General features: G+C 44.6%; 3 protein-coding genes across 3 annotated transcripts; all 3 read left to right on the top strand.

The window, feature by feature from the left end:
- Window positions 1-1,115: 1,115 nt before the first annotated feature.
- On the top strand, window positions 1,116-15,475 carry LOC146189953 (uncharacterized). Its single transcript, XM_084604675.1, has 9 exons — window positions 1,116-1,367; window positions 3,653-3,699; window positions 4,449-4,487; window positions 4,587-4,623; window positions 4,791-4,886; window positions 7,901-8,043; window positions 8,904-8,951; window positions 11,551-11,586; window positions 13,803-15,475. The coding sequence occupies exons 1-9, from the start codon at window positions 1,301-1,303 to the stop codon at window positions 13,992-13,994; spliced, it is 705 nt and encodes a 234-aa protein (XP_084460801.1). The 5' UTR covers window positions 1,116-1,300; the 3' UTR covers window positions 13,995-15,475.
- Window positions 15,476-26,513: 11,038 nt separating this feature from the next.
- On the top strand, window positions 26,514-35,258 carry LOC146189952 (uncharacterized). The gene is made up of 10 exons (XM_084604674.1): window positions 26,514-26,792; window positions 27,464-27,510; window positions 28,802-28,840; window positions 29,339-29,374; window positions 29,492-29,588; window positions 31,167-31,309; window positions 32,000-32,047; window positions 32,150-32,185; window positions 33,894-34,083; window positions 35,069-35,258. The coding sequence occupies exons 1-10, from the start codon at window positions 26,729-26,731 to the stop codon at window positions 35,077-35,079; spliced, it is 711 nt and encodes a 236-aa protein (XP_084460800.1). The 5' UTR covers window positions 26,514-26,728; the 3' UTR covers window positions 35,080-35,258.
- A 2,322-nt stretch (window positions 35,259-37,580) lies between these two features.
- Window positions 37,581-47,707, top strand: LOC146189951 (deoxyribonuclease-2-alpha-like). Its single transcript, XM_084603356.1, has 7 exons — window positions 37,581-37,795; window positions 39,516-39,717; window positions 41,157-41,229; window positions 43,000-43,164; window positions 45,083-45,280; window positions 46,329-46,573; window positions 47,254-47,707. Exons 1-7 carry the CDS (start codon window positions 37,683-37,685, stop codon window positions 47,356-47,358), a joined length of 1,101 nt encoding a protein of 366 aa, XP_084459482.1. The 5' UTR covers window positions 37,581-37,682; the 3' UTR covers window positions 47,359-47,707.
- The last annotated feature ends 9,926 nt before the right edge of the window (window positions 47,708-57,633 follow it).

Here is a 57,633-nt window from a genome sequence, read left to right as displayed (position 1 = left end):
CGTCAATATTTCCTATTAGTACAACGAAAACCAGTAAATGGTATAGTGTGTGTGTATTAGAAACTTATGAGAGCGAGTAATGCGGTACTTCAAATTTCATTTTACAAAATACTACTTTCCTTACGTGATAATCATGGACACTTTAAGGGCTTTTTTACACGCGCGAAGCGTTCGTTACTCGTGTGTACACACTATAATCATCATCACGTCACCAGCCTGACATCACCCACTACAGGTGCCATGTTAGGGAACAGCTGTCCCACAAGCTGCAATCATCCCGGGCCGGTGGTATATCTAGCTTTAGAACTGTTACATTTCATATTATAAGGTTCTAAATTATTTACTTGGAATATGCTGGATCGACTCATCCACTTTCTATTTTTATGCACATTTAACAATTAATGTTGATACAATAGATGCCATCTATTATTGCACAATGTATAATGTCTTTTGTGGTGTGAAAAGGATGTTCTCTCCTTACATACTCCCGTTTTGAACTTAACACTCGTGAGAAACATTATCCAGTACATTTCCGTCACGGTCGACGTCACCCTTGTGTAGAGCGCTCGGACAATGTTCATCCCGCAATAAAAACTGAAATTACGAATCAGCCCACGATTTGCGGACAAAGTGATCATGCTCATCTTCTTCACAGATCTGCGTGAATTTACTTCCTTACAAGAATTGCTTATAAAAAGTAGAAACGGCGATGAGGTATCGATTTTTATGCAGGAAAGTGCGCCAATCGAGCTCTCTACACAAGGGTGACATAGACTGTGCAATCATCCACTTTGAAACGGTATAGATTTTTACAAAAGGGAGGCTTCCACTGTTTTTCTCTGAGTGTCCGATATGCTAACTGAACAAAAAGAATACTTTCTTTTCTGTGTATATTCACGCCTCTTGTTGCTTCCGGACACATGACAGTGGGAATGGACAGAGCTAGAACGTGTCCTTATTGTCCTCCAAAGAGACACGAGCTACGCGTCGGATGCCTATGGTTTGCGTTACGCTCTGTCGCCAAGGACACACGTGTCAAGATTCCGGTTTTCGGCGACCGGGGTAAACACCATTGACAATGAAAGCATGACAGCTTCTCAGCAGCTCATGCCACAAACAACTCACTGGTTCGAACGAGGACCCGCTTTAAAGAGGACCCGGCGAAAGCACCTCCACATGAGGATGAGTTACGCAAGCTTTCTCTGCATATCATTCACGACAAAAAGTTCCTTAGTTAAGCCTTTATGAAAGGAAGCAAAGGTAATTCCGAAACTGCTTAACGTTTAAACAAAATGCAATAATGGTTGGGAAAACAGTCATTTGGAGCCTCACGCTGGCCCTGATCTTCACAGCGGCAAATGTTAAAGGTAAGAACTAATCTACGGAGAGTGCTCTAAGGAACTAAGTATACACCTATGCAGTAATATTATTTACACCGAGTTTGGCGTGAAGACGTCAACGAAGAGACCATGTCTCATTTTTCAAAGATAGTTGGTTCAAGTGTTTGCCACGGGCTGCTCACAAATATCGCTTTTAAGGCAACGCTGACATATTGGGTTGCTTCAGGAAAATTCTCGAAAATTTCTAAATATAGGGAGCACAGACTAAAAGGAAATTTCTTTCAGGGCAAAGCCGCAAGCACTGCCCACTAGATTTATTACAGAAATTATACTAATCATGTAGGTACTAAAATAAATATTGTTACCGGACGGCCCACAAGATTTCATACAGAAATTATACTAATCTGGTAGGTGCTTAAATACTGCTACCGTGCGGCAAGCCGATGAACACAGGGAACAGAGATGACCGTGACGATGAAATGATTTTAATGAATCGCCACGAGCCTAGCGTGGGCACTCCTGCCAGCGCGCCACTGCCCGCTTCTTCCTCGTCCGTAACCGTTATCAATAAACTATGTTTGATTATTGCAGTATTGTGTTTTGTACCACTGATAACAGAGAAAGCAATGCTATTTAGGTTTCTAGGCAAAAGGACGGTTCCTGTGCACAGCTCTGCATCCAGAAATCTAGCTCTGTTTTTCGAAAGGAATCGAAACTTGGGTCACGATGTGAATAATCGTTATGTTGTATTCTAACTCCGAAAGGGCAACGTTTGGCCTATTTACGCATTAACAACACGATTTCTTTAAACGGAATGCAGTCGTAAATATTTTTACCGAGCTTTTCACTTCTGAGAAAGCGAGCATACGCCACAGATGTGCCCATCTTGTCCTCAGTGGGCACTCGGTGGCACTGGCAATCGAACCCCGCCCTTTTCGCATGCACAGTGGACGCTCAAATGGCTAAGCCATGGCGTAGGTAACTAACTCAGCGAATGGGATAAGTAAAAAGCTCGGAGCAACTATACGTCTGCTGATGACGTGTGTTCGAATGTAACTGCTTACTTTATCATACGTGGCACGCACTTTCTTTTGCTCCGCTGATTGCAAAAATGACAAACATACAGTCTATAATAACTGTATATTCATTGTCTCTTTACTGGGTACTCGAAGGCACCTGCCTAAATAAAGCATAGAAACATCAATAAAGACATCAACTTTTCAGCAAAGTTTTTGTCAGTACAAAGCTCTTTTAACCAAAATAATTCTTATATTTTGTTCAATTCGCTAACTCATAACTATGATATTTTCAGCAGCTAGCAGTCAATACGGTTGTAGATTGTCCTTTTAAAGGCATCCCCTAGTGCTAGAAAGTTCTTGTTTGTTTGTTTTGGTTTTTTTTTAAATGTTCGAACGTGTCTGCGGTAGGAGTACATACAATGCAAAAGAAAGGAAAGGAATGATAGTCATGTTATCCTGCAAGACCTCTGAGTGAAGCACTACGTGACGGAATAAAAAGTAAAGATTAACAACTGAAGACCAAAAAATGGGTCACTAAACAAAAACAAAGCAAGTGGTGGGAAGGTGGCGGCTGCTAATGACTGTTACTTTGCACTGTATTGAACCCTACTTCGAAGTACATTAGCCTTCGGGGAATGTGAAGGGGAATTCCCTTACTTCACGGTCATCTCTATAATGATCGTGTGTCGAAGCATTACACAATAGCTATACTGGTCAGAATGACATGATGGCACTGAGCACTGCAGTGAGGACAGTGCCGGATATCACCAGAAGTGTTTACTGAACGCAGTCTGGCGGCGGCTTTCGTGACTGCCCTGTGGTGCCAGGGAAGAGCGCCACTGTCGGCCGCTGAACGAAGCTTCATGTGGCCCATGTCACTGGTCGGCATAAAACATGATTGTCTAGCCAAACAGTACCCAGACAAAATGGCTTATGTTTAGGCTCAGAGTAAGCACAATATTCGCATGCCCAAGACACAAAGCGCAGTAGCCTTAGCATTAAGTGACGCGATATTCAAATATAGCATGTAGAAAGGTGAAATAATGAAGTACAGCATGTTATCTACAAGATGCCCTAAGCTCCAGTGACAACAATTTATGCCCGCTAGGAATCACGTTGTCTTTAATCTTAAATGAAGCATGGACTGGGATAATTTAGTGGTGAATGTTGCTTTCAGCGTCATTTTAGTGAAGTCAGCATTCTAGGCTCCGTCATTCTTTTAGGCTAAATACCAGTCAACGCAAAGAAGCACTCGGCAGCTCTGACATTTTTCATGTACCCGTTTTCTTCCAGCCCAGTGCATAACAACGCAACTCCCCAATGTTCTTGGTTTAGGCACAGTGAGTATTCCACATACGGCCTTATATCTTAAGCAGGTCATTAGCGGTTATAAAAAAAATGGGTTCGGAACGTTGGAGTACATTTTCCTCGCAGCTCCTTCACTGAGGGAAACCCTCTTCTCTTACTACTAGTTGAGGTTCTCCAATTCATGTTTTGCATATGGGTGAGAGGAAAGCATGCTTATTGCGCCTGCCGAGAGGGCTTAAAATGCGGTCTGCAGCAGTACGTTCAGATAAGATAGGAAGCTGGATTCCGCGATAAACATTTACCGCCACATGAAAATATAGGTGCTGCACAGCTCAGAGCATATCTCTTATGGCCGTCATTTGAGCGAACGTTTGAGAAAAAGGGTTTGAGGAGCAAGCCATAGGCGCACGAAACGTAGAATTCGGAGACAGCAAGAATTCAATGACAAAGAGAATATAAAAAAAAAATAAAAACGAAGCATCATGTTGTAGATTGGGGTGTGCGTGAACGGGCCAAATATGGCAGAGACTATGAGTGAAGTCGTATCTGTGGGCTCCGGAGTAGTTCCTGGGATCTAGGGTACAGGAATGGTGGGGCTGGCGCAACACTTGAAAGTTGAAGGGAACATTGAGAGAACTTGGCAGCCTAGTGGGGTAAGTCGAGAGGCGTTTGATTCTATGGTTGACTGAAAATGTCCAGTGGTCACATAACGTTAATATCTCGCTCTGCTTCCTCTGACAAGAGGAACTTGCCATGAGTTTGTGTCTCTGTTTTTGAGCAGTGCCTTGGATTGACACCCGATTACTGCAGTGAAAGACCTGTAAGTTGTAAGAATTTCATTACATTGCTTCTGTTCAATGCATTCCCTCTCTAGGCTATTTCATTTTTGCATTTCTGTTAACCTTTTCTGCATTTACAGGGAAATGCCACCCAAGAATTGATTCGAATCTTCTCGGTAAGGTGCCGATTTTTTTTTTTTTGCTTCTTCACAGTGCATCATCGACGAGTTTGTTTGTTTGTTTTTTCTATTATGCTGAAGACATGAGGAAGGAAAGTGCTCAGATAAAGGATTGATGTCTACTACGTACCAAAGTCGTCCTATTTATGTTTTTTTTCTTTTGCTTTGTGTTTAGAACATTGCCAGAAGTCACGCAGCCAATTCAAGTGTTCTTTCAGCTAAGAAATCTCGTCGCTGGTGTACTTTCCAGAGTGAGCTCAGGTATGTGGAAATAAGCAAAATAAAAAATAACCACATCATGCCATAGAGGTGACACTTGTTCGGAACTATCAGGATACTGAGCTTAATTTATTGTTCAGCTAAATTTTAAAAGACATCTGATAACATCAATGTTGTCCTGCACGATGAGACCTGTATCTGATTTTCAAAATAAGGGTTTATAGTAACCAAATAGCGACCCTTCAAAATAGGAAGAATTGATACGCAGCCTTAACTGCATGGAAGGTCTTCCAGGGAATACTTTCAAACATTCCTGAAGATAGTGAGCTCAGTTTCAAGAACAAACTCTGAACCGCGGTGTACCCAGTATTTAGCAAAAATTATTTTATTACATTATATAGATAATGAATAAAACCCGCTAACTACCTCCTTTTATATTCGCAGTTGTGTTACTCTTAAATGGGGGCTCGAAGCCGTGAGCAAGATGATGCCGTGTCATTATGCGCAACGAAGAAAAACCTATTTCCCGAAGTATTTCAACACGAGAATATTCCATCTCTTCTTTTTTTTTTTTTTTTTCTGCGCGAAACCAAAACAGAACGCTAGAGACTCGCAGGAATATGGGTACAGATGAGTCGTCCTGTGATAACGTGATGCAGTGTCAACGGTGCTCAGTTCGAACATCATGCGGTATTGCGTCACCTCATGCATGTGCTTTATTTTGCCTCGTAGACTGGCGCAAGGAAACGTTAATTCATTGGCAACTGTGTGTTCGTTATTTGTTTAGAGTAGTGGAGCGAAATGAAGCGCTTGACACGTCACCGTAGAGCAGGCAGTTCGAATTTGGAATTGTATATGCATTGCACGTGTCATCAGCAGGCGTCGTGTCTATATCGAGGTTCCTGCTCATCTGTTGCGCTCAGTTTTGGTTTCGTAGGGAAAAAATGTCGGATTCTCGCTAGCTGCAGGGCTTTAGAAACTATAATTATTTCTGCATTTCAAAAACTGATGTGGCGCTGTATTGTTCATGCCTTCTAAATGCCCAGTGGGACAAGTCAACTAGGTGCGGTAACTAAGAAACTAATTAGCAGAGTTTAGGTAATCTTTTTATAATCACAAAAGCTTGGCTCCATATTGTGTTCATCGCAGTTCCTCCCAATATTTCTTACTTATTTCAAAATCACTATTTTGAAATAAGTAAGACATACCAGATATACTGACGCTTTCTTTGTTTTCGATATCCGTAAATGTCTGTATGTCAACTACGTTTTTAACGTATTGAGGACCTTCTTGGTAGGCTTTGGTTTTTTGATGACAAAACGAAGTTCCACGTAGTCTGAAAAACCAGTGGAGTGAATGGTGATTTTAATGCATTAATGAATATGCAGCACATTGCTACCTATCACGACTGCAAAAGTTCAGAAGCCTCAACCGACGTAAACGCGAGTTTGATTCATCAGTCAACAATTAGGAAATTTTGTAAGGCAGACCACTGCTTGCTGGTAAAGGAGCAAGTTATTTTTATTAGCTTCTGTCATTTCCTGTACAGAAAAATACAGTACAAAATGAGCCTTTTATCTGCAGCAGTGATTCATTATAGCATTTTACGACGAAGCAATGCCGTCTACGCACTTGTCTACCTCATAACAGCCTACAGTTATACGTAAAATTTATATATGAGCGTGAAATCAATACAATTAAGAGCAACAATGATGAAATATATATTCGCCCGACGCCAGCAAAATCTGCAAAGCGTGAGGAGGATTGCTCGGCGAAGTAGTCGTCTAACAAGGGATCTATGTGACAGCGTACATAACAGCTCTAATATATATCACACTGTCCGTACCGGAAGCTTTAGTTCCGTGTACGTGTGCAGAAATGGAGGTGTGCAGCCGGCAGAAAACGAGCTTTGCTATGCAGGGCAATCTTCTGAGCTAGCCGTAATAAAGCCGCGGATATTAGTTTATAAACAAATATCTCTGTAAGCTACACCCTATACTGGCACAAAGACGACCGTGTTGCTGGGCGGGTATGGGAAGTTGCTTTGTGCCGATAATGTTCGGGCATACAACGATAACTTGCTAAGCTTAGCAGACTAACACATCTACACTAAAACATTGGTATATGTTAGGCTTATTTGTTTGTGACGCCCACGCGCCGTAAATTCTGCCCTTTTCCCAAGTCTCTGAGCATCGAACTTTTATTGCACTTATGCGGCGCTACCTCTCACCGGTATTAGGCAGTATAAGCATGCAATCTCCTTTACCAAAGCTCACGGATAACGTCAGTGATTTGATTAATTAGGTGCCTGAAGAGATTTTTTCTGCACTATTTAACGAAAAAGTGATGGTTTTATTTATTTATTTATTTATTTATTTATTTATTTATTTATTTATTTATTTATTTATTTATTTATTTATTTATTTATTTATTTATTTATTTATTTATTTATTTATTTATTTATTTATTTATTTATTTATTTATTTATTTATTTATTTATTTATTTATAAAACACTGATAGCCTTCCAAACGACCGTAAGCCGTAGTGGTACATACAGAGCTCAATTAAGGAAATAAATGCATCGAACACGCTGCTTCCTCCTTGTTATAGACAAAACTGAGATCCGCTTCACGAAAAGAAATGATCAGCAAACAGTCTAGGCATCACACAAAGAAACATTGACACATCGTTTCGTAAAAAATGCAGCGCAGTTAGAGCATTGAAGGCAGATAGCAGTATAACATATACACTGGTACATACGTGAAGCTGCCCATTGTATTTATCCTCAGGGAGTATCCGAATTTAGTCTTGAAGTAATCTTCAACGCAAAGGATGCCTAAAAGAGTTGTGGTCTTCAGTTCTTGTCGCCTTTGCTTACTGCCAACGTGCAGTGCGTATTAGAGTGCAGTCCTGCAATTTGGGGGGAGAGTGGGCCAGCTTACCTCTACCTTAAGTTTCTTGTTCTGCTATTAGTAGCGTATCCTGGGAAGGGGTAATATAAAAGGTAGTGAATGGAATTAATTGCGGTTGCTGATCAAAGCTACAAATATTTCAGACGGAAACCCACTTTCAGTCGCCAACATGCTCTGCAACCCTCTTGGTCTGCCTCTTTTCCGGTGCGAGAACAGCATTCCCGACAATATAAAATGTGGCCCACCTATAAGCATCAGCCTTCCCACCTCCTTCGGCGTGAACAACGTAAGTCAGCCGTTTGACTTTCAAAACAACGTGCCAGAAGCGATAGCAGGTTATAACAGTCTTGGCTCTCCTGCGTGTGTGTCAAATGGAGTTCCTCGAACAAAACCGTACAGCTCCGGTCGTATATTGCAACCCATATTTGTAATAAGGGACTAATTATTCATTGACATCCACCCAAGCGCAGTCATATGGCCAAAAAAGAAAGTTATACAGCTTTCTCAGAACTTCGTAGTTAAATAAAAGCTGTATAGCTTTCCATGGTAGCCATATAGTTGCTCTAAATGAGTAGTTACTCCCTAATTACTAATCTACTCCACCTTGGGGGATTCCCCTAAATATTTGACGAGCCATCACTTTTATAACCTTCCATTGCTAGCGGCACATGGTCACGTCGGCCATGATGCGGCTGCACCATGCTGTTCAACGCCAACACTGCATTTCGGAACTGCCATCAACGGCAGTGAAACAGTAAGAAACGATTAAGTGTCTACATCTCACGAGCTTTATTAGAGTTAATATCACCTCAGGAAGTAAACTGTACCGTGGATTTGCGAATAAAAGGCGGGGCACAATCACCATGACTGAACTGAAGGCAATGCCAGAAGATTGGACGGCGCTAGGACAGCGACTAACCCGACCCTGTTTGTGATACCGTCCACCGGTGAATGAAATTTCTTTAGTTACAGGAAGCTAGTACTATGTGAAATTCACGAGGCTTTTGAAGTTGCTGTGAGAATAACTCTCTTATGGCACGTAGGAAATAAAATGCACTCTAGTAAACAATATTTAGCCGACCAAGTTAATTTAGTGCTGATGTTTCCAGTGTCATATCTAACTAACGGTTGGTTGTTTTCCTGCAGTGCACCAATGGTACACGCCTCATGTGCGCGGAAGGTGAAATGCTCTCGGTAAGTAAGAGTGTGCTCGCTAACCTGCGACAGCTGGCGAATCTACCGTTCTTGGTTTATATCAAGCGAGCGAGCTGGCATAACACAAAATTAAGTAACTTACCACTGGGCACGCCGTTTCCCCGTCGAGATGTTGTTCCGAGGCGTCGTGCTTTCAGTGTATAAAATTGAAACCATTCATCAGTTTGCAGCCCAGAATTTAGGCAGAGCCAAAGGTTGCATACTAACTAAAATGTCGTTGAGAAACAAGAAAGTTGTTCTTATTCGCTGCACAACACCTCTCCTCGGAAATCTAATATTTGGGTAGCTAATGGTTTTTGGCTAAATTTAAGGGCTTCAAGTGTGTTATCGGAAACTTTCGCTGTTTTGATTTAATTAGTTTACTTATGCAGCACCTGCATCACTAAAGGCACTACATCAGGGCGGACTTCCTTGAAAAAAACTTATAAAATACATTTCTCCATTGAAAGCTTGGTAAATCGAATTAACAGACGTAATTTGTGCGATATGAAGAAGATTACGGGAACGCAGTGTTTGGAAAACTATAATACTGCAGAACGACACCCTTAAAGTGAAGTTCCTTGAATTTCAAGGGGTGCTTCTTTCTTTTAGATACATACGATGGTAGTTTCATGTATTTCTCTAGATTATTGACAGTTCAGGATTGATTGATGTTATAAAAGGATTGGAAGTGCAGGTTTCTTCTGTGAGTTTTTAGTTTCAACCACTGCAAAGTATGTTTACCCTCAGTCCAGCTGAGTCTTCTGCCATAGTGTCTAAGGACGAAACTCGCCGCCCCGTTCATTATTTTTCAGATTTGTTAATTAACTCTAAGGTGCAAATGTGTAACATTCGCTTGCGCACTCGGGGATTAACCGCACGTGCCCGAAATGCAATTGTTTCTTAAGCCGCTGAGTATGCCTCCATATCTCGAAACCTGCGCCGCTTCATTTGTTAGGTAATTTAGGCGGCTAGTTCATCGCAATATCGAGGCGAAACACCTCCCGAAAGTTTGTATTTCTTCAAAATAATTAAATTATCCTCACCGATTCGTGATCTGTTCTTGGTAGGAGCGTTTCCATTTAAAAGAGACATTCATACGTTTGCTCACATTCAAGAGGCATTTTCCAGTGTACAGAGCATGCTGCCACCATGTCCATATTATTCTCTAAAGCTTCGTAGTCACTAGGATAGTTAATAACTTCGTATTTTGCACAGTCCTTGGCAAACATTATAAATAAAAACATTATCATGTTACCTGCAATGTAATTGCTAAAGTGTAAGACTAAGCGTAGCTGGTAAGAGAAACTGGGTGCCCCGAGTAGTGAGTGGCCAATCGTCCGAAGAGAGCCATTAGTAGTCCAAGACAACTATACGGCAATGATAAACTTTTGAAAACTGACAAGGCAGCGTGGAAAATTGTTTTCAGTGCCACAGTTGCCCATTCATCCAGCGGCCTTTTTAAAGAAAATACTCAGTTTGTACATGAGAGGACATGGTGACCAAATGTTAATTCAGCTTTAAAATACGCTCTCAGATGTAAGATATCAGCAAGTGTTTTTGCTCAATTCCAAACCAATTTCGAATCAGACATTGTGTTTTGTAATTTCTAACAAGCCTCAGGAGACCTTTGAATCAGAAATCGAAGGCCACAGATATAGGTTGTTTCCTTTCATTTTCGTTATAGGTAGGTAGAATATGACCAACAAGATTCTGGTTCAAACAAGAGCAATTTAACATTTCTTCCAGTTGACCCAAACCATTAGATACTTTTGCATCCCACTTGTAAGAATACTCCCACTGTCCCTTTACCATCTCTTCACGCATTAACTCTAATTTCTTCTTGCTACAGAGTGGTCAGTGGTTTTAGGCTTTTTTGTTAGTGATAAAGCATTTTATACCTCATCCATGGCTTCAATTCATCTCCCAGTAAAGCCTTATTCTTTTTAAACACTGTTTGCAACTCACTAATATGTTCCTGAGATTTGTTTATTGCGATGGCATTGCTCCTTTAGCCATCAATGGTTTCTAACGCCTTCAGACGAGGAGTCTGAGGTTTGAGGCACTATTTTAGATTGCGATGATATGATGATATATTGAAATCAATGGGCATAATTCTTCCCAAATGGCAACCGACGTCGTATGTTGGCATTGGAGGGTTTTTTGCACAGCTGATACGTATGCGCGTAGGCGTATATTACGGCATGACGCATTGCTGCCACGCATGCGTAGTGTCCCTTCTAGCCCAGCCAATGTCAAATCGCATGTGACGCAAGGCTTCCGGTAATCCAGCATATGTCTCCTCTAAAACGTCTCCCCTGAACTAAAACTGTTTTCACGCCATCGCGTTTTCTCACAATAAAACGATCAAGCGAACGTAGTGCACTCATTTTGCTTGGAAAGAATGAAAATAGAACATGGCGCACAGAGCAGAGCTGATAAAGCGCAGTGCGTTAGCATTCATCTGTAATTAGTAAAAATCAACGAATTCATTGCAGTTATATATAGCTCATTGTTATTGCTTACAGTGTGCACTGTGATGTATTTCCTTCTAACAAGACCAATTATAAAGCTTGATTACTTTTTTTTTGTATTCCAGAGTGAGACTATGTCCGAACTCATACAATTCCTGGTGGTGAGTACCTTGGGATCATTGATGAATCTTATGTTCATAACCCCTCTCATTTTCTTCACCAATATCTCTTTAAAAACACAGTAGGTGTTTAGTTTGCTTTCTTTTACTGCAAGCATATTACGAATTTCACTATTTATGCCACCGGTTAATTCATATAGTTAACCTACTTATAACGAAAGTGACGGTCACGTGGATTGCGTTTGATGTATGCGAAGTTCATAGTCAGAGGAGTTTTGCTGTTATAGCCAACAAATCGAACTAGAGACAGAAATGGAGTTTGTTTAAAAACACCGACGCCTACATATGCTTCTGCTAAGCCGACTGTACCAATTTCTTTTTAAAGCAGTCCTGCCAGATCATGCATACAGGGCCGGCAACGGCCGAGGAAATTTAGACACCCGCAAATATCATTATCGATTGAGGCATTAATGGCGACTGCTAGTAAGGCAGCATTCTCTTCTTCAGTCATTAGGCACGCTTTCAGGAGGCAGCGACGAAACTACCTATGTGTGTTTAGGGCCGAAATCGCCGCAGAAAACTGGCGGAAGTGAATGTGGATGCGCGCCGTGAAAGCCGTTTCTTTGTCTCCTGGCGAGCACTGCACACTCTGCTAGAAGGAGCTTGCTTTCTTCTGCATTTTTGACACCACTGGCAGTTCTTTTTATTCACATTGGCGCAATGTAAACCCTGGAATCATGGCGTTTAACGTTATACGGCTAGCTCTGCTGGAGGTGCGAGGTTCTGTTAGCCTGATTACTCGATAAGCAAGAAGACGTTGCTCTGTGCCGAGATTATGCGAGCGAAGTCTCTTTAACTCTGATACCAGAGGAAATAATTTTGTTTTTGTTGTCTTTAGCATTTTAAAAAGCGGCCAATCTCGCAATGGGGTGTATGTGTGAACTTTAACGTATTTGCGCTTTAACTACGGTCATAGATTAATGTATCTTCATTTAGCAACTAGTGGCGCATTTTTACGTGTGACCCTTCGCATGCGTAAACCCTCTTCTCTTTGAGCTCCCAAGCTCTCTCTAACTGCTTTTGAGGAATGTGAGCCTCACATATCGGGCTGCTGGTTCTTCGTAGCTGGACAGTCATCTCATCTTTAGCTTTAGCTGTATTGAGGCAGCGCACTTATCTTCACTTCTTGTTTGACAAAACAGAGCTCAAGCCTATTAATTGAGGTTCAAAGATGAATGATGTCTGACATAAATTATAACAGGCAGTCAGGACAAGTAGCGCGAGAGGATGATAGGATAGCTTCATTTCTAAGATAGCTGGAAGCAAATACTTCTTGTTTGTGCTGCAAGTGGTGAGAATCTCACTGGATGCTATATTATGGCAAAGCTTTCGTCTTCCGGACAAGAATAAGAAAGAATAGTTCGGCGATGTTGAGTGTCAAGTCAGCCTTATGCTAGTCTTCATGTCGCCACTCAAGTCGGATCAAGTTAGCAGTGAATAGCAGGAACTAGAAGAAATCCACGCTTAAAAATATGTTGATGCATCACTGAAACAATGTACCACTAATGCAATGGACCTTTAGGCATTCCCTGCAAGGAATGCTCATTAGATACCCGTTAGAGATAAGTACAAAGCGAAACGAGCTTTTGCAACAGTCTTCATGCCTGAGATTAAGCTATTTGGCAGTCTTTATGTTATTGAAGGTACGAAACATATGATAAAACACGAGGCAGGTAGAATGCGTCAAGACGCCTGACATGATTAACGCGGAGGCAGTGTGGTCTCTAGATTGGTCTAACAAAGCAGAGGATCTCACCACGAGACCATGTTTCGGTCGGTTCTCTTTGTAGTGTACATTTGCATAATCTTCCTAAACGGTTTGAGTCAACCGCATGTCATACGTCAACAAGAAAGCTTTTATCAGCAAGAGGTTTACGCACTAGGCATGTCACTGCGTACTGGTTCCCGCCTATGTGTAGTGTTTTTCTTCTTATTATGTTCATAAACCGACTCTCCTATACTAAACAAAGCTGTATGACTGCTTACGCATTAAGTCTACAGGTTTTAATGACGACTTCTACGCTCCCTATGAGCGCCAGATTATTTGCGAGTTTTCTTTCTTTTCTCATTCTATGCTGTTTACTTTTTTCCACTTTCCTTCCTTCTCTTTCTCCTGTTTCTTCTTTCTTTCCACGTCTCTGTTCGAGTTTTTAGGCCTGATCGGAGCAGCTTGTCAAATATGCGTGCTTATTTCGCAGTGCCTGCTGAGCCGGCCCGCTGTCAACGGCGAGACGCTGGCCCGGCGTCTGGCCTGCGCCCTGGCCCAGTTGGTGCAGCTCTCCGCGCAACAGTTCGCCGCCGCATTCCCGCTGCCTCTTCTGTCTGCAGGTGTCCAGATGTCTGCGGCCAGGCTGAGCACTGCGCTAGCCATGAGGGCGCAGTGTTTCTGAAGACTACGATCGCCACAAATGGAAGGAAAAGACACGCAGACACACATATAACCAACCGCACTACAGACTGTCTTGCAGTGGAAAGGCATACGAGAAACCTAAAAGACTAATGGGACTGATCTATTCTCCAGAAGACTTGACTTTTGTATGCGCTTAACCCTACTACCTATGATTGGGAGGAGATGACGCGAAAATTTTTATATCGGCCCATAGCGTTGCAGTCATTTTCTCATCATTCGGTCTCTTCGTGACCCCTAGGGCAAATGCAGAGGTGAAGGCAATTTGTTGCAATACATTACCGTCCTTATCAAAAGAAACTAGGTAGCGCGGTTTGCTTCTTAGCCCCATAGCGAGCATTTATGTCCCCTTTCAATTTTTTATTTCTTATTTAGTAAGAGAATCGTTAGCCGCTCTCTGCTATGGCATTTTTGCTTTGCCTTTTGGATAACATAAAGTCCCTTTCTTACGACAAAAGAGTAAGTACTGCTGCTCGGTAATTCCGGCACACACTGCGCACGTGGTTTATAGGCTTCTTGATAAGAGAACGGAAACACTCAACAGAGGGCCTGACAAAGCCATGCTTATATTGAGCGCCTGTGCTTAGCGCTTCGTTCCGGGTGTTTCAGTTTTCGTGGTATGATTACACGTCTTTTTGTTCTTAATCAAACACATGAGTTAGTTTGCTGTTCCTGTACCAACAGTCCAGTCTGGGTCTCCTTCGCGACCTCTCAAGAAGGCCGTCCTGAATGGTGATTTTCTGGAGCACACCGCATCCTCTTCCAGGAGTGACGTTTGGCATGAAATCATGAGCATACTATATAGAAGTGTTATCAACCTCGGCGTGTATCCCTGAACAGCTTTGTCATCCGATTGTTCTCCCGTGAGCAGCTCAGTAAAGGACGGAGTGCTGAACGAGCATTACGGCCCGTCGATGATACTGTCGAGGTATACGTCTGTAATGTTGTAAACTGCGAAAGACCTCACTATTCGCTGCTTATCAGAGTTGCAGGTTTGCATTTATAATGTTACGAAAAGAGAAAAATGGTAAATTTGAAACGTTTAATAAATTTGAAAAATACGAAGCTGTGCGCATTACCCTAAATTGTTATGACTGTAAACAAATTATTATTATTATTATTACAGTATAACGTGGCCTAGCGTCTCTTCAAAACGAGAGTACAATGAAGAAAAGAGTGCTGATATTGTCTCACTTATGTGAAAAAGCTCGAACCTATTTTGTTCCGCTTAATGTAAGAAGCATATGAGACACTCAGTGGTGTTCTGTATGGGCATCTTTCCTGAGCTTACATTGCACTCAGGATATCACAATTGATTTCGCTGTGCTGTTCACTGTCCTGTTCACTGTTGCGCGACAGTGCCGCTGTTCCCAGTGTCCTTTGATGCCGTTACCGGTGCGTGTCTATGGCACTGTATTTGACGTCACTTCTTTGTATCTGAAGAGAATAAAACACGACTATTTTTACGTCCTTGGTCAGCTTACTCTTCAACACGATATTGCACTCCATAAGACACATTACTTAAAACATTATTCTGTCAAATCTGAAGGTCTTTATCTAAGTTTTATTCTGTTGTTCACCCATACATTGAAGCTATCAACATCGTTCAAACTTATATCGACTACAGCCGTAGGTATAATCACGTATATCATTTGCTGCGATATTTTTTTCTTGCAGCACGGAGCTAGTGAGGCTACAATGCCACTTTAAAAATCATTCAGTGACATTTCTGTATTCAGAAACGAGCGACAAGCTTAAACATTCGTGTTAGCAGCCCCGTAGTACCGAGCTTCTCGACCGGAAATACAGAGGCCTAGCCAACAAGAGATGCGTGAAATAATCAAAGTCGTAAGTGAAGAAAAGCATTATATGTGATTAACGGGAAATTTCTAATCATAACGTCCTGTAACGCATAAATGTTCACTGGCTGAACAAATTAAAAGGGCTGAAACAATTTGCTTGATTTCTGAGAGAATATCAACAGCTTCCTGAAAACAAAACCCCCCAAAAATCTAGGTCAGCTATCAAATGGTGAGTAGCTGCTTTTTCATGCTTTTAAAAAAGCACATTCTATCCCCAGAACATTCTGGAGGCAGAACATCTGAGAAAATAAGAATAATAACAAAACTGGAAGACAGCATGAATTTATTTCAGGTCAACTTACACATCTCGCCGCACCCGATAAAAGCTAATAATCTGAGCCACTTTCCAACTTTCAAGTGACTAGGGCATGTCGCCTCTATAATCACCAACGATTATTGCACATTTTTGGAGAAATCTCATGAAAAGGTTTCAAAATTATTTCAGTATATCTCCAGCATCTACAAGCCGTTCAATTTTTTTTTCATCTATTCATGCTCTGCGAGATGGCAATGTTGAGCCAGAGGGGAGAATTGAGCTCATTAAGCTTGAAGCGGGCATCACAATATTGCCGACGTTTGAGGACGCAGGTGTAACGTAATTTTGCACGTAGTATTACAGGACCAGACAATTCCTACAGTTTTAGCTGCGGAACTAAGTAATAAGAATCATTTTTTGTAAATCAGCTATGGTCTCACATATTCTCTCAGCTGAAGGTGAAAAATCTGCTTTGATTTCAAGTATGACAGAAGACTACTACACAGCAACCAGGGGAATCATCTCAGCACAAGACATCAGGCTGGAGAAAATAACCTTCATTTTTTTTTAAATGAAGGTTATTTTCTGCAATTCAAAATAATGCATCTTCTTTAAACAGCTAATGCATGCTTCTTTTAACACGCTGCAGGTTGCATGCCTTTCAAGTACGCAAATACGATTGAGATGTTTGTAACTGCGCTATACAAACTAAATATATATCGCGTTATATTAAATAAACATCAATAAAATACACTAAAGCATCTGCTTGCAATTGCTGAGTAACTACAGAAGGCCCTCAATATTAAACATGAATGCTAGAAATTTATTGATGACTATTGAGCGAGTGTGAGAATATATCAATTTGTCGATTTAAAGAATAACAAAAGAAATTCCCTTGCTCAGAACAGATTAGAAAAATCGAAGACTTGCGAATGAATTTATTGCGTCTATTTGTATTTTGCCTTGTGCAAAGGCAATTTTTGCGGAGGCTTCTAGCGAGTTAGTGCGAAGAGCTTGTGCTTAGCTTCGACACGACAAGCGGCTTGTTTTTCTCGTGCTTCTGATGGAGTGCTTCCATGTTATATGACTCAGCTGATCGCCACGTAGTGAATTTCCCTTTTAACACCGGGATGTATTGACTCATCAAGATAACTCTCAGAAATCCAGGAGCGTTGTAGAAGCCGCTGAGTGACCGTAGAAGCCGCTGAATGATCCATTTGAGAATTTGAATTTCAGCGTGCAAGCTATGCGGGCAAATGACATCGAGAAAGTAGGGCACAGCTCACAACAGTATAAGTGTGCATTGTAATCGAAAGAACGTGATTGCTCATTGCTATGTATCCTTCTAACAGCCGGCATAAGCTACAAAAGAAAATTATGCAGCTTTCTCAGGGACTTCCTTCTTGAAGAACACTCCGTCCTGATCCAGTATTGGGACCCGGTATCAACCCTTGCACGGAACAGCCGCTCTACTATTGCCTAAATGCACACTGCATCGACACCAACACAACATGCTTATACTGCTGCATAGTCGCATAGGTAGCATGCTTGGCAACTATGAAGTTCCGCTGAGCTTCTAGGAAAATTAGATGAGAATCATCCAGAACAGGTTGATGAAGGTAATGGCCGCTTTTAATATTCCGAGGTAAGAACAACAGACAAAGCTGAAATTACCACCTACACTTCCGCGCTGAAAACATAACGATTAGTATTTTGCTGTGTGTCCCATGTGCTCGCTAACCATACAGAGGACAAAGCCTCTGGATCAAAGGTAATAATAGAAAGGAAAAAAAAATGGGAGTTAGAATTTGGTGGTTCTTCAGCAACGCTGGTGAACGTCAGAAATGGGTCCTATATGACGTCACTGCCCACCTTCGTTCAATACCAGATGCATGACGCATTCACTACGAGCACGCCTGTTCGCGAGGTTGACCTGCCGTAGCGTGGGCCCTAGACGTCTTAAACCATACGCCGAAGTAGTGAAGGCGTGAGTTGAGTGTGTCGCAAGAAAAAATGTCTCGGCATGTTGTAGAGGTCATGCCCTGGTTCTCAGACGTGTTCAGTTCCTTGATGCTACGCCTTGGGTCTCTAGTTCGGAGTGAGAGCGTCTTGGAGACCTGGGCCCGCTTGCACAAAACAATCTTAAGACTGTCTTAGCTAAGTCCAGACTTAACTGGAGTCTAAAGAATAGGCCACTAGCATGGCCGTTTAAGACTGGAGTCAAGACTGGGCTTCAGTCCTGACTGGGCTTCAGTCGCTTGTATGATTACGACTCTAGTGCTGTCTTGGTTAAGACACAAGGACGTCAGGTGTCTAAGTAGAGAAATTAGGGAAATACAGGGATGCGCTGGCACTGTCCCTGCTGTAAGATGTACACATTCCGTCAATTTTGCGTTGTGTAAAATCCGTGCCATTGCGTTTTGCGGCTTAAGATTGTGTTACGAGGAAAAATGCCCCAAGTGGTTGCTGAGGCCGTTCTGGGAAGCCACTCTGGTGAACATGAACCCGAAGTGTTCGACGTTCGGAACACGAGCCGTCTTAAATAAGCTTGGTCTTTCTAAAGACACCATTTAAGTCTGGACTTAGCTCGGACTTTATCGTGCAAGCCGGCCCTGGTATTCTCTGAGACAACGGGCTTTCTTTAAGGCGTCGAGCGCGTTCGGACGGTGCAGTAGACAGGAGCGGACTATCGCCAAGGTTAAAGAAAATCGCCCACATCGTCGTTCAGATCAAAAACTATGCAAATCAATAAAATGAACACTGTTTCTCTGTGACATTGGATGACCTTCAGAAATTCATAAAAATTCTCTCTTTTACTGCTTATCGCAGTCTTCCGAGCCAAGAGATGTATGTATCGGTGCGTTGACGAAGACGTCCGAGTGCGTTACGTTGCCGAGAGTATGAGACGCAGTCGGTTCTTAGAGATAAAATGCTTGTTGCATCTAGCTGACAATAAGTTTATTGAAGATACAATGTACAGAATTTACAAAATTAGGCCAGTGAGTAATTTTCTCCGCAAGCGATTTCAAAAGCACGGTATCTTTCACACAACGCTCTCCGTAGACGAATCTATGGGGAAATACCCTGGGCACAATCCTAGCAAACACTTTATTACCAGAAAGCCAATTCGGTTTGGATACAATGCCTGTATGCTACGCCGTGCAAACGGCTATTGCTACACATTTGACGCCCACAGTGGAAATTTCCTACGTTTGGACGACAAACCATTACTACGGTCACTGCTTGAGGCTATTTCAACACCGAGTAAACAAGTGATCAATCCGCCTTTTTCACAAGGCCGCTGTGCGCATGTGTACCTCTCCCCTGGTTGAAAACAAACCACCAACCTAGCTGCGCATGCGCAATTCTTGGCCTCCACGATCGGCACACCCGGAACTGATCTCGGAGTCCATGTGCAGTTAATATTCGTGACAGATGTATGCGACAGATGGCGGTAGCTGTCAAGAGCGCAGATCGCCATTTCGCTGGCGGCTACGTCTCCCAAGTATGTTTTCAACCAGTAGCAGACGAATTTTCAACCACTCCCAGAGGGCGCCACATTTTGTGAAAAAGGCGGATTTTAGCAATCTTTTCCCAGCCACGACCTCCTCATAACGCTGCAGCAGGAGGAATTTGGTGCAAAAGAAACCCTTCATGAAAACTGGCTTATGAAACACCCCCTCTCCTGAAAGAAAGGAATTGAAAGGAAAGCAGGAAAAGAATTTCATTCTTGTTTTGGCTGCTAAGATGAGACACTTTTGGAGAAAGATACCACTGCAGCTGCAATAGCAAGCAACTATGACAGTATTAAACCGATATCATTTGTGAAACTATGGTCGCTTATAGCGGACGAAAAAGAGTGTTCCTCAGCCAAAGTAGTTTTTCAGCTACAAGGGTGACAAGGGAGACGTCTATATTTCACTATGGGATTAGCATAAATGGCAAGAAGTTGTTGTGGTCTTTTTACCATGGATGTTGAGCATTGCAGAGGGGAACCCGCAGAAAAGAAATCAGTGAAGACTAGTGTATTGACCTTCTCGCTTTCGTACGAAATGTTACTCGAGATTTCTTGCGCCTTTGCCTGAGACAACCAGCTATTCCCAGAAGCCCCGCCTCCATCATATCTGATCTGATTTTTGACAAAGAAGCACAGTTTTCGCACAGACTAGTGAAATAACTGCGATGCCAGTATTGTCCCTAAAGATCCATCTGGGCCTTTGGGAAGTGCGAACTCACCCTCTACCTAAAACACGGGTGTTTCAGCAAGTTTCACGCGACCAAGTTGGCGTTAGAAGTAGCCACTTGGGATATGCTAAGGGCCCAACGTACTATAAAAAGTACACATACGTAACTCTTGGATAAATAACTCTATTGTTTCGAAATTTCAGAAGTATTTACTTGAGCACGAAACAATCCTGCCGCAAGATTTTTTTTTTTGGTACCTAATGGGTTAACTGCAAACATGACAAGTAAAGAAGCGGCTTCTATTTCAGATTTTTCAAACTAATTATCAACCCAGATGAATCAAGAAAAAATAAATATTTTTCATTTTAATAAGATCTTCCTCCAGAAATGGGCTTTAAGCTGGCTAAAAAATTTATCGCCTTGAGAAATATATTCTTTGAAGGTACCCCAAAGCTTCAAAACGCTGTTCGCATAGAAGCGACTATGAAGCAAAGGCAAATGTTAATGCGCCATATATTTCTATTCTGCTATAATTGTATCAAACTATTGTAGAGCAAATGCTACTGAAAACGTAGGGTACTAATAGCGAAAATTCCGAGGAAAGGTTCTTGTGCATTCTACCCACAGAAAGTATCGTGACGACGTTAAAAGGTTTTGCTTTATTTGCATGCATTTTCGGCATAGGTATTCTTGGGGCCTATTGTTTTTCAAGGTTGAACCTTCACCTTGACTCGGCTTGCGTGTGTCAAGCGTGTGACGTCATTTGTCAACTGTTCTGACAGCAAGCGCATTCCGGGGAAAACTCCCCGACCCCCCTCCCCGCCCTCTCCCCCCCCCCCCCTCCTCTCACATTCCGCCCTTTCGGCACGTGGCATGCACAGGATTGCCCCCCTTAACATGTTACAATTGACACAATAACTTTCTATCCAGCAGTGCATCAATTTTCTAAAACGTATTTGTGTGCCATTATTACTGACCGAGATGAAAAAGTAAACGATGTTGAAGTTATGCGGCGTCTTAGTGAGAGTTGTCTGATTTTGCTGGCATGGTTTATTTCTCCACAGTGGCTCAGGCTATGAGAGCACGACGACTGAAGATTTTTGTTGATATTGGTGACCGCATGGAGTTCTCTAGCGCGCACTGATATCGCGTAGTATATGGACAATTTCCTTTTCGACTCCACCGAAAAGCAGCCGCGATAGAACCTGGCTTCTAATGGTGGCGATGTTCCTAAGCGGAATCGCCAATATTCGACCTCAGCTCACTAACGTAGATGCACATGGATGCTGTCCGCATCGGCATCGGTATCGTACTTGTACAACGGAAGTCTGGCTATGTTATCTATGCGAACCGTGCGCTTTCCAAGGCCAAAATAATTCACTTGCTCCCGAAGATGAATGTTCGACATATGTTGGATCGTAAACGAATTTCCTATATACCTGCATAGTCTCCCATTCGAAGTTGTCACCCATTATCTGGCTCTATGCTGGCTATCTCACTTAAAGGATTTATCGGATCACCTCGACCGCTACGGACGCAAGGACCCTTATGATGGTTTCCTCTCCCAACCTTCTAGTCTCCGAACAAGCGACTATCTTCAGTATCGTCTCCATGCTGTTGGTGTCCTTGGTATGCTAGCCAAAAAAAAAAAAAATAATGATTGTGAAGCAGCGTAATGACATCGGCATTTCTCTCGTGGACCACCTCCCCCGCACCGCCACCTCAGCACACCCATGCTCCCCACGGCGTCAAACTGAACACTCCATATTCGAGATGATCTTTCTTATCGCTGGATTCTCATGCCCGATGGTGGCAAATGGCTCTTCGTCATTCCTCGCCACTTACGGGCTGATGTCTGCGCGTCGTTCCGTGTCGACTGCCATGCTGCTTATTTCGGCGGTGTGAAAACATATACACGATTTTCACCACTGAAGCTACTGGTGTCAAATGTGCACCTTATTTAGAGAGTGCAATCGTTCATGCTATGACTGCCACAGCCTCCACCCCACCCGCCACTCCTCCCCCAGCTCCTTTTGGTCAGTTACAGACCTTGGCTTTCTCCGCCCGTCCGTTTACTCGCGTAATTATTGACCTTTGCTGGTCCTTGCCATCTTCAAGTGCACATCCTCGAAGAGTCTTAATCGCCATCGACCATGTTACATGTTTTGCCTTAACTTCGGCTACAGCCACAGGGATTACGGCTTGTTGATACTCCGACATCCTGTTCTCAGCTACAACTCTTTGCGTGAGTTTCGAAGCAAATTTTGCCACTTGTTTAATCTGATGTCGTCCAGGCAATCGTCGAAGTATGCCTCACTCTTTGCAAAACAAGCGAGTAATATAGTGCTCATACAAACACGCTCACCAAACGGCTCAAACAGACGCCCTGTATCGTGCTGACAATGGGTATCAGTGTCATCATTCTGAGTGGGAACTCGTCCCCCAGTTCGTTATGTAGGCATGTGATACCACCGTAGAGTGAGCCATACTTCTCGTTGACGAATTCGAGACTTCAACCCTCTTTTACATGATTCTTCCCCAACATCGTGATGCGTCAGATTACACATCTGTCTTCGGAGTTGCAATGCATGCTGAGGAAAGCCGCCAATTCGTTATGTTCACTCTTGTGTGGTTATCAGAACTGACAGAAAGAGCGCCATGATCCTGCGTGCCCCCCATATCTACCCTCAGGCGCACTTCTTGATCACCCATGGACCCCTTCACAAACTCCTTTCTTGCGATCAGAATCCCTCGCTACATATAGCGGCTCTTGCATTCTTCTCTCTCAAATATATGCGCTCAAATATGTTGTCGATCTTGACACCGTCACCTGATATGTTTTCCGCGCTGAGCGTTAAATAGACCGGAAGCTCTTTGATGACCCCTTAATGTGCATCGCTACTTTAGTCTCCAGGGTGGCTTCTTTCTTTAGGGGGCCACTGTTACGCCAACGATGTAGGTACGTGGTAGCGGCAATGCTTTAGCCGAGCGAGCGCTGTTGGCGACTTCAGTAGAAAGCTTTCTCTTCCATTGAAAGCCGACAAGCGCTTAGTGCCTGAAGTTCAAATACATTTGCATTACACTACAATATTCTTGGTGTTTTATAAATTATTTAATCATTCCCGTTAAATAGTGGCCAAAAATGGGTGTCATACAAATCAACAAGCCACCGGCTCCATGTTTCGAACTACCGGTCACTTGGATCCCTCATTGGTCACACTGTACATAGCAATAAGCCATAAGCCTACAAATACGCCACATGGCGGACCAAACGTTACTGATAATGATACTCACGTGATAATCGTCATTTGGTACGTAGGATGTGATTTGCGCACAATAACGCGAAACGAATGACACAAAACTGGCGTCTTTGGCATTCTTCCTAAGCAAAAAGCGTCAGCGACAGATGCATTCTATGTCCAAAAAATACTTTGACTCCTATATCCCTCTTGTATATAAAGACCCCAGATGTCGCCATGCCGAGATTACCCGTTTGTCGCTTATGATCCGTACCTGCACGTCAACAGTCTGATTAGTTAATGGCCCCGTTTTCCACAAGGGCAGTTGTGACCAGGCATCAGGCATCTGAATAGAAAGCCCTGAAATTGAGGTATAGTTACTTTTTCTAGGTGTGGTGCATGGCGGACGATATCCTTCCCCTGCTGTAGTTTCCGCAGGCCACTTGGGAATCGATAAGTATGTAGGTTGTCTGTTACTCCAGGTCGCAGACCATTGCGAGTGCCATGAGCGCCGCATCTGCCTTCAGACCGCTGGTTGGTGCGCATGGTAGCACCAGTTACTTCCTATATTGGGTAACCAAGTACGCTGGCCTTCAGTGACCTCGGTGCTTAATGTTCCGCGCGGGTATACCTTACGTTTGGCAGGTTCATGTCCATTTATGTATTGCTTATTGGAAAACTCAAGCAGAATAGGTGGTTCTGAAATAAGTCGTTTTTGTTTCAGGTGGCGCAGCACACTCAGTATCTGTTGCCGCGGCCGCAAGCGAAACATCTAAAGTTTTGCTCCGCTGTGACAAATAGCAGTTATAGTGACATCTACATTAGCTTTGGAACGCAAGGCCCCATACATACCCAGCCAACTATGTGCTGCTGTAGCAAGTACGCAAACATACTATCCGCAACAAAGTTTTATGCTCATATATAAGTAAAGCCATGCACAAAAATAATCACAATAACTCAATAACTGTTATAGTAAGGCAAATGAATGTTCCAACTGTAAAAGTGCAGTACTTGACACATAATATTCATTTTCCACTTTTTAGATGCAATAAGGCAAGAATGACAACAAATAAATAGTCATGGCACATATGCATTTATTGCCGAAAACTAATGGTTATAGTCTGAGTCAGCGACTCGTTCACTATAGGACAGGACAATGTGTTTCGGAGTTGTAGGTGCTTATGTGTGATCACTTCTTACCTTGACTGACAATGATATCAACGGTTTAACAGTGAATACCTCCATATGCATCACATCCAACAAACAATGGACTGCGACAAGAAACATTACAACGCTATATAATTTCTGTGTCAACGCTATAAACGAGAAATTACACCGCGCGAGCACAAGAAAATCTATCTTTAGAGACGATTAAAGCGGCACTAAAAGCAATTTTCACGTAATAGTGCGATGGTATGCGGCGTCCCTCATAGTTAATACTGATGCAATCCTAAACTCTAACCAAATCCGAAAACGTTGTGAAGCGGTGGCATTGAAGTAGAGCAGCCTTCATGCATTGGGGATATGCTAATTTCGATCTCTGGTGTCGCCGGGTGGCGCCCGGGTTTCCAATGGGCACAAGATTTTCCCCAGTAGGGCTCCTGCCTTCTCTGGGCTTAAATAATGACACGAGAGTTGCTGACCAAGCAGCTGCACGAACCGTCAAGCAACTTATTTTTTCCTCGAGTGTTGGAGCCTATTTTAATTGGTTCACAGGAAAAAAAGGACGCAGTATCTGTCACACTCGTTTCTGTGAACACCTGAACCATGTCATGAGGTAAGGAAGGAAGGTAGGAATGAAAGTGTAAAAAGAGCAAGAAGAACCATAATGTAGAGCTACGGAGTAATTTCGACCACTTGGCGATCTTTAACGTGCGCTGAGGTCGCGCACGGACGCCTCTTCGTTTCGCCTTCATCGAAACGCAGCTGCCGGCGGTCGGGATTGAACCCGGGTAGCACACTAGCCGGGCATCTTAACCACTGCACCACCGCGGCGGGATAACTTGTGGCCTTTTTTCTCGGCTGTCTTTTCGGAGCAGCCCACAGTGAAGAGATCTGAGGGCGCTGACTTCTTTACAATCAAATCCCCACTGTAAAACCACGCAGTAGGCCGGACAACAGCTTCAACCCATCTGAAAAAACTAGTGGGTAACAGCCGGGAGCTGGACTCGAACCCAACCGAGGTGGCCATTTGACAAGAGCCCTTCGTTTCGATCTTCGTTAGTGGCACTTTCAAAATAAATGCGATAAGGAGTAAATGCTATTGTTTTCATTCACGACTCTCGTTAAAAAGCCTCTAATGTTTTCTCAAATAATAGGTTTCTATTTTCACCACACCAGAACATCCCACAGAGTGTATAAAGACAACTTCAACGGGAATTTCACAAACAGCGGATGGTGATGGATGACCTGTTCCGTCATCCTGTGTGTTTAACTTAACTCGCAGTCTTGTGTAACAATTCCGTCACGCTGTTTTGTGGTTCACAGAAGCTACCAAGGGCTCCAAATGAAATAAACAATAACTGTTAGTTTCCGCGTTTGCCTGTGTACTCCCGCCTAACTTTCACAAACGAATGTCGACAGGGCCCTTTCCAACAACACTCTAAACAGACAATGCAGATCAGTAACATGTAGCCCAACAAGGTTCGGTCGACAAAAGAAAGGACCATGTTGTCATGTTGTTCGCAACAAGCATTCTACAAAACACAACAGAAAAGTAACGCCATACAGGAGGAAAAGCAAACAACGTGCAAGCACCACGTGTCACCCTTGTCAAAGCTTGTCTTTTGTAGCCCGTGAAAGGGATGTTGGTGTGATTCCTGGCAGTCCACGTGCCGGTGAAAAGCTATTATTCCAAGATCGGCGACCCCCGTGGTAGACACTGCTACCCCGTGACAGCATCTGTCAAACTCTTAACTCGCATCTTCAGCTCGAAAACAGCTCTCTGTCTCTTTAAATAAGGATCCCCGCCGGGGCCCAGAACAAGTCGACCCGTGTCGAACTCCATGGCTCCGTGGTTGCGCTCTAATTCCAACCTAGATTTCCATCGTGTATCGTATCCTGGATAGCCTTAAGTTTTGCCTTCTTGCGATTGACAACACGTTCGGACCCTGAGCAGAGAACCTTTGGTTTCATCTTTGACCTTCCATTTCCCGACCACTTTGAAGAAAGCAGCATGTCTGCAGCAATGCTGGGATTCTTTCTTGCGCTCGGAGTCGCCGTTGTGCCTGCCGCAAACGGTAAGCATTTACCCGCATCGTATATGCGGATTCCAGGGCAAAACGTACTCAGCACCCGAGAGTTTGTAAAGAGCGTAAGGTATTACGCATTAAGGTAGACGTAAAGCAGCATTATAACCGCTTCTCTGGCATGACTATGCCCAGATTGTGATTTATTATAGCTATGTACTGCGGCAACTTTACATCACTCTTTAGGTAAACCGTTGCGGGCTACGTAGTTCAGCCAGTACCGCTCTTGAAAGCGTCCATATATACGTCTACCTGGCATACATTAAGGCTCAAATTGGAGCTCGCAGCGCTTACGCAATGCCACACCTGTGGGCTTCTTTTGACATGCAATGCTGAACTGCGAACAGGGTCTTTATTTAATTTTGTATTTGCGTGACTTAGAAAATAGAGATACAGTAAGCATACCGTCTAATAAAATTCTTCCATATATTCGAAAGCTGAGACACGTTTAAGTCCGCACAAGGGATGATATTTGTACTTAGTGTAGAGGGGTACTGCTCATTAGCACAATTTACGAGCACCTTACAGGAGAACGCTGGTCACCATTCGCATCCACATTCAACTGCTGCTAACCAATGTGCTGTTTGAATGGGGCCTTTTTGCTACTGTGCTCGTCGAGTGATCGGAATATTAGTTAATTCAGCATTTCACTTCTTGTGCAGGTCAGTGCATCAACGTGACATTGCCAAACATTCTGAACCTAGGCGAGGTAAGTTATTTGAGAAGTCAGAAGTCATTCGACGTGTTTATGCAGTTCATTATTAATGTTTACTTATGTTTCCGCGTTTTGGGTCACACAGAAACAATTATTTTGGAGGGAGAAGGGAGCAGGAGGGCGTCATCACATTTGTTCTACTGCATGGCATATGGTTGAAGATTGTCGCATTAACTGTTATAGACATACTATAATGACGCCAAGAAAACAAAGATGTGAGCCTGTTCACTCAAGCCTATATGTTACCTAAAAAGTACAAGCACGCTGACCGTAACTTTGAGAGTGTGTATCTGAAGCAGTCGGTTTTTCTGCTCACAAATAAAAAAGAATCCAGTCTTCACCTTTCTGGACAACGTGTGCGTTTACAAATTCACTATCTCGCTAATAATAGCTTCATCCATCAATACTTTTTCATCCCTTTGTGAACTTCACTTACGAGTAAATAAGGTCAGAAGGGAGCCGAAGAAGTTTTCTTTTTATTGCGGTTGATTGCTTTGAGCTCCCCTTTCTTTCGTGGTGCACTTTATTTCTGAAACGTCTAGTAACACCATGAAAAGATCATAAACCTAGAAATTAGGACCGAAACATCGGGGGCTAGCTAGAGGTGCGGCCTCACGTGGCCTATCAATGACGTAAAGAAGTCTAAAGTCGAATCAGGTCGAACACCTGCTTTTGTTGGGAGACTATAGGTGCTTTGAAAAATGTCTGTGAGCAAAACAAAAACCTTATAAATGATGCAGCGCAACATTTTGCAGTTTGGAATGAAAGCAGAAAACGAGTTTAAAATTTCAAGCTTTGTTGAAGGCAATGTTAACTCCGTATGAGTCACTCAAAATGAAGCCAGAAATATTTTTGCCATAAACATTTATTCTACATGTGCACATAATATGACCGAAATTATCAGTAAAGATAAAACCTGCCATAAAATGTTGTATATAAACCGTAGACGGAAGAAATGGTTCTATATACAACATATACAACATACATACGAGTACGAGACAGTCAATCTACTACTGTGCATGAAATACTAAAGATTAAAGTTCAGGAGTGCATGGTTGATAGTGTAACAATTAGTACGTTACCTAAAAGGTTGTCCGTGACCTTCGTGGTTGTCATTAATGTTGTATCTTCTACGGCTCCTCAAAGAAATAAAACGCGTTAGAAGTATGCCCATGACAATAATTCGAATGTCAGCATGTGCGAAAGACACTGATGTGCTCTAGAGGTATGACAAGCTGGCTACACTTCGTATTTAGTGATCTGGTACTATTTCATTTCATCGCAGTGCCTTGGAGATACCTTAAGGGCCTGTCCTGACACATCGGTAAGATAATCGGCCTTCAAACTTCGAACTTATATTATTAATTAAGACAACTGATAACTGCCCTCTTTCATAGCCTAAGTCGCTTTTGGATGCTACACCCTACAAATCAGCCAACTACTAATCATTGATATCACTGGATGATTCTTTTTTAAACAGCTCTTCCTGTTATGCCGCGATTCATAATAAGCAAAATCTGTTCGCCATTTCGTATATGCACAAACTAATTGAAATTTTGCACGCACCGAGTCATATTCCTAATGCGTCAACTGTGAGTGTACTTGACATTTCTTGAAATCTCAGCGTACTTGATCTCGCCCTTTTTGTGTATCCCAAACGTCCGGCAACATTAAAATCAAAGGCTTCAAGAGGCACTGGCTAGAATTGGAGTGTTAAACATTATCTTTGTCTTTGATGAGTTACCGGTTTTTTTCTTTCTTGCTCATTGTAAAAAAGTTCGCCTATGAAAGAAATAACTGAAACTATATTTTTTTCTTTCAGGATGGCTTGATTCCAGACCTTACAAGAGTCGTAGGGGTAAGTGTAGCTTGCGAAAATTTCCGGCCTGTAGAGACTCTTGTTAGTCCTTACTTAGATTGCAGAATTCCAGAAACGATCGATAGACGAATTGTTCTAACTCGCACTTGGTCACAGTGCGTGCTCCAGATACTGCCTCAGGTAGCCAGTCCTGTCTCTGTGCTTTTCAACGTGGTCGGACTCCTGGAAGCTGTGGTGTCTCGACTTGGTCTCAGTAAGTGCTTCCTCTCCTTATACCAGCACTTAACAAGTCTAGAAAAAGGCTCTGTAGGTCAGTTAAGTTTCGACTTAAATGAAGGTATCTGGGCCTAACCTTCTTCAGTACAATCTGATGTAATGCGTACTCGGAAAGGAAAGGCAAGCATCTTGCCCTTTCCTTCCAATTTAGAGACTCAATCTAGAGTGCAGAGAAAAAAGTCAAGCTAGAAAGTGGAGAAAAGTAATCCCTGTCTTGCATTGTGTAGGAATCATACAAAAATTGCTTCCAGTGTTGCGACTTTAGCAGCTCCACAAGCTGAGCAGCTGACTAAGGCGTTTGATGTGCGTAATAAACTATGCTAAAGAATAAGAGGGCTTCGCTAAAGCATGTTTTCATTTTTTGCTTCAACACAACCCGATGTTTAAAGCAGAAACAGGATATCAGGCAGCATTTCCAGGCACATGCGTAATAGAGGCTAGCTAAAAGGTTAAGTATGCTATCCTTATGCAAGAAGAACACTTCAAACGCGTATTTGAAACTTCTTCCTTGTCCACAAGTGCACAGAAAGTGATGTGAACCTTCATGTGAGAGCTTAGTCGAAGTTCCTCATAAATATTTAATAATAAACTCGTGTTATGAACATCTTTTTACATTTCTGCAACTTGAGTGTGACAAACATTTCAGGAAGTAGCTGATGCAACATGCACGCATTCCTACTCGGCCATGTAACCAGCAGAACAGTCTCATAGCCTGAGTTGCTTTGGGACGTTAAACCCCACAAACCAACCAACCAACCAGGAATAAAGGATGCGGGACCTACTTCATGCGTTGAAACAAACTGCGAAAATTTATCCCAGTTAAACCTAGTTATTCGAGCGGAACTCTGTTGACGCATTAGTACCTATGCACGCCTTATGCACGATGAGATGATCGCCAGCGAAGCAGCTTTTATACCGCCGTCTTGTCACACGGTAGAAAGCGGCAAGGCTCAAAACGTTGCTCCGAAAAAAAGCAGAGGGTCAAGGTCAAATTGCAGAGCCAGATGACCCGATGTACAGTCGTGAGCAAAAGTGGAGAGACCACGCTAACTGCTACTATTCTTTTTGATGTATAAAAAGGTGTGCCAGAGAAAATTGCGTGGGCAAGAAGGCAAGTATATTAAGCATGGTAACTAATGCCCATCTCAAAAATAAATGTTTCACTGTCAGAAAAAGCTGGCGGGTAGTTTTCTCAAAGCGCATGGTCTCTCCACTTTTTCTCACGACTATACATTCTTAAAGAAGTTGAGTAAGAGCAGGCGCCTTATGGCTGAAATCTCATGCGCTATGCAAACATTGGCACGCGGTGAAATGCACTTGTGGGACTCATGCGGGGTAGTCTGGCAACCAGCCAACAAAAAGGACTACTCAAACACTTAGTCAGAGTAAGCAATAGTGAAATAATTATGCGAATTCGAATCTGTTAGGGAGATCTATGAAAAACGTCTTCAGCTCCTCCTGTTCTTTTACATTCGAGATATATAGACAGGTATATACACACCAACGGCGCTTATGTACGCGAGGCTGAGTCGCCCATCTCCAATTTATCTTGCAGCGGCTGACATTGGAGGTCTTGCGAACATCTTGTGTAATCCCCTCGGTATTTCCCTGTTCAGCTGCGGCACGTTCAGTCCTGGAAACATTGCATGTCAGGAGCCTCTGCAGATAAGCCTGCCCAGCGTATTCAACGTCGGCGCGGTAAGAGGACCTATTCTTGATTTGTATTTGTCAATGGAAGTTATCAATATCCGCGCCCAATACGTGCTGTTTGCCTCTGCTGATCTTATCTTGATTTTAGTATTGCTGGCTTAAGTACTCGTGGCCGAAAGTTTTACATAGTCGCGAACATTTTTCCATTGACGGTCGTGTATGTTTCTTTTTTTTTTTTTCTTTTTATGCGTGTACTGCATAATATTCAGAAGCTATTGCGTCCCTACAAAAGGCTTCCTAAAAAATTATCAATATGGTTCTCCTTCTCTAGGCTTCGACATCTTTCGGAAACAACTATATCGCCTAAATATTGGAGCCACTCCTTTCTAAAAGAAAAGCTACTGCATTCATCTCTTAACGCGATAGCATTAAGAAGCTCGCGCTAAAGAATATTCGGCGGCGTCCGACGTCTGCAGACCGAATGATTCGATATGAATGATGAGATACTGCAGTGGCATACAATAAATGAGAAATAAATAAAAGGATAAGAGGCTATCGCGTTTTACTCATAAGGTTAAGCTTAAACAAACTCGTAGTTTTTGTTTCAGTAGTTCTTGTAAAGAAAATAAAAAATTTGTTGCTAAAACCAAAACGCAATTATGTAAAATGTTCAGTAATTGAAGAACAGCCTAGGTTTTAAAGGGCCCCGCATTTTATTCACTGCAATAATTATTTCAGTGCCTTAATCGGACCCTACTGTTCTGCGAAGCCGGCTCCACAGTGACGGTATGTTTCTGCCATTTTACTGACATATCATTTTACTGACATAAATTCGTTTTCAACAGCAAATATCTTCTTGCCCCTGAGAGCACCTTTTTTTTCTTTCAGGACCCCATTCTGAATGAACTAGTCTCGGCAATAGGGGTGAGTATAAATGCACACTGAACATTATTTCTAAAAGGATTTCAGCTTTAGGTGCATTTTAAGGGCAACTATTTCGTGAGCAATGTGCCCTTCGTACGCCTGCAGATGATCCCTCCTATACGGGTGGGGCCTGTTTTCTCAACCAACTCACAACTAATGAAAGCGGGTTAACTTTAATTGTGAGAGTAGAGAGAAGCTTTCAATTAGCGTTCTTTTTTATCTACGAAAAAACTTCTGTAGGAAGCAATTGCATTTGAGTCGTTATTCTCACAAATCATATGGGTGTGAGGAGCGTATACGGAAAATAGAGGTTTACAAATATTCGAAATAATCAGATAGCGAACCGAATATTCTTTGTATCGCTTCGCCGAAAGAATCAAATATTTTAAATCGAAAGTTATTCGAGCAAACTCAATTTTTTTCTTGTTTTCCAGTACTTTTCGAATGGGCAAGGAGGTCGATTAAGTCTATGACGTCTCAAAGCATATACTGTCGCTGTCAGTAAGAGCGGTATGGAGTGTTTCGAAACATAACACGCTCCAATCGAGCGTTGCTTTCATAGTGATGACGCGTGGCCTCGAAATGGCGATGGACTACGGAATAAAGTTGTTTGATGCAAACACCGTTAGGATATCTCACGCATCATACAAATATAGCGCCCGTGCATTATTCTAAAATATCATTCTTAACACATGACAATCTGTGAAATTTGTATAATACTTGAGACCCATTGTATGATGAAGCCTACGTGCGGTTGTTGCATCGGAAAACTTTTTGAGTAGGTTCGCCTAGCATATGGCTAAGACAGGTTAAGCCAAAAAGTTGTCTTATGTCGAATCTCGTAGACCACTCTCCCCCCCCCCCCCCCCCCCCCCCCCCATTCTCAGTTCTCGCTTCTCTCATCGAATCACATATGACGGCATAATTTCTTCTCTGTCGCAATTAGCAGCAGAAATGTACTTTTCTCGCACAGTATAGGATGACGCTCATGCATTAAATGATGACTTTCTGTTCTGTTCGTCTGTGGAAGGCCGGAGCCTTTTGACCATTTTAGATACTGCTCTACAAGCAGCAGCTCTCTATAACAGCCCTCTCACTGGCACTAGGCTCCTTCTCTCGATTACTGGTTTGAACGAATATCTGTACTAGTAGCGAATATTTGTAAAATCATTCCAGCTCATTCTGTCTGTTTCAATATGCTTCGGATCAGGATGTTAACTAGACTGTTCCCATACGATTCGGTGTTTACGTACGCTATTCATATTAGATTCTTGACACGCGTAGATGTAACATTAACCAAATAAGTTTGTTCCGGACCAGAAGAGTTCTCGTCCAACCCTCGACTCCTTATTATATTCTATTATGGAACACTTCTATTCCGTCACCCATAATGAAAAAAGAACGCCGTACTGAACGAATTCGCTCATCTTATGAACCTTCTACCTCTGAAAAATTTAGGAAGGAGTTTGAATGCGCCTGGGACTTGCAATAACATCAGGAGTGCAATTTAACTCTTTTCTGTGGCACAATTTACAGTTGCACTTCTTGGTGGAATTGGCGAGTCGTCGGTAGAAAGCGAAACTTTGCGGTGCTAACAATTACTTTGCGCGGCAAACAAATAACAGCGCGAATTATAGAACACACCTTCTTAGAGCAGTGGAATTCAGTCAATCCGGGTCATGTGAACAATAAAGCATAATTTGCGCAGTGCATTTTGACTGGTTCCCCGGAAGGCCTACAACTGGGCCTGATCTCGAGCCTAGTGTGCCCACTCGTGGACATCCTCAACTCCTCGTTGGCGGAATTCACTTCCCTGCTGCCCTTCAGGTTCCTCACCAGAGGAATCACGAATGTCGTCAACCGGCTCACCAGTGGACTGCTTGGATCCGTAGCTAACTGTACGTACCGTGTTAATCCCCTAAATAATCTTAGACGTATTCTTAACAGCAGATCAAAACAATTAAAAAAAAAACAAAGTTTTATCATTGGGTCCTTCGACGCTTAAATACGGCTACAAAACAGACCTTGGAGAACTGGAGATTGGGCTAGTTGTTGTTGCTTCATAATGGTGGATTAACAGCGCAATATAGACACAGACCAAGAAAGAGACAAGACACACGAACCAGACTCGTCTCTTTCTTGGTCTGCGTCTAATTTGCGCTGTTCATCCACCATTGTGAAAACTTTGGAACTTTCTTTTATACCGGTGCCTGGGGGAACACTTCGCTACAGTATTCGCAAGGTAGCTAGGAATAAAACTTAAAGGCCGAATTGAAAACCTCTCGGACCTCGCTACAATGACTAGCCGAATATACCGCATCAGGAGTAAATTACTCCAGAGTACAGACAGTGCAAAGCACAATGTCTTGCTCATAGTATCCCTGCTGATTTCGCGTTTTCTTCCATCCTTCCAACCTCCCAACTATTCATAGCGCACTCAGTTAGAAGAAAAGTTTAGAAGGAAACATTTATACAGCTTTAGCGAAGTTTCTGTTATCTGTCGGGTTAGCATGCAAATTTTCTTGGATCTTATAAAAGGTTTGGTTTGGTTTGTGGGGTTTAACGTCACAAAGCGACTCAGGCTATGAGAGACGCCGTAGTGGAGGACTCCGGAAATTTCGACCACCTGGGGTTCTTTAACGTGCACTGACATCGCACAGCACACGGGCGCCTGGCTTTTCGCCTCCATCGAAAAGCGGCCGCCGAGGCCGGGATTCGATCCCGCGTTCTTGGGAACAGTAGTCGAGCGCCCCAACCACTGCGCCACCCCGGCGGGGCGGATCTTATAAAAGAGTTTTATCTCTGTATACTTCAAATTCAAATTTCTATCAATTATTTTCTAATATTTTCACGACAATCCGTGCTTCTTTCTATCTACCGCAGGTGCTTCCTGAACCACACAAAATTAAAGTCTGGCGTTTTCGATATCCTCCACGTCTGCTCTGAAGTAACTGCACTCCATGACCGATGTAATCAATAACTAAATCTACAGACGTCAGCTGCCAAGCATTCTACCTCACCGTCTTTCATGCGGCTTTCTACAATATGACCAGGCGCAAGCCAAAAAAAGAAAGAGATAAAGGTCGCAAACAACAATGACGTCGCCATCGACGAGCTACCGCCAATTGCGTCATTTCTGAGGAGGCTCTCTGGAGAACGCCCAAAGAGTTAGTCAAGATTTTTTAACAGAAGTACAAATGTTTTTGACAGCGCATAATGTTGTCAATAAAGACTATGCTTCTAACAATCGTTGTTGTCACTTCTATTACTTTATTATGCTTATCTAATCTTCCCTTATTTATTACTTATTGCTTATTTTATTATTTAAAGAGATTTCAGCCGCTTTCAGAAAATGGGCTGGCTGACAGCCAGTAACAGTGCTAACCTTTTAATGACATGGCATGATGGAAAGCAGCAATCCTCCTATTAAGTCCATTTGCGCAAGGTGACTAAAACTGAAAAGAATAGCTGCGGATATTAGAATGTGCACCTTATAGGTACCGAGAAACTCTTAAGGGTCACGAATCCATCGCTTCGGAAAAATGCGCTTATCCTGCATCCTGGTTGTGTCCTAGTCGCACAGTTGGGAATTTATTGGCTGTCTCAGCATCGACACTGGCATGAAGGCGCTTCGTAAAGGAAAATACAATTCGGATTTAGCTTCACGCCGAGAAGTTTCTATGAGAATCATGAGCCGCCGTCAGTGCAGTGCTTCAAGACTGACGCTGATAAAACTTTATTCACAATAACTGGGAGGAATAAGGGAAGTCAGCTAGCGTGCCGCAGGCCGTGGAGACTTTTGGCAACGCCTGCCCATTCGACGGCCTTGAACTGAATGCCAGGGTCATCACTGGACCTCAGCTTGTCCCAAGCTTCTTTAGAGGGATCAGGCAAGAGTTCTGAGGGAGGCTTATGGGCTTTGCACACCCATATCATATGCTCGAAGTTGTCTTTCTCCCCGCAAAACCGGCAGAAGGGATTCATATCCTTATTGTGAATTTTGATATGTAGTTTGGATTGGGGAGGGTCCCCGTCTGTAGCTGTCTCCATATTACTTGTTGTTGCCTGGTCAGTGTTTTATGGGGTGGTGGGATTGTTCTTCTCATTGCTTTGTAATGCGCAGTGAGTTCGTGGTATGATACGGCTGGCTCACCGAAGGGTTCCGGTTGCACAAAATCTATTTGAGGAAACTTCACTGCCTATTGTCGCAGTTTGAGACTGGGGCTAAACTGAGATAAACTGCAACTCATGATGGCCTGTTACATATCATGATGGCTAGACTGATCTGAATGGTGGCCTCGTTTATTCAACATACTGATCCTTTTCGCAATCCGGACTTGAGGGGATGAAGGAAATGAATAGTTTTGCTAAGCTTGCTTCAAATAAATAGTTGCCACATGAAGGCAGAAGTGAAATTTAAACTTGTATATGACGCATATTTCGCACATTTATTGAAAAACACAGCCAAGTAAACATAAAAAAAAGACATTCAGGTTGGAAAACATCATCAGGTATTTTGTATTTTGGTTAAGCGAAGCATCACCCCCTGTGCGTTGAAATAGTAGAAAATATATTGTATTTTGCACTTTATTTTCGACCCAGCGTCATCTCCAGAAACAGAGGCCATATTCAAAACTTCCTACCATCCTTTCCAGGCGATCTCTCTGAGTTTAAATTACCTAAGGGCCGAAAAGGCATTCAGTCGCAGAGAAAGCTGCGAAAACTTCTTTTGTAGCCGTATGGCTGTGGTCGAAAGACTGATAAAGGTAATTATACCTGTGTTAGGCCCCGAACTCCGTATCAGATAACCTACTGTTTTACAGGCATGATGGCTCCGAGATCTCCAGCAGGGAGTCCATGTTTACACTCAGATGCTCTCGTTCTCCCGGATATAAAGGGCCACTGAATGTCGTCAGCGCATACCACTAATCATCCGTGAAACGGATGCTCTGCGCTCGGAACCCCGGGGAGCACCTGTTGTTTTCATATCTATACCGACGATCGAGAAAAACAAAAAATATATATAACAATAATAAAAAATATTACAATAGCAGTTGTATTCTAGAACCAGATCCACTTCAGTGTTACGGTTCACTGCGTAGGCACCCGCGGTGTACCGACACACCTGGACGCCCCTGACTCTGATTGGCTTGCCAGCTGGGTGCCGCGTACACTGCGCCTCGTCATTATACCTCGCAGCCCTCTTGTAATCTGCAGCAGCAGCAAAGTCCGTTGATTGGCTGTTCGGCCAGGGCCGCAAAGAAGGAGTACGTTACGAAATCAAGGACATCATATTACAGCGAGATGTGCCTTATATATAGCAAGTGAGAACGAGAGGATTTTGCGCGGCTCCATAATTCCTTCCTTAGAAATTAAAAGCTTAGTCGAGAACGTGATTTTTACGTACAGCTGGTATTTAGCACATAAACGTCATCACAAAACAAAAGGAAGGCGGCTCAATTAAAGACATTGTTTTACTCGTATTCAAGAATAGAATATGAAATTCGGGCTCATTACAGTGATCGTGGCTCAAAGCATCGCGTCGCTTACTTGTTCTACGCCTCAGTCGTCACCCAAGTGCAAAGACCAGGATGGGCAAGATGTGGACTGGTGAGTACTGCCGCATAGGCTGGGTACAGATTACCATTAGTTTTAATTTGTCGTTGTTTCTGCTATTCTTTTGTTGCTAATTGGGACACAAGTGTGCCGCTCTGATAACACGTGCCATCAGCTGTATACAAGCATTTATTACTGAATATATGACAAAATTTTTCTCCGGTTGAATCACTACGCAGGGGAAGCTTTCGTATTAACTGTTCTTTAGAGGTAAAGCGAGTGTGTGAGTTAGTAATGATCCATCACAACAAACAGCGCGAAAAACACTCAGGCAGAAGAAGGAAGATGCAGGACGAGCACTGACTCTCAACTACTTTATTCTCCATATTCGCCAAATTCGCTATGGTGCACAAAATTTATACGCATGAGGAAGGAAATCACAGAAAAGGAAATAAGAAAAATTTCAAAAACACTCAAAAATCTTTTCGTGCCTAATAACCCTTTTTTTAGTCAAAAATTTATATTTTTGTATGTTTAAAATGACTTTTTTTCTTTTCTTTTTTTCTTTTCTGTGATTATTTTGCTCATGCGTATAGGTATGGTTTACATAGCGAATAAAGTTAATTGAGATTCAGCGCTCTTCCAGTGTCGTCTTTTCTTCTAAGTGTTTTTCACGCTGTTTGCTGCGATGCAGCTGTTTTTATCATCGATCCTTTTGCAGCTTAGGCGCTGGCAGCCACAGTTCCTGATATTGCGCTATTGAATCTGAATGACATTCGCTTATTAATAAGATCAAGTGTGTGGTTCTCAGCGAAGAAGATTTAGAGAGATGGATCAACCAATAAACGAAACATGAGCAGGGTCCTTTATATGTCCTCCATGATCCTGTATGTGTAATCATGTAGCGATATCCACTATAAGCTTCCTTCATTAGCTCGAAGTGGGGCCATGGCTACTGCAGAGCCAACAAATTTGTTGGTACTTCTATTTCAGCCTAGTACATAATTATGGAAACTTAAATATAAAAACAATCTTATTAGGTCGACCCCCTAGAAAGACAGCATACAAACACATTATAACCTAGCAGCAAAAAAAAAAAAAAGATGATTGGTGTATAAAATTAAGACAGGAATCCTGCAGAGTTGGCGAAAGAAATCAAGTTAATGACAATCTAGTCGAAATCAAGAAAACATGAGCATAGACAGGCAACGTTGTGCGATAAGAGGATAACCGATGGTCGAATAGGGTAACAAATTGGATCCAAGTGAAGGAAAGCTTAGTAGGGGGCGGCAAGAAATTAGGTGTATGGATGAAGTTTCCAGAGGTCAAGTCGATGCAAGTAGCACAGGACCGGGTTAATTAGATGAATAGGGGAGAAGTCTTCACCCTGTAGCAGACATAGTCCGGCTGATGATGATGATGATGTTGATGATGATGATGAAGAAGAAGAAGATAGCAGCAGTGACATTGCAGTTAAAGAATGAATTTTCATCTATTACTGACCAGCATGCTTCCTCCGAGCAGGGTAGTAAAACTGGCGTTATCGCCGCGAGGTGCACGGATTTTCAAATTTTCAGGATGAAACACATTCGGTCGCACCTCAGCTGCAATGGTACAAGGGCCGGCGCGTGGCTTATATGAGAAGTGTTCTGAGAGGCCCATTAGTGCAAGCCTCCGGATTAAGTTTCTTCCAACGTGCACTTCGAGATATACTGTCGTGGCCACAGTAGTTTGTCTGTGTGAAACAAGAAACTGATGGCGGAAAAATACGCAGGTTCATCATGTACAAGCTTCCTAAGATGACGCCTAACGCGAATAACTACATCCAACCTGGAGGTGGAGAGTTCGTCTACATAGATGCACGAACCACAGGAGAGCCTCTACGCTACTGGTCATTGTCGGAGGAGGACTTGTACGAAACCGACAACCCGATCGCCTTCACGCTGGCCCCCCTCTACCAAACCACTCCGAGACAGGTACCTCCTCACATAAATGGAAATGAAAATCACCTCACTTGAGACGAAACGGTTAACCCAAAGGCCATTTACCACAATTCACATTCTCGATATCTGGTATCATATAAAACAGTAGCCCTTCCATTAAAACAATAAATAAAAATCACGGGGGACACTTAACCTCCGCCACTAGGGGCAAGACGTGATAGATTATATAGGCTGCCAGCCCCCATACAAATCCCAATTTAACCAAGCCATGTGAACGTGCCTTAGGGGCCTAAGAATAATGTGAATGCTGTGGTCCTGGCAAGCTGATTCTGATATCACCCTCCCATGTGAAAGGATAGGCACGAGTTGGCAGCTCCTGCCAAACGTAATGTCAGGAAACCCTGCGTCCAGTCAGTGGGCAGGCTTATGTCGGCCGCTTGCAAGCGCCATGCTCGTAATGTTTCGCACACAACTGCGTCACCGACGCCATATTTTCTTGTGAACGAAAATTTTAGTGCGATAACGTTAGTAAAATTTGTTAGGGATCGATTCAAGACCAATCTGCTCGCAGAAAAAGAGCGTCATATGGTCACGTTAAGCACAACATAAAAACTGCATGCAGAAATGATGTCAAGTGAAAATTTTGCTGTTAATTTAAGTATAAACAGGCAGTGTCTTTGGTACACAATTTTCGTGCACATTTTCTAGCGAAATGGAACACTCTGCTCATAAAGCTCGGGCCGAATGGTGATAATCCATGGTGTCTTTTTTTTTTTTTTTTTTTTGTGGTTAAGGAAATGGCTTCTAGACGAGCTCGCATTTCACACACCAGATTTTAAACGTCGCAAATGTAGACGACAAATACATTAACCATGTATCATCGCACCCTTATACCACCTACTCAAGTTTCGAAACTAAAAAGTAAACGAATTTTGCCTCGATGCCTTTCAGATGTACATACAAAACAGAACTTTCAGTCCCACAAACCTCAGAAAACACTGTTCTTATATAACAGCAGAGAGAATATATTGACATTTAGGAGCCTAATTATAAGCCTATATAAAACCTTCTGGTGCGTGTAATTTATGCATTGCAATGTGCTATCATGGATAGCGCCCATTTGAATGACACGAGCGCTGGAAACATTCATCCCAAGCTGGATGTACGTCGCCGATCTATGGTGGTTTTTGAGGGTTTAGTGAATGCAAGGAGCTTTTATAATAATGACCCATGGAACATGACGGTACGTGACGTGGTCTACACGTGGGTAGTGAAAGAGCGAGTGCTTATTTAAAATGCAACAGCGATGAACGCCTGCCAGATTGTTTTTCGTAGAGCGCACCGCTTTCTTAGGGCACATTGTATTCCAATGTGAGCATATTTTGTTATTTAGCTTTAAGCTTTCAATAGGTGCGCATCAGCCTCGTGGATTTTGCGTTTAATAATATTGGGAATATGTTTCTTAAATTTAGGACCTCCTGTACTTTGTTTACAATGACCAGACACCAGACATCTATAACGGGACACGCAATGGCCACTGCAAAGGTAAGCAGAATTATCGCTCTCATAATGGTGTCGAGGTAGATTTGCGATGACATTTTTCCCTCACGCAAAACCAAGATTATTTTGCCGAATGGTTAGCATGCACATTACGCAACCAAATGAAAGTCCGTTTATGGCAATATATTTTCACTTAACTGGCCTTTGCCTTTATTAATATGCTCTAGAGAGAGTAAATTTCAATCCCAAAAATGTTTCCACCTTCTTGCAGTTCTCCGCATCTCTAATCTCCTCCTCCACCAGTGCGCCTTGTTCTAGACTTCGTTGAGCAACACACTCAAGGCAACGTGATCAGGTTTCCGTCATACATCATGTTTCTCCAGTTCTCAGTGATGGACAAAAGTGTTTGAGGTGTGGATTGATGGGGAAAACTTATTTCTGCATTGTCTCGCTGCCAGGAGGTGTCAATCCTTCTGTGGACGGAGCAGGCACTTCCCATAAAACGTTCAGGCATTTTAGATGGCCTCCTCGGCTAGACACCGAAAAATAAATTTATTCCCACGATTGTGTGCCTTGTAAACGCTTCTCTATGACCGCAGATGAACACTTCAGCACTACGACGCTAACGTAAATGTCGCTAATACGAGAAGAGCAGAAAAGAGTATTAATAAACGTATTTATGAGACATAATGTAAAATGGTGCAAATATTGAAGAGAAACTTGTCACGTTGCGTGTGCACTGGTAATGTTATGACCTAACATTATATTGACCAGTTGAAGAGTGTGAGTGTTTCCCTGACAAGATACGGGAAATTTGTTCCGTTCACTACTATTTCTGACGGTATATATATTTTTTTTTTACTTTATTAGATTTTTCTACTCCCATTGTGCTTGGGCCTCTTAAGCTGTTGTGTCTTCAGAATAAATAAGGTTAAGAGAGATTAAGCCACGGCCGATCTTCGTGACCTTTAGTGACAGGGACGGGGATACGAAAAGCTATAACGTTATTTTTGGCCAGTGGTGGCAATCTCACAAACGAGAAATGCTCAGTACCACTGACCCAGCAGCAGTGCGTCGGGACAGAAACTACAGCATGGGAGGTTTCATTCCCCCTGGAATTGGGATATTTTTTTCACACAATCATGGCCCACAGACCATCACATAACAAGTTACTGTCTGTACCGTAACGGGAGCAGAGGTAAGCACGAAATGGTTACGTGCACAACACGTTTTCTGTAGGGGCGAACAGTCTTTTGTCGTGACGTATATATCTCGCAAAGCGATCGCTTTCTGCAAGACGCTTCTACGTCTATTCATCGGGCTGCATTTCTCGGCTTAGGAAGATGTGACAATGGTGGCGTTGAACTGCAGAGACTTAAGCGGCTATAAAAGGACGCTGGCCTGACATGCATGTAGAAGCAACGCGTTTGAGTGGTCCCTCAGCGTGTAGAAAACCGTCCGCTGAAGAGAGAAACGCCATAATATGGCGCTACCGTGGCAGACTTATTTCCCGATGCCCGAATGCGCTTCGAACTGACTGCCGACGTCGAGCGATGTTCTACGCTCGAGTGTGCGGCAGAGTCCCGCATTTCACGTGGACGACGCTGAAACCTCAAGAGAGCGGAGAACTGATCTCGTCATATCTCGTTTGGTACCCAGATGTTCAAGTTTCGGTGTTCAGATGAAGGAGAATCCTTTTCCGATTATTCGCTTCTGATATTTGCTCGTCGTCACCTCAAGGTCGCCGAAAAAGGGAGCTAAAAGCATTTCATGCCTAAACGAAAGCGGTAAAAACAATTTCGGTCTTTCTCGCAGGTGTGCTCCTGTTCGACGACTCGTACGGCGTCTGGCTCTTACACAGCGTGCCAAAATTTGTCCAGGGTCTGCGAAGCGGCCAGTACAGCTTCCCAGATACTGCCAGGGAGAACGGGCAGCTGTTTATGTGTGTCACCTTCCCGACGGTACAAGTGGACAACATTGGTGAGGCCCCTATTGCATTTCCCACTTGGTTAAAAAACAGCCCCTTTCCGCGGTCTCCTTAACTGAGAGAACTGGGAGTTTTATCGACTTCACCGATTTGACAATTTTAAGCGCAATAAATACAGGAAATACCAAAGTCTGAATCAAACGGGAACATAAAGCGAGTATAAATGAGAAACATATGGGGCTAAACCTAACGAAACGCACTGCATTTGTATGATCGCGACAGCTTCCAGAAACGGCACCATGGTATTTGCACTGCCGTCTGGAACTCGAATTTTCTGCAGCCATTTTTTATGCTTTATAGATCTTATTTATTTTTGCAGATATTAGGCAAAACCTCAGGGCCGAATGAGGTCATCTAGCGAGGTGGAGAGGTTGGTGCCTTTTCGTTCCGCAAAGTTGGATAGTTCCTATGTAAGCGCTGCACAGGAGCGGCCATGCTCTTGGCTTTCCTTAAAGCGATATAAAAAAGCACTCCAAAGCATGAGTGATTACGTGGGTCCTACGTGAGAATGCAGACATATCCACTACTGCAGGGTGCCAGGTCGATACACTTCCAAGATAGGCGTTCTCCTCGACACTGTTTTAACGCAGAGCAGCTACAGAGAAAACGTTCGGCCTTTCCTCTGGCTGGCTATGCCGAGCCCTTAAGGCTCAGGTATGAATACCGGCTTATGAGGTGTAGCCTTACTGGTGGCAGAAGATGAGCAGTCTTGATTCGACGATCAAGTACCGCCTATATCCTCAGAAATTCATTGCGTGGACAGCGATATAAGTCATGAGGATTGGCAAAATGCGGGAGAATGTTCTCAGGATAGCGCTGTGCACGATGTCCTCTCTCGGCCCTATCCATAGGTGATAACGGTGCAGGTGTAAAGGGGGCACGAACCCATGATTCAAAAACGGTAGTGGATGCAGTGAAAGGTGCTTTTTGTTTCCAGTGATTCCTTCGTGAGCAGAGAGCCCATTTAAGAATTGTGGCGTAGCACTCCTCTCCTGCTCGAATACCCTTGAGAACGGTACAGTCAGGTCGCCACTGCTTGGAAGGCGGTATAAGCTTCTTTCTCGGTGTAAACATAGACGTAAGGAGCCAGATCCTCTTTTCCACTAAGCGAAAGACGGGAAGACGTATGGCTATCAGCTTAAGATTATTGGCAGTGCGTTTGTTATGGAGCCGTTCGACTATAGTGATATCTGGCTCATAATTATGGCAAACTACGTTTGCTCTATGTTGAGACTGGGTGGCGCCCGTGTATAGTATATATGGCTCCCTTTTCGACAATATGGCATGACATCTTCTTACTGCGTTCGGCATCAAAATCTCGTTTTTGTGACTTAGAGGAACCTATGTTTTCAGTAGTGAAATACCACTTACTAAAAAGATAAGCTTCCCCGGTAATGCAAGAGATGACAGCTGCTCAAGATTTTTGAGGTTGTAGACTAGTTACTGTAGAACCTGATGACCAGCTGCTGTTGTAGATATATGAACACACTCGGTTTAGGATTGCTGCTCTGCCACATTCTTCGGGACGCTTCTGCCTGCGTGTAGATCACCTGCAGGGCACGGCTACCAGAACTTGAAATTATTACACCAGCATTGAAATGACAAATAATAACTACGCGCGTTCTGGGAGAATCGATTGGAGAAAAATTGCACCAAAAAAGGCTAGAAGTGAGTACTTCTTGATGCGAGTCCAAAACTAAATTATGAGAAAGTACGCCGGCAGGCAAATAGAAATGGCTCGTGTCCGCAGCCCAATTAGGCCAAGAAAATGACAGAAAGCTGTGGAAGTCAGAACAAACTGCCACCTTTTCTCCTGAAAGTGAGTTTCTTATTTTCCTTTCTAGGAGGTGTACTTGACTTCTCTGGCGTGATATTTTTCAGTATTTTTTCTCCCTCTCCACTTTTTCGCAGCAAAGCTACTACGCACCGAGTACGCAAACGTGTACGAAAGACAAGTGCCACAGTCGATGAAAGACAAGTATCCGCAGGTGGCGTTGCTTGCGCAGGACAGCTTCGTGCGAGGGTCCACTAACCTCTTCATCACCAACCTGACGAGCGCCGGCGGAGTCTCTCTGCGAGCGTACGCAAAGAGAGCCACCCTGGCTGAAGGTGAAGGCGATATTTATACGTAGCTGTAGCGGTGTTCAGATGTAGCTTCTTCTCCATGGATAAACTCTGCTATTGTGGGAAGAACGACGTAGTGCGGCTGTAATAGTGGCATTACAAGCTAAAAACATGCGATGTGTTCCGGAACTGCTGTATTGATGTCTGCCACGCTATGCAGGAGCTATTCTGTCACTACAATTATCAGATACTAACTGACGTTATATTATGTATCAAGGCCAAGAACGGGCGTTGCTGTAATTCTGTCTTTTCTTTTTGCGGGGAAGGCGAATTAAAATAGACACCAAATATTACTGAGCACGTAAAAGCTTTAATGAAGAGCGCACGGTATGAAATTTTGAAATCAGTTTCGTATCTATACATTAGTCTTATCTAGCCACTATAAGACAAAAAAGCATTTCGAGTGAAGCAATATAGAAAAATGAATTTTGTTATGGTGACATAATGGTCGCAGAGAAAGGCATATGGGGCAATTCTCTTTTAAGTTCTACCAAAATTCTCAGAAAATAAAAGGCGTAGATTTTCTCAAGCAGCAATTAAACCCTGTGCAGATACATTATTGAACTATCCCAATTGTTTTCCGTTCTGGTTGTGTTTTTGACAGGGAAATAAGATAAAAAAACATCCCGAGAGAAGGAGCAGCAATTAAACCCTGTGCAGATACATCATTGAGCTCTCTCAATTGTTTTTTTTTCTTCTGGTTGAGTTTTCGACAGGGAGATAAGATAAGAACATCCCGAGAGAATGAAGGAAGGAAAATCTCACTGTAACCGAAGGAACAGGTTACGATTATTAAGAGATGTTTTTATGATATGTTCGGAAACAAATTGCTGTTTTCAAATAGACAAGGGTATAGGAAAGTAAGGAGCTCTGCATGAGACATTTATAAAGAATACCCACAGTAACTTAATTTGGTTTAAACGACTGCTTGCTTCATATCTTTCAAGGAAGGTAATGGATAACAGGCAGCAGGGTGTGAGTGCTGTGTCAAACACTTTCTTTGCTCCTTTAATTCACCCATATGACCGCATAGACATATACTCCTACGTGCTGGCCAAGGACCTGCAAGATGACCTAGTGGTCCAGTCCTGGAGGAACGGCGCCGGTGGACCCTTGCCTCCGGACTGCGACACAACTTACACCGTCACCAACGTGGATTCGATCAAACTGGCGTTCGATGCTCAGCAGTCCGTCACTTTCAACACCACGGAGGACCACAGCAAGTGGGCCATAGCCATCGACAAGCCTGTCTTCTGCTTCGGATCTATGAACCGCATGGTTAGCCCCAATTTCATCTTACTGCATATGCATCGATGTGAGGTATTCTCTGGAACTGGGTATCATGAAAGGCAACATGATTACTTTCCATTCATCGTGGCCACGTTTTTGCAGCATGGCAGCTTGCTGAGATTTTATTTTGATGCAATACTCCATAGTAAGTGACCGTGGCTAGTTTTGACGAAATTTTGCAGATTAGGCAATTAACCTTAACTGTTAAACAAAATCAGATCAAAAAAGCAGGTCATCAGGTTTGTCTTCAATGTGGAGCCTTGTTGATAAGTGAATAGTGATCGAAATGCGATTATTGTTAATATGGAGAGGTTCGGATGTATGCACTTATTACAGTCCCGTATTTTTATCTTGTCATGGCCTTAATTGGTCACCGAGCAAGCCAGACCCCCTACCTTCCCATTCTTTATGGACGTTATCCTGCCAAAGCTGATTTCAACAGCATACCCAACATGGTGCGGAGTAGATGTTCGTGATAATATCGTAACGTCAATATTTCCACGGTGGTCACTTTGTTCGTGTCGGCCTAGTATGAGTGGTTACGGGCAATAACATTGCTTCCAAACATTTTTATTCAATTATCAAAATTGATTACCAGAATGCCGAAAACACTCCCACATTTCTTAAGAAGCTTTCGGTGGTGCTTGCTGACATCACATTCTGCGCAGGAATCTCAGGAGACCAGAGGTGGAGAGGCTGTCTGCATGCAGAACAGCGTCGTGTGGACGCTTTTCAGCCGGAGCGCCATCGTCAACACACAATGCACTGTGTAGTTAGCTCTCCGACCGGTAGCTTCTTTTCTACCACTCAGAGGCGAACTCAGAGATAAATGCAATCCAGCTTCTTTTAAAACCTTATCCCACTCTTCATTCTTGACCATGGGCTTGATGCAGGCTTCAGCCTGCCAAATACTTGTTCACTTCTTCATTAAAAAAATAAATCGATCAGTCCCTGAAGTAAGCAACCGATGTTGAATTAATGAATCCATCCATCTTTGCATAAATAAATCAATGAATCAATTCGTCGTTCAGCCAAGAAGAAGAAAGTAAAAGGTTATTGTTTAGAACAAGAAATTCCTCCTTTTGCCAGCTACATTGTCGTCGGCAATAAAGATCACGTGATGAAAACCGACTCTTTGTTTTTCATTCTTCCTGAATGAGTGATGTGAAAACTGCGTCTCCTATCATATGCACGTTCTCTAAGCTAGTATAATCAGGCTCTGACATCGTCCCTCATTACCTGCTGTTTTCCTGTATTTTTTGCGTTACTACCAATAATCGAGTCGCCTTGTTTTTGGTGCAATCATGAGCGTGAAATTTATGAATAAATATTTGAAATGCACTTGAATAATATACGGATTTTCAACAAACTTCTACGAAGCTTTTAAAAGGAAGAGCACTATTTACAAACCAGCCATTAGTACAAATGCGTAGGCAGTTACCTAAGCCAGACACAAGATACATAACGTGCCTGATTTAATAACTTTGAAAATTAGCTAAGACCGCCTCATAGCACACTTTAATGAAAAGTTAAAATTTTGAAATTTAAGTTTGTGGAGCATATGAACAAATTTTCATATTAATCGATTTCTCGGAAAATAATATTTTCGTAGTTCATTTTATTCACTACAAAAACAGAGAGATCCTTTTGCAGTTAAGCATTAGGCAGCATCGAATAACGAGGGCACTCAGATTTTAAGCCCATACCCTTTCAGTAAACGCGCAACCGCACAAGGTGCTCAGGCATCATGATTCTTCACAGAAAATTCCCCGCGCTCACGCCTCGTAACCATCCGCTAACCTTGACAAGCTTACTTAGCCGAATTGCTTCTATCCCCATGCGCTGGAAGACAAACATCAGCACGAAATAGTCCGTAGTCATATGCACATTTATAAACCTTTCAAGCTTTACTAAATGCCCAAGGAAAGAAACCATGTGATAGATAAATCATCAAAAAGAAGTTATATTTCGATTTTTCAAGATGGTGTAAATTTTGCACTCATAATTAAGCCGCACCAGAAGCAAACACAAAGCGTGCGAGATTACAAAACACAGGCGGCAATGGTGTGTCTCCTCGTTCGCTCTGCCTAAATTTTTCTCTAGCCTTAAATATGAATTCAATGCATGTTTCCAGGTTTTCAATAATGTACAATCATTTACAAGTGAGGTAAAAGGCCGCTCAGATATTGATCTCGGCCCTTGGCCCTGACGCAACCTGTCAGCATAGCTCAATACGAAGCCCTCCGCTGTAAGTCCAAAGAGTGCGCACTGGGCACACCGAAGAATGCGGCACTAATGCCTAAAGTGGCCAACCCGACTGCACTGAAGCCTGTAGTCCAAAGACGTTCATGGTATGAAATATTGTGCTTGCAGTGACTCTGTACTTCAACATCAATAAAGTTTCTCTGTTAGTAGTTCCCATGTGCTCGATCCCAGGACACCGGAACTTCTCGCGTCCTGCAGTCTGAACAGTTCCAAACTGTTATCGCAGGTAACCATCCAACCGTAGTTTACTTGGTACTGGCCAATGCAAATAATTTCCTGGAAGTTTATAATATGGGTGAGTGTGTCGCGGAAGTCAAGAGCACGGTAAGGGCGACCTTTGAGTACGCATCCAAAAAAAAAAAAAAGCTACCAGGATGACACTAAGGTTTAATCGAGTTAGGCAGGCGAAAGCACGATTTATTTCAGTTTAGCTGTTGGTCGAGATTTGTTTTTGCTCTAGGTTTCGATATGGTTATACGCTCTAGGACGCACACATTAGGCAACGTATTTACGTTTACGGCGTCTTCCCTCCCATTCCAACTTAGTCTGCTGGACACGGTGCGCTTCTTCGGCCGAAACAGTAGAAGGACCCGGCTCACTCGTCATCCTGGCGTGGTCTGACGTGCCAGAATAATCTCGCGGTGCGCCTAGCAGACAACCATGGCGCGCAGCAAGATGCCAGTCGCATCGCGTCGGCGCTTAGTCACTGTCGGTACTAATTAAATAACACCCCTGTCCCGAGGCATAACGGAGGGGACTTCTCGGCATCCGCCGAAACACCTATTAAAGACGCCAGGTGAGCGGCCCCTTCCTCACCTCTCTTTGGGCAGCCTCTTTCGGGCATGCTAGGTCCCCTCATTTGGCGATTGACTGCAGGTGAACTGCTGCTGCTTGCTTTGGCAAACTCACACTCAAGGTCAAGTCAAGCACATCCTGAAGGCCAGGTTAGACCACGTGAAACAGTGCACTCGGAATAAAAGGGTGCTGAGAAAACAATTGCAAACAATTACCGGTAGGAACTCAAGGCAGAACAACTTTGTACGAGTCGGCATTTCCACTTATCAGAAGACCTCGGCAAACGACCGACGCGCTGTTTCCAGTTTGGAACATTTTCAAACACAGCCGTTCGGAATGACTTCTTCACCAGGACACCAGAAACCAACGCTGCTATATTCAAGTAAAAGTATGTCTAGTGTATGCTTTGCCGTACCACTCTATGCTAACGAACGCCGTGTCATTATAAATTATTACGAAATTATTATTAAGTGAGTAAGAAAGTACATTTCCGCTAATTTGGCTCTTGGCTTGCATGTAATTTCAGCGCCAGCATACGGTGCCCACATGAAAGCCTCGATCGTACTGCCCTGTGATCGTACTACGCTGACGAAACAGATGGCGCGCAACCAGTATTAAATGTCTTAGTTTGGTTTAGTTTGGTTTGTGGAGTTTAACGCCACAAAGCTACTCAGGCTATGAGAGACGCCGTAGTGGATGTACGGTCTCGTATAAATCGAGACGGAGCGGATGCGTTTCTGGAACCGCATGTGGGATGAATACGCTGCCGTCTACCAATGCGGGAAGTTCGTATCAGCCTTCGTCGTCTTCTACGGGAGCGCATGGTGCATCTACGAATTCCGCTCAGCAGCCTTCTACGAGTGCGGATGGAGCATCTACGTCTGGTTCTCGGCGGCAGGGTCGCCAAGTAATTCTGAAGCCGAGAAGGCGAAGACGAAGGCTAGGCGTGCAGAGGCAATGAGGGTTAGGCGGGGCGAAACTTCTGAGATGATGGTGGTGAACTTTTGAGAGAGAGAGAGAGAACAACTTTTATTTAAAATGCCTGCAGAATCGGTTAGGCTCCCTCCAAGCAGGGAGGACAAGCTTTTACCGCGACGCGGCCACTACGTCAGTCTCGTGCGTTGTACTCCTTGAGGTCTTGTTACGTCCCTCGCTACTTCCGCGGGTTCGAGAGGGCCGCCGCCCCCTTCTTGGGGGTGCTGCCCCCCCTCTCCTCGGTTTCGCTCGGTCGCTGCCTCTCTAGAGCTGCCGAGACCTGCTGGACGGCCTTGAGTTGTGTCTCTTGATCACAGCTCCTCGTTGCAGCCTCTAGCTGAGGCGGGATCGTCGTCTTCTCGCTGGCTTCGCGCGGATTTACGCTACAGTCCCAAAGGATGTGAGCCGCGGTGGCTCTCTCCTTCACGCACAGTCTACACATGTCGCTCGCGTGCACACTCGGACACATGTGCTTAGCTAGCACCGGGGTGAGCAGGGACCCCGTCTGTGACTGTCTGTATAACACTGCCTCCTTCCGGGTAAGCCCCGGGTGAGGTGGCGGCATAGTCTGTCTGTTCAGTCTGTACCATTTCACTATTTCGTTGAAGGTGGTCATCTTGTCCTTGGCACTGAACTTTTGATGAAAAAAATTAGAATGCAGATCCAAAACACACCTTTACATGAGTGGAGTCCGGAGTCTGGGACCCCACTGGACGAAGTCGCCGACCTTGCCCGTTTGGCCAGAGCCCGTTGAGACTCCGGCGATGGGCAGCTAAGCAGGGCCGCCCCACATGCCTCTAGGGTGAGGGAAGGGGTGCGGTAAAGGGCAGGGTTTTGTTACAAGCCCACCCTATGTTGTAAACATCGGCATTCTCGCCACAATGTGGGCACCGCCTTTCTATCTCATTATCAAAATGCATTGCTATTACACGACACAACAAGGTGTTGGTGTGTAGGCGCCGCAGTATTCGTTCATCCGCCCTACTAGCCCCTTTGCTGATGCTGGGCAAAGTTGAGGTTAGCGATAATCAATCAAAATTGCAGATGCGACCACCTCGGGTTCTTTAACGTGCACTGACATCGCACAGCACACGGGCGCCTTGCTTTTCAAGTCCATCGAAAAGAGGCCTCCAAAGCCAGGATTCGATCCCGCATCCTTGGGCACAGTAGTTGAGCGTGTGTGTGTGTGTGGGGGGGGGGGGGGAGGTGCGCGCGTGCGCGTGTGTGTGTGTACGTGCGTGGGGTGCGCGCGCGCGCGCGGGTGCGGGTGCGTACGTGAGTGAAACGCAATCACGTCGTACCCTTAGCGGCGGAGCTAAAGTGTCTCACTAATATTTCTCTCCCAGTATACCTTAACAGGTCAGCCTAAAAGCTCTGTGCCTCGTCTTAGAAAACACTCTATTCACAAAATTATCCTAGATTAGGCTTGACAGCACATGTGCTGCAATGCAAACTATTAAGACTTTCTTGGTTTAACGAATTGTGTTCTCTGTGATCGCCTCTTGGGTACTGTTTTTGCGGTCGCAGCTTTTTCAGACAGTATTTTTCATCTTGTTGGAGGTCGCTTTATGTGGCTGCCCGGCTAGGGTGCCAACCCCCTCCGTTCCCGTGGTATCAGTGGTCCTGCTGCCCTGGTGCCTGGCCTGCTGCCTGGCGTCCGGGGCTCCTGCGGCTGGTGGCCTGGTGTGCTGCCTCCTGGTTCGGCGGGGTCCTGCTGCTCAGCGTCGTGCCCTGGTGCCTGGCCTGCTGCCTGGTGTCCTGGGCCCCTCCACCTGGCGGAACCCCCCCCTCCTGAGGTCCTGCTGCCCGCGGCCTGCAGTCCTCGGCCGGGTTTCCTGCCTGGCGCCCTGGTCCTGCAGTGATGGACCATCCACCTCCGAGCACTCGGCCCTCAAAGGCCCAGTGCTTCACCTTCCAGTTGCCGGAGCCCGCTCCGGCAGACGACATCATTGATGCCCTCGAGGGTGTCGTCGGTGTCGGGGGGCTGCAGTACTTGCAGCACCTCGGCGGAACCAAGTTCCTGGCTGCTGTTTCTTCAATGGCACAAGCCACCAAAGTTGTTGCCGCGGGCACTGTGCTCGTCGGCAGTCATCATGTGCCGCTGGTGCAGCTTGCTGCTCCAGTGGTTTTTGTTACTGTTTTTAGGCTGCCGCCATGTGTCAGCGACGATGCCCTGACTACAGCATTGACACCGTATGGAAAGGTGCGAGCCATCACGGAGCCCGGCTTCAAAGGGAAAAGCCATGTACGAAATGGGTGCCGCCTCGTTAAACTGGACATGGTACGAGCCCCACCGAATTTTCTCTCTGTCGCGGGCTATCGAGTTATGCTCGAATACCGCGGCATGAAGAGGGTATGCTCGCGGTGCGGAGGGGAAGGCCACATGGGTGCTGCCTGCCAAGCAACCAAGTGCGGACGCTGCTCAGCATACGGACACAGCACAGAGACTTGTAATACTGGTTGCAAGCGCTGTAGTGGGGCACATGCCACATCGGATTGTGTCCTGCCACGTACCTATGCTACGGCTGTAGCAGCGGCTGCTGCCGCTCACCGTGAAGGGCCAAGCGGTGCTGCTGTGTCTCTGCAGGAACCATCGGACGGTGGCCACGAGTCCCGAGACTTCGAACCTGACGACGATAGATCCTCGACGATCACCATTGCTGCGGATGAGCAAGGAGCCGCCGCCAACCTGGATTCTGATGACGAGGAAGGGTCCCACTTACCGGAGCTTCCATCCTTGGAGGAGGCTTTGTTTGAGCAGGATCTTACCGCTGCACAACGGACACCATCTAAGACCTCCAGGGAATTGTCCGAGTCCTTAACAGAAGATTCTCCGCTGCATACACCTATTAAATTGCAGGTGGAACCAGGGAGAGCCAGGAGTGAAGAATGGCCTGTTCCTGGTTCATTGGCAGCCGCAATGCCCCAGCGACCAAATAGTGGGGACTCTTCGCTGCGGCCAATGCGGAAGACGTCCTGTGCAGACGAGGACCTGGTAAAGCGGACTCTTTCTTCGGACAGCGGATCGGGCCCGTGCGGTTCGGCGCCGAAGAAAAAGCCCAAGAAGGTGGACGGCAACGAGGCAGATGAAATGGACACCAGGCCGCCAGAGAACTAAGCACCATGGCGCCAGCAGAAGAGCGACAGGGCCGTAACGGTCCACATCCCTTCCCTTTGACCTTCAGTGGTCCCGGCGTCCATTCCAAGGCGCCATCAAGGGACCGTGCACCGTGCTGCACCGTGCTGTGAGTCTGTCTGCATCGTTTGTTTGTTCTATAGTTTCTCAGTTTGCTGTGTTATTTGAGTTCATTCCATTTATTTGTCATGGCTTCTTTTAAGTTTGTTACCTTTAACGTTAGAGGGTTTCGCAACCCTGACAAGCAGCGCGAAATTATTCATTTTGCGCGACTACACCAAATTGATGTCTTATTTTTGCAAGAGTGCAATTTACGCACTCCATCCGATGTACTATCTTTTCGTTCTCGCTTTCATGTTGATGCTTTTTTTTCGCTAACAGACTCACGGTGCTGTGGTGTAGGGGTTATTTTCATATCTCCCGCGTTTCGCAATGGAGCGCATTGCACATACGGTCCTGACGGGCGGGTTATTGCGGTGGATTTGTTCTTAGAAGGGCGGAAGACTCGTTTCGTGAACGTGTATGCTCCAGTTACAAGGGCACTCACCAATGACTTCTTCAAATCCATTGCGCCCTTCTTTCTGGATTCCACCCCTCATGTTTTGTTGGGAGATTTTAACTGTGTCCTAGATTCGGAGCGAGACCTTAGAGGACCAGGGCAGGGCTCATCCTGCTACCACGCAAAAGAGCTACGGAAACTCGTGCGCCAGGTCCACCTCTCGGATGCGTGGGTGGTGCTACATGGAGATGAATTTATGGCCACTCGCACGAGCACACGTAGCTCTAGCCGTATAGATAGAGTCTACGTCCCTCCCTGTTTGATGCCCCTCCTGGTCTCCTGCGAGGTGCTAAATCTCCCGCAAGATATGGCAAAGTTTAGTGATCATGTACCTGTCATGGCCACATTGAAATGTTCAGCAGGCCGCCCGACGCGCCCGAATCTGTGGCGTATGGACGCATCGTTAATGCTGGATGGCAAGAGTGTCAGCGACATTCGGGCGGAGGTGTCGAACTCTATTGCTGACATTAACCAGCTGTCACCCGAGGGGTGGGACAACCTCAAGACCGAATGGCGGGCAATTCTCGTCCGGGCAGGAAAGAAGAAAAGTGCACGGCGTACCGCTGCGCTGAACGATGTACTAAGAAGGATGAAGATAATTCAAAGGACCGACGAGTTATCGTTCGCCATGCGAGAATACCTGGATATCTTGAGGATAAGATATCACCGCATCCTGCAAGATGGGTACCAGGATACACAAAGCAGGGATGCGCCGCCCACAGCCGAGTGCACGGCGGATTTGATGCACAGTCGAAGCACGCGCAGGCACGATGGCCGGACAGAACGGGTGGAGAGTGTGGACATGGGCGAGGGCACAATTTTGGAGGATCCGGCTGTGATCGCGCAAGTCTTTCGAGAACACTTTGCCGCGCGATTTACGTCGGCCTCCCGAAACGAAGCTGATGGAGAGACAGATATTGCCTCCTTCTGTGACGACTTACCAGCTCTGCCCGAAGCCGAGGGTGCGGCACTTAGTGCCCCAGCGTCACGCACAGAAGTGTTGGAAGCCTTAAGAGACATGACACACTCATCCGCGCCCGGTCCGGACGGCATTATGGCGGCCTTCTACTGGCAATTCTTTGATGTTCTTGGCGGCCTGATAACTACCTTGGTCAACATGGTCATCAGGGATGGACGGAAACCTGCATCCTTCTCAGCAGGACGCATAATTTTGATCCCCAAAGAAGGAGCATCGCCGTCATCTCCAGAGGCATGGCGACCAATAACGTTATTAAATAGTGATTACAAGTTGGTTACTTCTCTGCTTGCCAAGCGCCTCCGGCCCTTTTTGGCAGATTTAATCTGCCCCTATCAATCGTCGGCGGTACCGGGACGCTCCGTATTTGCAGCGCTCACGTTCACCCGGGACGTTTTCGCATATGCACAGGAGAAAAGAGTGAGCGGAGTGTTTGTTTCACTGGATCAGGCTAAGGCCTTCGACAGGGTCGAACACCCATATTTATATCAAGTTTTAAGGTCCTATGGGATCCCAGAAGAAGTCATAGGGATCATAAAGCTTCTGTATGAAGATGTGTCGTGTGACATGTTATTGAACGGGGAGTTGCTCCCCAATTTTGCGGTAACCCGAGGAGTGCGGCAGGGTTGCCCATTGTCTCCAGCACTGTTTGTCCTGTCACTGGACCCACTGCTGCGGCGCGTCGTCAGCGAGCGTCGCATCCGCGGCTTTCCGGGGATAGGACAAGACGAGGTGAAGATAATGGCGTACGCCGATGATATCTCCCTGTTTGTGCGTGATGGACAAAGCCTGCAGAGGTTCATGACAGTCTTTAGAGAATATGCATCGCTCTCGGGAGCAAAACTGAATGTAGGAAAAAGTCACGCTCTCCGCTTTGGCAGCTTCCAAGAGGCACTACCAGAACCGATCCCCTTGGTAGAAGCTGTTAGGGTACTGGGAGTACTCTTTCAAGAAGGAGGAGTATCCCCAGCTACTTGGACCCTGAGTATCGACAAAGCCAACAGGGTTTTCGCAAACGCTGCGCGGTTTGACTTGTCAACGGCCGCCAAAATTGCGGTAATTAAGAACAGCGCGCTTGCCTTTGCGTTCTACGTGGCAAGAGTGGCAGTGATGCCAAGGCGCACGGCAGGGAGACTCTCCTCCCTTGTAGGCACTTTCCTCTGGGGAGGACAGACAGCCCTAGTGGCGCGACATCTTGTGCAACTTCCCCGTAGTAGAGGAGGCCTCGGTGTACCGTGCGTCCAAACGGTTGCGCGGACTATGCTGACCAAGCTTGTCGTCGGCCTTTTGGACCAAGCAGATTACCCAGGACGGCCCCTGCTCTTGTACTGGCTAAGCACTGCGAGGAGGGCCTTCACCCCTCAAAGACATTTGGGGCCGCGAGCAGAAACGCCGCACCCTTTCTACCAAGCGGCCGCCAGGTTCCAGGAAACGCTTAATGTAGAGCTGCCAGAGGTAAACATAGAGGAAGTGCCGCCAACCGAGATAAGCGCCCTCATGGCGTGTGCTCGCCTCAGCGCAGAAGAGGCGGAGCGAACCGATTCTAGGAGATGGAGAACATGGGCCGCAAGCACAATGCCAGACCAAGTTAAAGACTTCGAGTGGCGACAGCGGTGGGGCGTACTCCCGACCCGGGATCGCCTCTATCGATGGGGGGTTGTCCCCAACAATCAGTGCCCGCAGTGCGGAGCACCGGAGATTGGCGATCATTTCGCTTTTGAGTGTCGGGTGTCAAAGGTTATGTGGCACCTAGTACACCGTATGTTTTCGGTGCGGAGAAACCAACCGCGGGGTGCATTCGCGCGGCTAGTTGTGGCATGTACCCTTTTTGTCTTGTGGAAGCGCCGCTGCCTGGCGGAAGCACGCAGGCAGCCAGTACGAGCCATGTACCCGGCGCTGCAGAGCCTGCGCCTCCTGCTCTGGGAATACCTGTCAGAGCGGCTCGAACTAGACGGGGAGGCGCGGTTTCTGCAGCGTTGGCACACACGGTTCTTTGTTGTGAGACCAAATGGGCTAACGATGCCGACATTGTTGTATTGATGACCACATGTAACGCCCGTTGGATCATAACATGTATGCATGTACATCCCCCCCCCTTTTTTTCCCTTTCCCCTTCTAGTGCATTGGGATGGAGAGATTTGAGTGGTTCTCCCATTATTATTGTATATCCCTTTTTTGTACCAATTGATTGAAATTGTATAAAGGATAAGCAGACTCTGATACGAAGATAAGACTGTTAATGTAAAGTGACTTACAACATCTGTATTGTATTGGCACATTATTCGGTATCCTTTACATATAAGTGTATGTATATTGTGGTTCACATTGTCAATGTATCGTGC

Source organism: Amblyomma maculatum, chromosome 5, assembly GCF_055883805.1.
Source record: "Amblyomma maculatum isolate TAMU_Amacu chromosome 5, ASM5588380v1, whole genome shotgun sequence".
NCBI lineage: Eukaryota > Metazoa > Arthropoda > Arachnida > Ixodida > Ixodidae > Amblyomma > Amblyomma maculatum.
The sequence above is the reverse complement of the archived record's forward strand: the minus strand, read 5'-3'. Positions and strand labels throughout refer to the sequence as shown.

What these genes read in the sequence shown, in the direction of transcription:
- LOC146189952 (XM_084604674.1), top strand. Translation starts at nt 26,729, where the DNA reads ATGTCTGCAGCAATGCTGGGATTCTTTCTTGCGCTCGGAGTCGCCGTT. An exon ending in ACATTCTGAACCTAGGCGAG is followed by an intron (nt 27,511 to 28,801) that starts GTAAGTTATTTG and finishes ATTTCATCGCAG; the next exon opens with TGCCTTGGAGATACCTTAAG. An exon ending in AAGCCGGCTCCACAGTGACG is followed by an intron (nt 32,048 to 32,149) that starts GTATGTTTCTGC and finishes TTTTTCTTTCAG; the next exon opens with GACCCCATTCTGAATGAACT.
- LOC146189953 (XM_084604675.1), top strand. Translation starts at nt 1,301, where the DNA reads ATGGTTGGGAAAACAGTCATTTGGAGCCTCACGCTGGCCCTGATCTTC. An exon ending in ATGTTCTTGGTTTAGGCACA is followed by an intron (nt 3,700 to 4,448) that starts GTGAGTATTCCA and finishes GTTTTTGAGCAG; the next exon opens with TGCCTTGGATTGACACCCGA. An exon ending in AACTCATACAATTCCTGGTG is followed by an intron (nt 11,587 to 13,802) that starts GTGAGTACCTTG and finishes CTTATTTCGCAG; the next exon opens with TGCCTGCTGAGCCGGCCCGC.
- LOC146189951 (XM_084603356.1), top strand. Translation starts at nt 37,683, where the DNA reads ATGAAATTCGGGCTCATTACAGTGATCGTGGCTCAAAGCATCGCGTCG. An exon ending in GAGAGCCACCCTGGCTGAAG is followed by an intron (nt 45,281 to 46,328) that starts GTGAAGGCGATA and finishes ATGACCGCATAG; the next exon opens with ACATATACTCCTACGTGCTG. An exon ending in TCGGATCTATGAACCGCATG is followed by an intron (nt 46,574 to 47,253) that starts GTTAGCCCCAAT and finishes CATTCTGCGCAG; the next exon opens with GAATCTCAGGAGACCAGAGG.